This window comes from Amblyomma mixtum, chromosome 7 (genome assembly GCF_055824585.1).
Source record: "Amblyomma mixtum isolate Tamu chromosome 7, ASM5582458v1, whole genome shotgun sequence".
NCBI classification, from domain to species: Eukaryota; Metazoa; Arthropoda; class Arachnida; order Ixodida; family Ixodidae; genus Amblyomma; species Amblyomma mixtum.
In genome coordinates this window covers 1274612-1346700 of record NC_143018.1, presented here as the reverse complement: position 1 = coordinate 1346700, position 72089 = coordinate 1274612, and the positions used below count along the sequence as shown (strand labels likewise).

Genomic DNA, 72089 nt, shown 5'->3' with positions numbered 1-72089 from the left:
AATGAGGGCAATATAGACATACCGTCATGAGCTTTCTCAGGCATATCAATTTCAGAAGCAGAAGAGTCTCGCTGGGACTTGTCTTTCACCAAACTGAGGGATTTGCCCATGAAGCATGTTTGGCATCGCCATCAGTTTTTGTTCTTTCCTTCAATGTGAGGAATTGACCTTCTAGGACACCCGAACATTTGCCATATGACAAACTAATTAAAATTCATTACATCTCCGAAAGCGAGCATCAATATCGGAATGACATAACAAGCACTGTGACCAATTTTCTTTCATGTTCACAGGACTAAGTTATTTGGCAGCAGAAAGGATTGGAACCGCTAAATATTGAATAGAGTCAATGAACAAGACCAACCTGCAGAAGTTCAGATGGGCGATTACATCGAGACCCGGCTACTGCCAAGAGTGCCTGCTAAAGGTCTCCTTCGATACATTAGGCGGCGGTTCCACCAAAGTGCTGCTGGCAGCAACGTCAAGATACAGGATGCGCTGGTCGTTCATACGACGGTGCCGAAGTTGTGAAAGTTTCTTATCGGTGTTGCTGACGTCCATAGACGTCTGCTTGCCCGCGCAGGCGCCGAGGCAATTCAAGTGGCAGAGTTCAGATGTATGGATACAGCGAAATGCCAGCGTGACCCCGCTGCTGCCAAGAGCGCCTACTAAAGGCTACCTTCGGTACTTCTTCTAGACAGCAAACTCGCCAAGGTTCTGCTGGCAGCGACGTCAACGTGCAGGATAAGCTATTAGTTCACGCAACACTGTCGAAGTTGGGAAAGTTTTCTTATCGGCGTTGCTGACTTCCATAGATGTCTGCTTGCCCGCGCAGGCGCCGAGGCAATTCAAGTGGCTGAGTTCAGATGTACGGATACAGCGAAATGCCAGCGTGACCCCGCTGCTGCCAAGAGCGCCTACTAAAGGCTTCCTTCGGTACTTCTTCTAGACAGCAAATTCACCAAGGTTCTGCTGGCAGCGACGTCAACGTGCAGGATAAGCTATTAGTTCAGGCAACACTGTCGAAGTTGGGAAAGTTTTCTGATCGGCGTTGCTGACTTCCATAGATGCCTGCTTGCCCGCGCAGGCGCCGAGGCAGTTCAAGTCGCAGAGTTCAGATGTATGGATACAGCGAAATGCCAGCGTGACCCCGCTGCTGGTAAGAGTTGCCTGCGTAAATAAAACCATGCCGCTGCGAATTACGAATCAGGAAGCCTTAAATTCCAATCAAACAGATTAGCTCAGTGCGGGATATGATGAAGCACATTTAGATTTTAAACGCGAGACATAGAAGTGCTTTCTTGTCTAGTAGTGAAGTAGTAATGCCGCAGGCAGCACAACACTATCGGTCGAACGTTGGGAATTGTTGAAACAGATTAGCACATGCATCGGTCCTACACTGGCATTTCGGCCAAGCGCTACCATTTTGACACATTGGCCCTACTTTCATGCCAGTTTAGGGTCAACGTTCGGCCGATCGAGCGGCCAACGCAGGCCAGGCGTTCGTTCTGCAGCACGGACCAATACAGGTCTCATACTGGCATCGAACTTTCAAACTTTGGTATCCAGGCTTCGAATAATGGTATCCAGCTTTCAAGCATTGGTATATTGCTTCAGAAAATTGGCACATGCAAAATAACCCATTCGCAAATGATCGGCATTGTGGATGTACCATTCTACCCAGCCAATATTCGTAAATGAGAGTGCCCAAGAATTCGTGAAAAAAGACCCGTTTATTGCATCGAGTTACAAGAATCACATAGCGCACGCAGGATGGCTTGCGATACCGCCAGCCACATGGGGAGTAAAGAAAGGGGCGCCCAAGAGCATAGTGGCAAAGGCTGTGGGAAAATCGTTTATTAAGGCGAAAGCCTTTAATGACTCATGGCTATCCACAGAAAGTTGTCAGAGGTGTACCGCTTCTGGAATCGTGCCAACTGTGGCCTCTCCTCCACACAGCGGCGCAGCCTCCTCCCCGCCTTAACCACGGGCGCGCCGGTAGTGAGCGCGGCTTTGCATAGCGACCGTGACGTCCCACAGTAGCGGTAGAACGAGCGCGCGCGCGTCAGCGGTGGCAGCGGCACTGCCGCTCCTTCGCCAGACGTCTCCCTGCAGTCGAGTGAGTGAGACGCATGGCTCGAAGCGGCCCAGTGATTCCGCGCCAAGCGATTCGGGGAAGGGGCAGTGGGTTCACCAGAAGGCTTTCGCCAAGCACACTTTGGAATTTCCAGTTTCTTCAGTAATATTTTTTTTTTCAGGTTTTCTGCGTGCCGATCATTCAGGTTGGACAACGCAGATGGTGGTGGTAAACTTTGAAAAATATTGAGCCATATCTTAGGCTATTCTTGGGTTGGCTCATGGTCTCTAAGTGGCCGGCCGTCGGCGACGTCCGCAGACTTCCAAAGCCCAGCCCACCAGCTGCTTTTGTGCAGCTGGGTCGGAGCTGGACACCGCGACCTCCCATCACTCGAGGGCAGTGAGTTACCACTCTGATGGCGGCTGGAACTCAGAGCGTATGTAGAGTATGTGATGGAAATCAGCTCTCGGTGCTCCACATGCGGTACACTCTGGCAAGAACAGCCATGCGTGCATTAGTGCTAAATGGACGGGGGTGAGAAAGATGCAGCTCGGCAAGCTGCTGTGGCACGGCTAAGGCGTCCATAAATTTCTTAACGGAGCTGTCCTCCAGTGAACTGATCAGCCATATCCGAAGTAATCGTTGCACTCCTCTTGCAAGAGGAATGTTGCACCGCAGTCAAACAATTTCCTCGTCCAGCTCTTGCACCATGGAATCACGAAGCCCCGAGCCCGCAAAGAGATGAATGATGTCATCATAAGCCTAATTATGGCCATCACAGGACAAAAGAAAAATTATTAAATAATACTGAATTTTGTGAGACAGTCTGCGTGAAGACACTAGCAACATATCTTGGAGGATAATTTTTAATTTAATCTAAAGAACTAACACCATACTAGTTGCACAGAGTGAACCTTAATTTACTTAACTTGCCTTGTACCAAATGGTTCATTTTTAGTTTAATGCGCCGTGTTGCATCCCCAGTAAACATATTCAATTCGACAAGAGCAAATTAATATAATGTTGAAAACAGATTAATTTGTTATTTTGTTTTAAGATCATAACTCCTATCTCTAAACTGCGAGCTAATTTTTTATTCAAGTAGAGATGCACAGGTTGTAGCATCTCTTCCACATGGACGTCAAAACAACAGTCTTGATCAGTTTCTTTTAATGAGGTTAAAAATACTGATTGCGGTTTCTTGCGAAATACGCTGAACACAACAAAACTCAGGGCAGATATGTTTTTAAAAAATAATTTATCTTCATCGCTTCGCATGCATGCTATATGGGATTCGAAAATGCGGCTTCAATACCACTCAAAAACACTCGTCTGATAGTCCAGTGAAATGCCCTTTTTTCATTGAGAGACGACTTGGGAAAAAGCTTTAACCAGAAATTGCGGATTTTCTATTTCTCTTGCAAGCCGCCGTGGTGGCTCAGTGGTTATGGTGCTCGACTGCTGACCCAAAAGACGCAGGTTCGATCCCGGCCGCGGCGGCTAGAATTTCTTTGGAGGAGAAATTCTAGAGGACCGTGCACGTTAAAGAACCCCAGGTGGTCGAAATTTCCGGAGCCCTTCACTTCGGCGTCTCTCATAGCCTCAGTCGCTTTGGGACGTTAAACCCCATAAACTAAACTAAACTACGGAAGTATTACACATATTCTAACGGACAGGTCTGCAGTGGAAAATTAATTATGCGGTTCTGATTCCCGTCGTGAATAACCGGTAAATGACAAGCGTATTCCGAATGCATCCAATCTCTAGGTAACTTGAATTCAAACCCGCTGCTAGACGAAGTAGTGAATGTTTGGTGAATTCATCTTTCGAAAGATGAAATATGAAGTTCGTACGATTCGGGCGCACTGCGCACGACGTCAAGCCAGACGTTTCGCAATGAGAGTAGGTACACAGAAGTCGTCCTCGTGTTTTGAATCATCCTCTTTTCGTGCCGGAAAAATAAAGCCGCATGTAGTCAAAGCCAGATTTACTCCGAAACCCGCATTAATTTCCAGATGTATATCAAGAAAAACGAATCTTAGTACTTACAAATAAGGTCTTGCATTCCAGGGTACGAACCACATCGGAGCTCTCCTAACATATGAGACATGTCGTTTTTCGCCGGCACAGACTATGAATGGTGCCAGCTCGAGTATGCTTGCTTTTTCGTCGCGCTGGTTGTCTGGTTGGGCGCCGCCGTGCCAGCCAAGGCAAGACCCGTCGAGTCAAGGATGTGTCACGGTGATGCATCGCGCTGTTCCAAGACGAGTGGCAGGGGAGACGACGGTGGGGGAGGTGTAGCTGGAGGGGGGAGAGTCATTCTCCTTTAAACAGGTTTTGTGGTCACGAGAAAAAGCCTCCAGCTGAAAGGTGGAGGAAGGAATATCGCGGGAGAATGCACGAAAGGCGAAACGCGTAGCTGCGCGCGAGGGAAAACACTTTCCAAAAAGTGACTAAAATCAGACAGAAAATATTGCTCTCGCGCCGTGGGGGGTTAGCACGCTACCTAGAAAAGAGCGCGACCAGGAGAACAGGTGGGGAGATATTGGACTTGAAAGAGAGAGGGGACGGGGCCAAAACATGTGAAAAGGGTTTGCAATTTTTGGAGAATGAGTCACAGGCAGTACCCCGCGAGGTCACGAAGATGCGGTGGCGCTGATGTCAGTAGCGACTTTTGCGCGGTAGGCAGAACAGGTTCCGCCTGCCCGTGCCTACCGCAGCTAAAGCAGCTACCGGCGGCTGCATCATCCCTGCGCTATGTAGAAGCAGCATGTGCTGACACGGCCGCAAGATACAAAGCGCAAAGCGAGCATCAAGCGGCCGTGGTACTGACCAGCAGCGTCACTGTTGGATGCGCGTGGTATCATAAAACGATAAATTAGATTAGCCTTAATAGGTTTCTCACAAATAAATACCGCGTTAGGAAGTCTGGGCCGCGGTAGTAAAAGCGCGGTGTCTGGGTGTCGACCGGCGCTGCCAGTCAACGTACTTCATAGCAGGGAAATTGCCGCTCTCATTCACCTGTACAACAGCATGGTACGCTTAAAATTGCGCAAGGAAAAAAAAAGGACGTATGTAGCTGCGCACGCATTTATCACCCCGAGCTGGTGTACACGGGCGCCGGCAGGGTCACTCACCACAAACGAGTGCGTTATTTTGTCGATAGCACAGCATGTTTTAACGTGTGTAGAAGTTATACGAACGTATATTGGCGCGTTGTGGGGCCTTTAATACGTATATACTTGGAAATATTTCTTAACCTGGCCGATACATATATTTGATTCTAGTAGAAAGAAGTCAGGTAAGTTGTGACAATCTTGCGAGGTCACGTTGGCATGCTTCGAACAGCGTACTTTAAGTGAGCTGAAATCCACATGCTTTTCATTGCATCACGCATGTGTCCTAAGCTGTTTGATGAAGTAGTACATGATCGCGAAGTGTGTTTGGAAAGAAGCAACCGCAGGCGGCTACCAACAGAGGCACGTTGCAGATTGACAGGGGATCAGGCAATGAAAAGTGTTTTCTTTATTGAAGCATGAGATATGTAACCAAATTTGGTTCAAATATGAAATTCCTCTTCTAAGTTCAGTAATCAGCTTTAATTTTCAGCTATACCTGTTACAGTTCATGGCTAATAATTAACACCCTCGTCGAGTCACCCCGGGTCTCGATTAATTAAGTAGAAAGTGCGGAAATTGTTTATGCCAGCATCTTCCCAAAGCCCTGTTCTCTATGTTGGCGTTATTACTTTTTTTTTAGATTCTCAGTACTTATGCATACATAGTCGCAAGGAAATTTTGCTTATAAAAATAACTAACATACTACTGCTCATTTAGGGAAAAAAAATCGAGAGATTTATTGCACTCCTCAACGTCTCTGGAATCGTTCGCGACAAATAGAATCATTATATTTCCATTCCTGACAAATTTACGAAGAGGTGAGTGATGCCAATCGCAGAAAATGTGGTAGATCACAAAAAAAAAACTAAGTTTGTTCCCTCGTTTATGGCCTTTTCGCTTTCGCTTTGGTCAAAGAAATGCGGCACTGAAATCAACGAAACCGCTGATCCCTCTTCTTCGAAGGGATGCTACCATTGTGGTGCTCTGTCGTCGGAAACCCGCAGAGTTCGCGACATCCCAGGACCATCAGAAACTCCATTACCTCACAGTTTTTGACGACCACAGATCTGAAAACCGTAACTTTATGAACTTCTACTGAATATTTTGCTGTAATTTTTCGTCACCAAACAGAAGACCCAGGGCTAGGAAAAAATATAATTGAAGGAGTCCAAACTTTTCACCAATTCGATCAGTTTAAGAATGGGACAAGTCGGCCTGGCTTGTGCCTGATCTGACGGCTAAAAACAGTGGTTACGCGAGAGATGAGATCGGGACACAATCGACGCTGTCCCCACTTTTCGCACTGCGCGACACGTGTGTCAACAGACGGTGAGCGCATGTAGGCTCTGCCGAAAAAACTCCAGTGCTTCCCTCACTACTGTGCCGAGGTAAAATCATTCTGGCTAGTGCAGAGTGCCAAACACTTATTATTTTATTCAATGCCTGGGGTTGAAACCAACTGCAGAAATGCTTTCTAGCCAGAATACAACACACACTGTAGCGAAATACGCCTTACATGGCCCACGCAAGCCCGCGTACTTCGAGGAATACTAAGTTGAAGGCATCAACCATTGTTATGATTCTCAGAAACTCAAAACGCGCCCTTGAAAACCGGCGCTGCACCACCTCAACTCGCCGCCACTCACTGGCCCCTTGCCTACCGCGAGCCCGCTAGCGACTTCAGCGCCCCCTCGCTTGTTTGCAAACATGGGGGAGGTCTATAAGAGAAAAGAGGGTGGGAAACACGGAAGCGTCAAAGTATTGTTACAAAGCCGCAGCAAAAGCATCATGTTCGGCGCCCGAAAACTTTGATGCGAAAAACGTGCAGCTTCAAGATGAATTTCGCCGAAAGGACTTCAGACACTCACGTGTTTTGTGGGGCCATGGGATGTGGCTTCTGCTAGTTCAATTTGGCTTAAACTGTTAACATAAAATAGCAAAAATATAAAGCAATAAAATATTATGCAAGCAGAATGGGCGCTCTTTCATAGTTTGATGTACCGTACAGGTGTCAAACAAGCTAGATTAACATGCGTCTGACACCAGTTGTCAGTCAATTTATTCGGTAGTATTCGATGAATCCTCACATTCTTAGTTGCTGTGGAAGTTTGACGCAAAAAAGCAAGAACAAACAAAAGCATGCTGAGAATTGTGGTTCGCAACTACTTCCGATGGTTTTCATCGATGAAGGTGATGTTCGAAAGCAAAAAAAAAATTGCGAATAAAAATGCAAATTACGCAACAGAAGAAGAAAATGCACAAAAACAACAATTTCCAACATTGCGCTTTGCAGAAAAGGAAGGAAATAGCAAATAAGGCAACACGGGAAAGTCGCGATGACAGGGCCCGACGTAGGGAAGCGTAGGAATCTCTTAGCGCGTGTCCGCGCGCGTTTATGAAGCACCGGCCTAATATTTCACGTTGCGCAACGCATAATTCTAAATTACGAGGCGACTGCTTCGTTTCTGAACGTTGATAAAACTGCGCGCAAAGTCGGTTTAGCGAATACACTAGCGAATACAGGTATCACGTTTGAATCGCGATCTCCGTAAAGCAGCGCCCGCTGCGCACTGCGGCAGTGAATTCCTAGAGCGAATAAAAATTTTGTTCTTTAATTAAAAAAATTAATGAAATGAAACTTATTTGATTTTTGTAGAAGCCTTTTGGCTGGTTTCCAGACACTCGCTCGAGCAGATCATCAAAAAACGCTTTCAAATTCATAATGTTCCATGACAAATAGGCGGGTCATTATGCCCACAAATCCGACAAACTCAACAGCGTGAGCACTGTCCTTGCTTTTCTCGAACAAAAAAACATTTCGTTAATTAGCGGCTTGGCTAGGCCATATATTATTACACGAATCATTACCACTGGGTGAAGCCAGCACGCATTCTTTAATTACTCAATTTACGGGGCCTTTTAAAACAAATTTTAGTGATTTGTGCAGCCGCTCCTGTTACCTAGTATTAATAATTCTTTACATCTGTGGTCGTTGGTCTGATTGGTGTCGTCGTCGATCTTATGCGACACACCGCTTCCTCTGTGGACGGATAAGCACAGTCCACTGACCACCACCCAAGTAGTCGTGACGTCTTTGTTCCACTTCAAAACAGCGATGAAACAAAAACAAACCTCATTGGCAGCAGCTATACACCGAGCGAATGCGTTTTGAATGCTTCCGAATGAATTTAGAAATTGTTGTGAAGCACAACTCCGTTCGGACCGAATGCCATTAGAAGTGTCGAATAAAAATCGACTCAAATGCCACTTAAAAGTGCGGGTAACACAGGTGTTGTGGCAGAATTGCAGTGGTAGTAGTCGAGCAATAGCAATGCGCTACTAATCTTATACTGCTCGTATGCGATAATGTGCTCCAGGAACATGAGCTTTGATCTCAAGGATCAACGTAAAACATGTACTTTGGCAACTTCAACATGCCAATTATAGTTAAACTGAGATGAGACACATTTATACAGGTCTCATACCTCTTATCGAGAGCTAGAATGACTTTTTACAAGTTCGAAAAATTATAGGAACTGTCGCTCTCTGTTCTAGCAATACTGAACGTTGCCATGTCGGTTTATCAGATGGCACCAGGTTGACCGCCGTTTGCCAGCATACATTTAACACTCGATGAGTGACGGCAACGCTAGGCCAATATAGACAGCTTTCTTAAATGCCACAGCCAATTCTGACAAACAGTGGGGGAACTCTAGCTCATATGGCCCGTGATAGCCAAGATTTTAAGATGGAACCACCGACCATGGCAAACAGCGGGAAAATTTTGGCTAACCTGCCCATGCAAGCAAGGATTTTGTGATGGCACAACCGACAATGGCAAAAAATACGAAAATTCTGGCTAACCTGGCCCATGGTAGCCAGGATTTTGTGATGGCACAGCCAGTACTGAGAAAGCGATGCACAACCAGGGCCATCTTTGGATGCGGTAATGCGTGGTTCAGCCAATATCAGAAACCCATTGGGAACTATGGGCCTACTTAGGGCCATGCTTTGCCAGCGGTATTCTAACAATGGCCCGCTGTCATGTGCTACCTGGGGCATGATCGCAGGAATGTCTGTCTGGTCGCACAGCCTGTTGCCCTCTTTTACAGCCCGGTACAGACTCCGTAACACTTAGTTTAGTTGAAATATGAAGGAATGTTTTGCCGCTCCGTATTCATGCACTCACAACGTAAGTTTGAGTACTGATTTTCAGGCTTACTGTAACGACAAGAATATCGTATCACATATCTGAACAAAATAGCTACTTGTCATTGCGCGGTTTCTTCTTTTCATTTCGTTATACTGCACTTGCAGGAGGAGGTCCGGCCTTTTTCTCGTTCGGATCGCCACACAGTATCTTGATATCAACGTCCTCCAGTGCTAAATTAGACTAAAGAGGCCAAACTCAGCTGCGAGGCCTCCTTACTACCGCTCACAAAAAACTGGCACAATGACCTATGCATGGGCCACTAGCGGTACTCAAAGTTCCCGAGACTGGCCGATGCCAGACCCTGAGCACAGCTCGGAACAAACGCCAGATCGACAAACGTGATTTTTTAACCACCACCATATTTTTGTGTTGGCCAGCATCGGTCTTCGCGAGGATTCTCGAGATAGGTCGTTGCGGGAGCTCTTTTGAATTTATTTAGGGGCGTAGTTCACCACATATACGCCTTTCCAAAGGTAGTTTTAGGTTTCATCGCGCAAATTTTAAATCAAAGGCCATTTTTGCCGCTTAAGTTAATGCAATTCTCAAACAGAGCGAGAAAAAGAAATAACGCGAAAGATATAATCGACAGGTCGATTGCACAACTTCCACCTGTAGAAGCCTTCTATACTGCTGTTTGAAAATTCGGTTCAGTAGCAACTACCAATATTGCAATGAATCAAAGTAAATCTATATGGAAAACATGTATATTCTGCACGCTTTCTATATCACGCATACAGGCAATAAACAAATTACATGCGATCGTGACGGACGTCATAATGGACTATATGGAGCTTTTACAGTGGATACGAAGGGCATGGTGCGGAAGGTACGGATTCTTTCCTCAGTAAAGCCGAAAGATGGGCGAATTTGTGAAGATTCATGATGTGAAAAAAAAGCGTGAAGGAAACACGAAAGACGGACGAACGACAGGACGGACAGGGCCTGTGTCTGATAGAACAACCATCCTGTTTTAGAAACAGCGCCCAGCTAGTCTGTGAAATTATGGAAGCTTAGCCCATACGTATCTGTGCAGACCCGAGTATCGGCCAACCATACATGATTGTGAATACATTTTTTTTTGCCTCCACCTTGCAAGGAGATTGTTAAAGTGTTTTTGCACTAATTTCCTTTCACAAAGCGGTGAGCGGCAAGTGCTGCATTTGTTCCGTTTTAACCTTTGACCTGGCTCCCGAGGGGAACCTAGTTGCTGCATGGTTTTACGTGTTTTGCATCACGCCCTGTATAATTTATGTACATTTAACAATAAACCCAAGTTTTAGCGCTTGTCTGCGTCCTCCTGTTTCCCTTTTGCGTCTCCGCGCTATTTTTTTACATCATAGATTTTTTCCGACTTCATACCCGCATGCATGGTTCGTATAAAAAAAAAACATCGCTGAGCACAAAATATTGTGCGGAAGCACAGTTTTTGCAGGTGGACACCATCGCAACAAACCTGAAAGCGCAATTCAGGTGTCCACTTACCCAGGGTACCAGTTATGAACGTAATCATATTATCATCGTCAATGCCAGTGTACCCAGTGGACGCCGGCGGCCGATGCTCAAGTGCCGCGCTTCTGCCAAAACGTGGTGCACGCCAACGCATTCAGCGCAGACCTCTTTGTCACTACCGCCACACCGCTCAAAGCGCGAATACTATTTTGGTAGCACTATTAGTAGATACAGACGAAGATGTGCAATGCACAGCCGGAGAGAGTGTTGCACTTTGACACGAGGCGTGTTCGAATGCGGTGGTAGCCTAATGCACTCGCGCAATGGCCAGCTAAGCTGATCTGTTCACGCCGCCTGGGTGCGAACCCCAGTTTCGGATATTTATTTGATTTAGTCTTCTTTCTCTCTTCCGCTTGGGACAAAACCGCGGACACCTCAAGATCTTGCTAATGGTTTACCCAAAAGAATAGTGCTTTCGCACTAATACGTACCGAAAGCTTACCATATGAAAAGAGACATGCCGAAGAAGTTTATATTCGCTGCTAGTCGTCAGCCTGCAGTCACGGCAAGGTTTTTGATATAAGGGAGGCCGGTGTCATTCCACCATTCGAATTACAAAGCCTGCCCTTCTTTTCTTTCCTCGTCCCCACAAATAATTCAACAACTCCACGGCACCGATATGAGGCGTACTCGATATGTGACGTGTAATATCAAAATTACTGCTGCTCTTAGCTGTGCTCAGTTTTAAGGTTACAACGAACTTTTTTGATAGGGCGCTGAAAGCAGTGACAGCAATCGCGAATGTCGTGGGAAGTTGCGCGTGATTACGATCGTTTTAGAAAAACCAGGCACCATCTTGAGTATGCGGCAGAAAAAAGATAAAGCACCGTATCAGCGCCGGGCAACTAACAACAAAACAAAAATAAAACTAAAACCATACAGCTAATAGCACCGCGACGGCTTCCCTTGAGTTCAGCAAGTGACACAGCAAAGCGTAAACGAGTGCCAATATCCTCACCACCTGATGTTGTTTAACGTCCGCTGGTACCGCATAACTCATGGGCGTATCTGCATCTCTCCTTCCTCAAAACGTGTCCGCCGTGATCAGGATTCGATCCCACGCAGTTACTAGCAGTAGCCGAACGCCAAAGCCATCGAGCCAACGCGACGGGTAACGAGCCATCGATCCAATGTGCTTAGAGTGCAAACTAAACGAAAACAACAAAAATAACACAAACAGCAGTGTTTGTTGATGCGCGTAATATGGCCATGCCACTGAATCCGCCCAGGATAAGACGGTAACAAGGACGAAATGTATCCATTGTCTCTTTATAGAGGTCGGACTCTTACAATACTCTTACACATGCAGACACGTAGGTAGAGTGTTGCGCTGGTATGGGACAGAAAAATTTTTGGTAATGAGAAGCTCGGAACGGCCGGAGTACGCTTTATTGCCACCAGCAAGGATGGCGTACGCCACGAAGGCGACGATGGGAGAGGATGATGAATATAGACAAATGAAGATGAGGTTCGCGCACAATGCTTACACTATATGTGACACAGCCATTGCAGTTCACCTCATATTGCACCTCATATTTATTGAAGGAGCGTAGGGAAATGAAATGTGAGTGTGTGTCTCTTACAGGGATAGGTGCGTTTCAGATTTGAGGTAAAAAGTGTTGCTTTAAGAGTACGTCATCCTTTAAAACCTTTGGGCCAACATGCTCACCATTCGGGATGGTATCGAGGTGGACTTTGGCTTCCCTCATTTTGAGCCAACCAAAACTGCCCCATAACCCACATTGTCCTTATTTAGTTCTGTTCTGGTTCATCTGCCTCATTTTCAAATACTGAAAACTTTTTAAAGTTCATACTATCCAGTTGTACTTCTTCCTTTTCTGTCTCAATCTAGCAGCTAATTTTTTTTTTAACTTCTGCTGCACCCATCCTGCGTTTCTATCCAAAGTTCACAGGTGGGAAGCACCGCGAAAGATGCGATAAAACAGAGCAGACGGCAGGCGACCGCTGTAAGAAGCGCCCGAGTGATCTATTGGCACAGGCTTGGCAGCATAAATAAAGTAAATAGAGCATATGGATACGAAGAAACACGCATCAAATAAGCTAGAAACAAACAAAAACCCTGGCAGGTGTCTAAGAGTGTCTGATGACGTTTCCATGCTTTCAGATTGTCATTTATCAAAAAATACTTCTTCCTTTGGAAGCAGTCACCGACTGATTTTCGATACACACATCCCCGTACTTATGAACATTTGTTTTCCTGGAATGAGGCTAGCAAGCTTTAAAGCACTTCCACAACTGTGAGTACAACGACAAAAGATACTTTTTCAAGGATCATGATGGCTGCTGTCCTTTTCATCGTAATTTATGGATCGCTCTATTCGCGCTATATAGAATAAATGCCCAGTGTCGCAAATTCACCATGTGCCAGTTTCACAAACTACACTAGCGAGAAAAATTAAGAAATCAATTTTAAAATACCAGTGTTGCATGAATAAAATACAAGGCACAGCTTCTTCATTGAATACTTGAAAATTCCGTCTATAAAAATTAACATGTTCCTATTCCTAAAAGAAACTCTTTCGGGCGATATCGCTGTCTCAGTGCCGAAAGCGCATTCCGGAAACATTCGCTTCTTTCCACCTTACTGCTCTGCAGAATGAATTTCATAATTAGCTATCGTTTCAAACATTTGCCGCGATTAAAATGTGCTGAGCCACGCGATAAAGGAACCTAAAGGAATCGCTGCGCTCCACAGGAGTTGTTTTAACGCGGTAGCTTCAACTAAGCAGATCGTATCGCAGTAAACCCTACGTCGTAGATTGCCTCGTTGGTGTCGTTGACCGTAAGCGAAAAATTCTGAGTGAAGCAAGCTAGGAAGCAGGTGAGCCATCTGGGGCACGTAACCTTGTAGTCTCACACAACTTGCCCTCCTGAATGTCAGCAAACTTTGCACCGTGTCAGGTTGCAGTTCAGATAATGGCTGCACGCGAGAAGAGCATCCTGGGTCGCACAAGCGCCACCGGTGGCAATTGCGCATTGCTTAATCCTCCCCCACTGCGCCAGGCGTGGTTGGAGGACTCCCAAAGATTTGTGAAGGTTAAGCAGACAGTAGCCAATTCTGCATGCATGCGCATTTACCCATTAACTCCAACGCATCATGTATTTACGGATGGAGCTTAAGTGTGCCCTCCAGCTTTCCTTGCTTGCGTTTAGTCATTCAAACCCTAAGCCTAACGCCTTCAACGAAACCATCCACTGCAGACTTTGACGCTCACGCCCAGCAGCGGCTGGAAACTGACGGCGACACTTGGTACTTCCCAAGTGTGACGTCACTCTCATCCTTGCACCTTTCCCTGTACAGCGCGCAAAGTCACATGCTATAGCAGTGCCACATCGAGTGCAGCGCGCGAACCAGCTGCTGCCGATGCACTGACCGCGTGTTGTGCCGCAAGCTATCCGAAATCATTACCGAGAGACGTGATTGGTCAAACGGGCTGTGCTCATCATAAAATCTTGCACTCGAAAACACGGTGCTTGAATATGGATGATGGACGGTTGATGGACGAAGCTATCGCAACTAGATTTCCCTGCCTTGTGTCCTCTCGGAAGCTGCCCCATATCGCTACAATTGGAGGAGGATCATTTCGTCATGCTTCGGTTCGCAACATCTAAACTCCGCTCGTCGGTCGCGGCTTTGATCGTCTTCAGTCCTACTGTTGTCTTCCCTGCTGCTCCTCAACTTTCCCAATATGCGGCTGGAGGTAAAATACATGTCTAAACTAGGATATATGGATGACGGTTTCTCTAATTATTTTGTTTTTACTTCACGCAAGTGTGCGTCTCAGTTTAGCCAAAAAAATTATTCTCGAACAGCAAGAAAACTTCCCTGCAATACAGTGTTCCAGTACATGCATTCGACGAGTTTCTCAAAGCTTTCTACTCGAATACAAGCCTTCGATTCCGGCCTTCGAGCCTTCAATTCGATGAATTTCTTGAAATTTCCTACTCGGGCACAAGCGTTTAATTGGGCGAATTTTCTAAACTTCCTACTCGGGTACAAGCCTTCAATTCCAGACACTCTTCTGCTGCAGTTCTGCGACACAGGCATAATACGAAGGATTTTTCTATGCGCCTTAGGTGTGGTGCACGCCACCATAAGAACTCTGATTTCCCTTCACTCTTTCGTTTAGTCCCATTGCAGCTTTCAGCACATGCAAAAATAGCGAAAAGTGCGCCCACGTGTCCATTAATGCGTATTTAAGGTGTCCATTGAGGCTTAATTTCAACCTTGCTACCTTCAGTTGCATCTTACAATATAAACAATCAGGAACTGTAGTCATCAAGGCGTTTTTCATGTGATTACGGGTGTTTTGTTTACAGCTTATCGGTACGTTAGTGCAGTTCCGACATAACCTTGTAACATTATCATCAGCTTACCACGCTCCGATAGAAAACGCGTTTCCGTCTATCGCCCTCACTATATTTCAGCTTCGTTCTAATTATCCCTGAATATCGCATTCCATGCTTTAATTTTTTTGTTTGGTTTAGTATTCCTAGTTCTCACAAGGCGGAAAGTTGTACACTCCCAAAAATACAGTCTCTTACGGGGTTTCCGTGTCGTTGTTTGTACCACTTTTGTCGTAGTTGACACCACTTTCGTCTTAGTTGTCCCCACTTTGGTCATAGTTGACACCACTTCGGTCTTGGGTGTCCCCCCTTCGGTCACAGTTGGCACCACTTCCGTCTTAGGTGTCCCTTTCGTATTAGGTGCCGCCACTTCCGTCGTTGATGCTCCAGCCACTGAGATGGATAAAATGAGATCAAAAGTCTGTCTTATCAATGTATCCTGATAGGACAACCTTGAATTACATCTTAAACTCCCTGGAAAACATTAGAAAAACAAAACGCGCGACATTTCTATACCACAAGCCATAGGCGCGCATTCCTGCATCCCACATCGTCCTCGGCGTGGGCGCTGTTGACGTAACCGGTTATTCAAGTAGCAGAGGGAAACGCCACTCGGAAGGTGGCTAGCAGCGTAGCACGCCACCTGTGCCAGCGGTGGCAGGTGGCGTCTCATGACCTGCGCTCAAATCTCGCATTACCCACAGTAGTAACCATCTGATTCTTTTTGGTCCTGTTGAAATGAATAAAAGACTGCAGCAGTTTTATTAACAGCCAAATTCCTTTGCAACCCCCGGGTGCGAGAGTTTTCCTAAGCACAATAACTTCAGCAAAAATTAAGCTGTAGCTGTGCGCTAAGGAGGTACCAGTATAGTTACTGACTACGGGACCTCCATCAGTATAAATTTGTCCATCTTCCTTATTTCCTCCCCTATGCAGAGTAACGAGTAAGCGAATATTCATGCCAGCTAAAATATGTTTTTCATTAAAGAGTTTTCTTTATCTCTCTTGCCCACCTTATGTTTTTTTTTACTGCAATAAACTGATTATGATCCTGAAACTACAGAACAGCCAGACCACCACGTCTAAGAAGGAGCGCACAACTTCTGTCATTATCCCATAATGATGAAGCATTATTTACCACTAGAAAGACTTCCTCGGACGCGGTAGGCTATGCACAAGACTGAGCTCCTTATCTGGTATTTCCTAAACAACCTGGGCAGACCATGTGTCTCTCAGACCGACTTGATAGAATGAGTCTAGGGAGACTCCAGCACTACCGGCAACAAGATATCATGTCAAAAGAAGAGGCTGTCAGCCTAGTGTGGCAGACTCCTCTCGCCATGCCCTTCACCCTCCTTCCATGATAACCACGTTCCGGATGGTTACAATGGTACGCCTTCTTAGTCTCGCCATAACCTCCTCTGGAGTAACTACCCTCAGGTTGGTTCCGATGGCAACCACGTATCACGTATGCCTTGGCACTCTGTCAACATTCCCTCTTCTTTATTTGGTAATAATCCTCCGGTTGGAGACTTCACTCTTGCCACACTATCCTCATTCCACAGTAACCCCTTCCGGACGGTTATCGTGGTAACCGTACCCTGGTTATGCCTTCTTAGGCTCTCGCCATAAAGCCTCCTTCATGGTTACCTTCCTCGTTCTTCCAGGTTAACTACCCTCCCGGTGGTTCGTCGACACCGCCAACCGATTGAGCCTTCTTACGCTCTCGCTATACCCTCCTGCTTTCAGGGTAACCATCATCCCTTCAAGGATTCCTCCGCTCTCTCGATACCATTGTCCTTCCACGGTAATCACCCTCGAGATGGTTGCTAAGGCAATCTCCCATCGGTCACGCAGTTCTCCGATCACGTGATACCTTCTTGCTTTGCACGGTACAAGCACTCTTCGAGTGGTTTCCATTGAAACGCCCCCACTGGTTACGCCGCCGACAAACACACACAGCGACAGCTACTTCTACGCGAAACTCAGGAACGGGCGCTTAACCACTGTCGCTGTAACAGCAGGGGTCCAAAACTCTGCCTTGGGGAACATTGGAGAGAAGACGGTGGACTGTGGAATCATCGTCACTGACTGTAAGAAAATCCTCACGAAGCGTAAAATACAGAAGAGTTAAAACCATTACGGAATATTTGCGCCTAATCCAGTCAATTGCACATTTGCAAACAAGAGGCATTGAGGAAGCTTATCAACACATCAACAAATAAAAGCATTGAGAAAACTTATCAAACGTCTTCGCGAAAATCGGGAAAATATAGTAGGCGGTCCAGCAACGACGTCGAATTCCATGAAGTTTGTGTATGAATATTACCTACTCTGTTTCGCATGAATAACTCTTCATAAATTGTGTAGAGAGGGAAGGAAAAAATTACCGACGATTACGCTACTTCCTAATGCGAAATTTGAGCGCAGCAAATAAGCTGTTTCACCTTTTCGATAGTGAGTCAACCCCAGCTGCGGAGTTGATTTCAGGGACTACGCCGCCGATGCCGACACAAACAATATGATACCCTCGCTTCCGCAGGGCTAAGAACCAGGTCTAGCCGTGGGAAGGTGGTCACGTATTCGTCGACATGCCGGGGCCTACGTGAAATAACCGGCGCGTCGGCAACTGAAGAGCACCCTATCCGCCACACAAGAACAGGGGGGGGGGGGGGGAGGGGGGGACCCTTTCCTCCTCTTTCTGCATGGCGGCGACGGTGTTCTATGCAGTCACGTTATCTTGACTCTCTAGCGGCGTCAGCGGCATCCAGCGGTATCAGTCGGTCGCTGCTAGCGCTGGGGGGATGAAAGGGGGGCGGAGCTGGTTACGAGGCCGACGACAACGCCGACGACGACGCGAAACCCAGGAACGGACGCCAAAGAGCTGCGCTCTAAAAAGGAGTTACATTCAAGGAACCAGACAGCCTTCGGAAGCAGTACCTGCGGCAAAATTTTACTAAATGTCTGTTAATCGATTTCGGCGGCGCGGAAACACTGGTGTTTATCACTAGTTTCATGCCCAGGAGATAATCGACCTATCAGCTGGTAGTTCACAGCTGTGCAATGCCCACTAAAATATTTCACTTAAGACAAAAGAAGGACATATTTTGATACTTTTATGAATTTTCACATTAATGCAATAAACGACAGTGGTAGAGGATGTCCCAAGGTCGTAAGTAATTTCGCCCATGAATTGAGATTGATTAGGATAGGACACATAAAAAGGTAGTTCTAATGAACCAATTGAGGCAAATCCGCCGTTTCAACACTTGAAAAAAACCTTAAAATACGTTTGTCGCATTACACTCAACTCTGAATTCGTCTTGTTGATCACGTGAATTCGTTAATACTTTCCTAGCCATTTCAGACAGGTAATGCTGTTCTAAAATTTTCTCAACATTTCCGCATCATACCTGCTAGTGATTTTTTCAGATCATTTAATTTGTATCCTTTGACAGCGGAATTGTGAGCGCCGCTGAGCAACAACAGCACCAACGATGTTCAGTGTGTGACACTTCAGGTGATCAGTGTAATCGGTTCTGGCGGTTAGAAAACCGTTTTAGATGCACGTTATGCAATGGCGCTCCTTTGTGAAAAGTGGCTACACAATGGTTATTTGCAGGCAGAGGTATCGGAAGAGATCAAAGGCCGATGGCCTGAGTCAGCAGAACAGCTTACAAAAACTCACGCCAGTGTCGTCGTCGTGCTGAGCACTTCTCCGTCCTCTAATCATACATAGCACTACCCCCTCACCAAAAGCACATTTTGGTGCGTACTAAACAGGCAAAGTACACCTAGAATAATCAGGCTTGAGACTAGAGACATGGACGATCTCAATGCAGGGTGTAGCGTGCGCGGACAGCGAACACAACGATGCGATGTCGTACGCCGTGGCAGTGACAGGATGTAGACTTTGATAAGGGACGGTATAGTGCGCCAGGTTTTCAGAGAGGGCCACAGGGCGGGACGAGACACCACAAGGTAAGGGATCTCGGAGGGTAGGTATCATCGCGATGGCGACAGTTGTGAAGGCACTTTTGAGAATCTTGGGAAGCGGGGAACCTGTATCGAGCTACACGATACGGGCGGCGGCGGCATCGGCGATGCCATCCCGAGCTTAACTACTCGTGGAGGCGACGGCGGGAAGAACACTGTTGAGAGGCAGTAATGTGCCGCAGCTAAATTGAAGGTAATAAGGAGAGCAACGCGCTTTATCATAACAAGTGGAGTTGTAGGCGAATGCCACCAAAAGTGGGGGCTAATATCCCAGTGACAGAGATAGTTGCAGTCTACGTATAAACCATGTTAGTCTCGTTATGACGTTCGGTCAGGCCTTTCGCCTTTTGGTGGCAGACCGCGACTAATTTATGACGGACAGAACTGGTGCTAAGGATTTCGGCGACCATTTCGGAGAAGAAGCGGCGCCCGCTATCTAAGGTTGAGCAAAACGAAGCCAGCGACATTAGTTGTGCAGCTGGTTGGAATCGCTTGCGAGATAGCTTAGCGTGTCGTGCAGTCTGTTGCGGAGACGATCCATTTGTTGCCCATGGTAGACACCGGTAAAGGGCCTAGCAGGCCGGCACTTACACAAGAAAAACGGGTCTATCGGAACGCCAATCAGCTTTGAGTCGACGCGAGGAAGAACACAAGGCATCTTCCAGCGCTGGCAGAGCTCGCACGCGGCAACACAGCGCCGGACACAGCGGCAGAGACCTGGCCAAAACAAGCGGCGACGCACGAAGTCGTACGTCCCGGATAGTTCAAGATGACCTGCCGTGGAAGCATCACGGAGCTAGTTGGGTTTCCTCTTCAGGTGGAGATGTGAGGAAACACTTGATGATGATGAATAGATGGTTCGGACTGGCGAACAATCACGTTACTCGATGGCGGGACAAGAAGGTTAACTATATATTAACACATGAATAAATGTGAAGAAACAAGCAAGGAGGAAAGTATTTACAACATGACCGAACCGTTGATTACACGAAATCAGCCCCACTTAACCCAGAGCGTTCCGTTTTAAGCCTTCTGTCTCCGCCCTTGGCGGGGAGAGCAACAAATAATAAAACAGGCGACACCTCTCACCAATCAATGCCCAAGGAAAGGGACAATAAAGATTCCGTCAGCCAATCAAAAACTGGGGAAAGGACACCAGCCAATCAAGCACTTGGGAAAGGAGAGGTTCCGAGCATCGGACGCTCACAGGACCATCGGCGCCGCAACGCGCACCGATCGTTCACCGTAGACCCGCATCCTGACCGTGATCCGCAGGGACGCGAGAAGGTTAAAGAAAACATGCACTGGCCACAAACACGACTGCAGGCATCCAAGCAGTGCACTGTAGAACGCTGCGCGCTAAAAAGTATCTGTGGTGGGGAGGCAAACCGGAGACAGAACGAGCGTTCCGGCGACGGCGCCCCCAGCAACAACAGACCAGCCACCGACATGCGTCGCCTCGTGCGCCCGCGGTGCGCCCGGCGCGCGTCAGCGGCTCCATGAATTCGGTAACTCTTCGACCGGGGACAGGTGCACAGGTCAAAGTCTCGCTCCGCGCACTGTGCTGGAGGCTGGATGGCGCCGCAGAAAGTTCTGCGAACTTAACATAACTATTCAAGGACTCTTGAACGCAGCCGTTGGGGGACCACCAGCAAGAGATCAGTGCCTTCAGGCTGCATATTGCGGTGGTATATGATGTTTTCGTGGAGCTCGAATGTGGCGAAGGAAGCATCAGTGCGGTTGGCGGTGAGGCGGTCAGTGACCGAGTATAACGAAGTTTATGAACACAGCTCTTGATCAATCTAGCGGGAGCCCCATATGGACAAAACTCAAGCGTTAGCCTTTCCTTTGTTGGAAGGGAGTGGATCGACAATGACTAGCGAAGCCATCTGCATCTTGGTGAAAGCGCCCGAGCTGGCCCGTAGGTTAAGGTTTATGGGGTTTCACGTTTGAATGCGACTCAGGCTATGAGGGACGCCACAGCGAAAGGGTCCGGATAATTTCGGCCAGCTGGGCTAGTTTACCGTGCACCGATATCGCACAGCACACAGACCTCTAGAATTTCGCCTGTAGTCTTGTATCAGTAGCGTCTTCGAAGATGGCCAGCACAACACGCGATGACCCGTTACAACCGGCAAGGAGGGGGGGGGGGAACAAATAAGCACAAAATAACATAGTTGCCAAAACTAGAATGATGCATTTCCGCTAAATGATAAAGTACTTACGATCAGGCATGGAAAGGAGGCGGCTTGCGTACGTAATCACGCGATTCTGGTCGCGTTGGCGAAGGGCAACTATAGCACCTATACAATGGCCACTCACGTCGGTCCGAAAATCCGAGAGGGCTAAAGGATTTAAATTCGCTAAAACATGCGTAGTGTGGGGGGGGGGGGGAGGGGGACATATAAGTGGGCTGAAGGAGTCAGCTATGTCCGGCCCCCAAGAAGGATGTCCTTCTTGAGGAGCGTGGTAAGAGGGCGAGTAATTGCCGCAAAGTTCTGGATGAACCTATGCAAATGCGAGTATAATCAGGAAGCTGCGCAAATCACCACGAGAACGCGGTGTAGGAAAGGAACTCATGGCGCGGACTCTATCGGCTTCTGGCTGGACACCGGCAAAACCGACCATGTGACCGAAGACCTTGAGCTAATGGCGTGGTGGTGCTGGTAGAAAACGGTTATTTGCTCTATTTTACAATAGTTTTTTTGCGGCTTCAGATGGAGTCTTCCATCTTATCATCAGGGTCGGTTTCCCTAGTCCAGGGCTCCGCTGAGGGTAGCTGCCCTGCGTGCACGCCTTACTAGTCCTTGTCGGACTTTCAGGATGTCGCTGGGTAGCACCCTCTCCCACTGTTCCTCACTCGGGTTTTGAATTATGGGTAGCTTGTCTATTTTCTGGCATGCCCATGTGGTATGGTATAATGCTGGTTTGTCTCCACACCACGGGCGCTCGCTCTTGTACTGTGTGGGGTAGATTTTACTTAGGATGTTTAGGCACGGGAATGTTTCCGTTTGTAACTGTCGCTATGCTACCGCGTCTCCTCTATTGAGTTGTTTGTGTGGGGGCGGGTATTTTCGTGTGATCCCTTTGTAGTAGTTAAGAATATCTGTAAAGCTTTGGGCTACCGGCTCGGGTTCCTCAGCGGGGTCGGGAATGTTGGATTCTCGGTGTGTTGCGTACCCTCGAGCTGTCCTATCCGCCTCCTGATTTCCCGTAATGTCGGTATGCCCCGACACCCAAACTATCGTGTGTTTGGCCTGGTTGTTTTCGGTTTTGCCACTTGAGCGGAGAATGCGAAGCGCGCTGTGGCTGATTCTGCCGTTTAGGTAGTTGCGGCATGCAGCTTGTGAGTGGGTGGCCGAAGGTACAATTCTTCGAGTTAAACTGAAGAGGAGCACAATTGTAGAGGGCAAAGATGGTAGAAAGGCGGCGCAGATAGGTTCGGAATGTGGACGAAAAACAATGACATCATCCAAGCAACAGACACACGTCATTCATTAGCCGCGCAGGAGCAAGTCCATGATGTGTTCGAAGTTCTCCAGGCCGTTGCAGAGACCGTAAGGCATGACTAAATTGATACATTCCGCCCTGGAAAAAACGGTGATTTTCTGCCGTCCCGTTAGTCAAGAGGTGGCGTCCTGAAAAGAGATCTATAGAAGGAAAGTAGCTGGCACTGTGCAAGCAGTTGATAGCGTCGCCAGTTCGGCAAATGGGTAGACGACTTTATTTGTGATGGTGTTCAGGAGGCGGTAATGAACGCAGAACATCCAGATCTGATCTTTATTTTGACAAGCAATGCAAGGACTCCTTGAAGGCTCGACAATGTTGCTGGCAAACACCTTCTTTACCTCTGCCTGGATGCCACGGCGCTCAGAGAAAGAGAGGCCGTCTGTGGGTAGGATGGGCATCGTGGGTATAAATTCGTTGAGCGGCAACTGAGGTTTTATCCAAGAGACGGTCATCAAAGCCGAAAATGTTGCTTTATAAGGACCGGAGGTTGAGAAGGGCCGTGGAGTCCACATAGCTCAGAGCGTCCACAAACCTGCTGGAAATAGGAACCGTACGCGAGCGCGGTTATGCGTAGGCGTTGGGGATGTCAGAAGGTAGTTAGAAACTAGGGCATAAACTGGGCTATCGGTCCGTGGGGACAGCCCAGCAAGTGAAATGCCACCGGGGAGAACTGGAGACGGGGTCAAGTTGAGGAGATGGTGTAGGTGTGGTTCTGGGGGATATACAGACCGGTGCTGAAAGACGACATTACGCACATAATCACAGCGGTGATAGGTTAAGTGACGTAGGTGCCTTCAAGGACTGGGGAAGAAGGCGAAAAGGGGATGCGGACGGCAGCTTCCGGTGGTAGATGAGCAAACTCGGTGAGTGGAAGGCAGGATTGGCTTGTGGAGTCTTTATAGCAGAGGTGCTGTTCCAATGACAGGCCAGTGCAAGAGTCAGAAAGGGCAGCAGTTAAGCAGCCCTTTTTGCCCAACGAAGTGAAAGTGAACCCCAACAAACACATCCAGAGGGCACCTGGTTAGGTCGGTGAAAGGAACTGCGATATGACGACCGGTAATGCCCATTTCTGCATTGCACATTCTTGTTACAGCCATAAGCAACGAGAATTGTGCCCGTGGCGGGTGGCGCTAAAACCTTCTTGAGGCGTCCGCGCAACGATGCCATTATTACAGATACTTGGGCGCCAGTAACAGCGACGGTACGGACCGAGACACAATCCACAGGAACATTCACGACGTTAATTTAGGTGGTAATAGTACAAAAAAAATTCAGTACGGGTGAATGATGCAGCGTCACCTTTGGAGGTGAATGACCTAGTTTCCTGATAGGTGGCCGCTGCTGGACGGAGATAAGTTGCCGCTTTTCAAAGGCAAATGGGATCCGCGAACTTGCGGGAACGGAGAGCGGCTGCACACACGAGATGGCAAAGTGCGCTCGCCAAGAGGCGCATGTGTACGAGATGAGTAACGACACCGGGTGTAGTGGCTGTGGCGGCCGCCGAAGGACTGGGAATGGGGTTGCGGGTACGAAAATCTCCGGTAATGAAGGGACATGTGCCCGAAACGTGAGCTTGTAATACAGATAGGCCGACCTTACAGATCGGCCGACCAGTGTGATTGCGGTACCGGCACCGAGGAAAGAAGCTGGTACTGTAAATGGAAGCCGCTATCACGATCCATGGAGGGTCTGGGCTAGAGGAAACATAATCCGCGACGTGGCTAGCAGGCACGGCGATGTTCGCAACCTCCTGGCAGACGACAGCGTGGATAAGGGCCAGGATGTTGCTGGAAGTTGCAAAGTGGAGACAGCGGTGATCATTGCCCTCAGTTCACGACGCGCAATGCGGGTCAAGGTAGCCTGGTGGGAAGGCTGCCGCAGAATCGATAGGTCATCGCACGAGGAGCTGGCAACCGTTTTTGGCAGCCGATCGCAATGTTAGCAAATGCGCCCGTGTTTTCCCTGCTCGAAGCGCACGCGCACATCGAGAACAGACGAGAAAGTACAACAGTCTTTATAGAGCAGGTGCATAAAGGCGTCGTCGGCAATATCTTTAAACGGCCAATTTTATCACGCTTCAACATATTTATCAACCTTCCTGCACATGGCAAGGACGCCTTGGTTAAAGTCAATGTAAGGCTGGGAGATTTTAATCCCGGGACGAGACACCCATCTTGGCGGCGGCTGGACCTCCGGTAGGTTTGCCGAACAGGCCGCGGAGTCTCTGGGTGTTGCCGTTCAAAGATTTCAAATCATCTTCGTGCGTTTCAAACCCCACCCACGCGGTGTCGGTCAGAGAAAAGATCACATTGGCGAGCATCAGAGTCGCATCCTATGGGTTATGTTTTTGTGAAGGGCTGTACACGGGAGGCCTATAGGCATTGCGCAAAACAACTCACTCTGCCAAATAATGTCACATGCATTGTGCCTGTCTTCAAAATTACCGCCCTGCACACGTGTGCGAAGGTCATTGTGTGGAATGCGGGCGAAAAAGAGGACAGACGTGCAAAGCAGCCAGAGGGTTAAATATGACAGGCCGTGCGAGGAGCCCAAACCAACCACAGACTTCCCTGCGGCGTGTTGTGCGGGGCCCCCTCCCCTCCCCTGGAGCGCAGACAAGCCTGTTTGTGCGCTTGTGAGCGCGCGCGTGCGCGCCAGCAGGCGGCCTTACTAGCAGCGGACACGACAGACTGCGTAACGGCTCGAGGTGGCGCGGCAGCCGGCGGCTGGCGGCTGGCAGGCTCCCAGCAGAGGAGGCGGGACACTGGCTTCGGGGAAGCGTTGCCCTCTGAGGGACACCTTATCCCCTTCGACGCATCCCAACAAGGCCATCGGCCGTCATGTCGTAACGGTCGCGGCTTCTTGAAAATTTCATGGGCGCTCTAGGTCGGCTGCATGAGCAGCGACGGCGAAAAACCGTTGGGCGAGGACGACCTCGGCCCAGAGAAAGGAAATCGCCAGAGAGACACAGCGGCGGCAGAAAAGACAACAGAAATAAAACAAGCAGAGACGGCTGAAGTGAGCAGAGGCATGATCGCGCTAGTCTATAGTCGACGAAGCCGGAGCTCAGGGGACCATAGCCAACTCATCGCCAGCCGAGACGCCTAAGAAGCTGAGCTCTCGACCTGTCTTAGCAATGCCAGCCACGACGACTAGAAGAACCGATCGTGTCAAGATCGAAGCCCCAAGTCAGCGGTCGCCGGACTGCTGGACCGTCACAATGCTGAGCACCACCCCGCCTGAGCAGCCAGGAGCAAGGCACCTGTTGGATGAACTAGACCGACTCCTCACACAAGTCAGCGGTGAGCGGCACCCCCAGTTCCGACTTCACGCAGAGCGTCAATAAAAAAGGTTGGCCCGGAGGTGTTGTGTGTTGGCTCAGTTCTCGCTTCAGCAGGACCGGCAGACAGCAACAAATTAGGTTGCTTTGTGACTGACCCCCGACAGATGGGAATGTCACACGTGCTGTTACTTCATAAAGTACGAACCTATCGTACGCATCAGTGTCTTTGGTCCCGCAAAATGTTCCTGGTTCGCCTGGGTGGGTGTGATGTGCACACCACACTGTCGAGGGATTTTTGGAACGCGGCGTGTCGGCAGTGATGCTTCGGACAGCGGAGCGCCGTGCCTGCCAGCCCCGCGTTGCGCGTGTGCGCGTGCCTATGGTGTACGCGAGGCAGGCACGAGGCTGACGTGTCAGCACACCGAGGTGTTGAGGAACACAACGCAGTACAAGTTTGGTCATTCAAGCGTGGAAGTGGCAGCTGTCGGACTTTGCGTTCGAGCTGCCAGTGACTGTCTGTGCTGCCGCGTACTTCCCTTGAATCAACGACGCAGGCCTACTGCGATCGCCACTTTGCTGCCAAGGCTTCCTTCGATAGGCTGCACAAGCCTACGTTGTTTTGGAACGCCGTCGACAGGACCTGGCTACGGTTTTCCTGCTGCAGCCGCCCAGTTCTTGGGGGCGGCTGACAGGAGTTCGTCAGCGTCTCCTGTCTCCATCTCCGTTCGTCACCTCCTGGTGCTCTACCACCGCTTCCCAGGACGCAACGCCAGCGACGCATCGCAAGTCGACAACGCGCGTCTCGCTGCCTGAAGGGCATTCCCGCTCCACCTGGGACGCTTTGTATCCGGTGAACTCCCTCCTTTTTATCCGTAATGTTGTACGCGTTTCTAGTGTGTGTTTTCCTCGTGTTTTCGTTTCTTTTATTGGCTCCTTTCCTTTAATGTATAAATAGGGTTTCGTTTTGTTCTGTTTGATTCGTTTGTTTTCTTCGTCGAACCTGCACGCGAAAGCGTTCCCCTTCAGCAGTCAGGGACACGTCACCTCCATTCGCTACAGTGGAACAGGCCTATGTGGCGTTGGTGATGTGGATAGTGTGAATTTGGGAGACATGATGACGATGCCGAAGCGGCAACCAGAGCGCAGATTCAATATTCTTTGCAACGAAAAGCCGACTGGGACAGCCGTACAGCTCAAAGCACGCGGTACAGCGTCGCCATCGTCCTGAGCATTTCACAGTCTTCTATCCGTAAGCAAAGAGACAAGAGAGGCAACTCATGTGAACTTCCATAGTCGTTATTTGAATGTTCTGCTCCGTAGATCAGCGTTTCTGAGAGCAAGATTGAGCTTTGTCAGCTTCACCTTCGTGAATATGCCTTCCATTGGCGCTGGCCTCGGGTGCTTAAAGCTCCATCTATCATTCTTAAAATTGCCCGGGATTAAAAGGCGTCATCTTGGAGGCATAAGGACATGAGACTATAGCTGTGCCGTAGTAGGGTTTTAGGCGGCCAGACTGGACAATTTCTTGGCCACGGCGACGGGGATCTGACGAGGACATGAGGGGCTTCGACGAGGTGACTCCGTAGGTTTGCTCAAGGACGCGATAGGGAACCTGGTATGTGGTCACACGCCTGAGGTAGAGAAGGGCACCCAATGCCAAACTAAGCAGTCGGGACGATAAGAAGGCTGTAGACGGGCAGAAGTGGCAGGCTTCTTTTCAGACTGTGAGCTGGTCGTGAGCTGCAAATTTACGGGCGATTTGACGGAATTCTTCGGCATACGTTGCGGCTTGGGAAAGGATTGGAAATCCGGATGCACCAGGTCGATCAGAGAGCATGGTGCTCCTTATGTACGAAGGCCCATGGCTCTACAGCAGAAAATACCGTGGAAATCCGGCATATGCTTACGTCAAAGAGTTTTAAGTTGATGTTGCGTATGGTAAAAGTTCCAGTTTGAGTGACGGGTTGAAAATACTTTTCCATTATGTTGCCGAGGGTCTCATTAAAGCGCTCTTTCATGCTGTACGTCTGTAGATAGTACGAAAGCGTTGTGTAGCGAACGATATGACGCTCTGCAGAAAGTCTTCCAAGGCATCGGAGAAGAAGACGCGACCCCAACCGCTGAGCAATTCTTGGGGAGCTCCTATTACGTAGAATTATATTCTGGACTATGAAACTAGCGACGTCAGCGACGACGTCGAGGCTGTTAACGTAGATATCCCGCAAAGCGCGTCAGATTATCGGTGGTGGCAATGGTGCAGCTGTTCTGTCCAGAAGTGCTGGGAAGTGAACCATAAAGAGCGACTCCAACGCTGTTGAATGGCAGGGCTAGACAAAGTAATGGCTGCATAGCAGAAGGAGCGTGCGGTGGTTGGTTCGTTGGGCGCTGAATTTCGAGACAACAGCGGCCGTACGTACTGGCGGACGAAACTGTACATGCCCGCCAGTAGTACCCCGGCCGCACGCTGGTGAACATTTTCAGTAGGCCAGGACGGGCGCTTGTCACGTCGCCTGGATAACCGACCCCCAGTAGTACAAGGTGGTGGGCCCATGCGGGTCCGACATCGGCAATGAGGGCTGGTGGCTGCCCGAAATAAATCCACATGGGTCCCCCGTGGGTGCAGTGATGGCACAAAACGCTGGGGCTGCCCACTTCGTGCCCGAATGGGACCCTCGTCGGCTAGCATGGTCTTAAACGGACTCGGCAGCCCACCTTGGTGCCACCGCAGATACACGCGGGCTAGGATGCGGGCTTTATTTTGGTGAAGCGCGGGCAACCCCAAAACCGGCTGCCCGTACCCCACCGTGAGGGAGTCCCAGTGTTTTTGTGTGGGCAAAGAGCTAGTAATCCCGTCTTCAGCAAACATGGGTCCCACAGAGGGAATACACGGGCTAAACTATGGGCTTCACAGTGGCGAAGCGTTTCTGGCATGCAGTTTGGGCTGTCTTAGCAACACCGGCGAAGGTCCCGCGTGGGCTGCGTGCAGTTCGTGTGCATAAAAGATGGGGCTACATGACGGTGAAGTGCGGGCACACCCAAACGTGCAGCACCCTGACGGTGCCAATTGGGCTGTGTGTGGGCTAACTCCAGTATTCCCGCCTGTAGCCTACATGGGTCCTGCATAGAAAATATATGGGCTAGACATGGCCACAATTGCGATTCCAACATCTTCCCCACCTGTATCGTACATATCTGGTAGAAAAGACCTAAGCGTGAGCTGTGCAGTAGCAAAACATGCGGTCTGTGCGTTCAAACGGCGAGTATATATCCGCCAGCAGCCTTCGTAAATCCTGCGCAGATTACTCTGGGCATCACAGTGCAGAAACATCATGCGCCATTAACGAGTTGCCGGGCAACACCTATCGACAGTCCCACGTACATTAGTTGTACACGGGAAGAGTTGACATTCTCGCATTTAGTCCGCCTGTCTACCATACATCAGAGGTAAAAGGGTTAAGCGCGCCCAAATAGAGAGACCTTGCATGTTTCACTCAGACGAAGAGCTGCTCTTTGAACGTCTTAATAACAAAAGAACCCGCTTCTGAGATTTGTTGGTGCTTGTTTTGCGTTTATCGCATTGCATTTTTTTTCTTGTGTGCTTCGGTCGCCGCGGAGAAAGCTGCGAGCATAAGGTTTCTTGCTTGTTTCAATGCACTTCAATTACGCCAGCACTGCAAGCGCTTTCGTCGTCTCCATGCAACATGTGGCGCATGGAATTCACGACTGGTTGATGAACATAGCGAGCCTCCGGCGACTGCGCCAGAGGCTGCAAAAGGTTTGTTACTGTCGCGTTCATTGCAGCAGCTTTCTGAATGTCCGCTAGCAGCAGCCTGTAGCCACAAATCGATCAAGACACAAAATTCTTGGTTATTGCGCAGGCATTCTTTGTGCTCCTTCTTCGTCAAGCGATCGCACATTGATAACGCAACTTGGCCAAGTGCCATCGCGAGCGGCCCCACCCTTCACCCTATCAGGAAGAGATACTAATCACAAATCGCCCAAAACATTTCTAACGACGAACAAGAAAAAGTTAACTCAACGGAGCCGGCAGCTTGTAGTGTTCTCTAAAGGGCGAAAATTCGGGCTAGAGAAAAGGTACAGTGCTAGAGAGAACAAAATAAAAACAAAAACTCCTGTAGAAACGTCACACGAGTAACCTGTCTTTGCGCACACTTTTTTTTCAAGTTTTTTTCTTTCCTCTCAACACGATCAGGACGATCATTTTGAATGTAATCACTGAAATGACCAATGCGGTCGTTCTCTAAGAATGATCATTTAGGATCCCTGTTACGCAGTCCAGCGATTCCTGCCTGGTTTCATTCCGCTGCAAAATATATTTCCAAAGCTGTCATTTTTCTCGATCGATATCAAGAGCCACAGAGGAGCGTTGTTTCGACAGTGTTTGTGGCAGAGTATCCTCTAACCTTCTCGAAATCATGTCCGTTTCGTATTTCCCGTGTCTGGATTGCGGCGAACACGTGCCTGAAACAGTTGGAGACGCACGGTTGACTATACTGCGCTTCTTCCAAGGCAGCTGAGTGAAAAATACCACAGAACTGTTGCTTCACAAAATCGGCGCAAATGCCTCTCTAACAAGTGGCCAGCGGGGATTAAAGTGGACTCCTGACAGCGAAAAGCATAACTCTACGCGATCCTAGATAGCCAACAGTTCACTGTAGAAAACTTTCCGAGTAAACAATGGCGGCGCCTCAGTTAATGCGCGGGACTATCTGTCTTCGATTCCGCAGCGAAGGCACAGGGATTAGCGTACTCGGCTGTTTAGCCCGAGCACGCAGTATCCCGGCTGCGGCAACCTCGTCTTCCTGGAGGCGAAAGGCTAGGCACCCGTGTACAGTGCATGGTAAGGAACGCTATGGATGGTAGACATTAATCCGCAGCCGTCCACTGCGGTGTTACATCATACCACATGTCAGTTTCAGACGTTAAAGCCCATATACCATACCGTCACGTAGTGGTGACTGCAGTCCGGCGAGAAGGAAAATAGCGAGAATGGGTTCCAAACGAAACTATTGAATTTGAGTGGACTTCCGCCCGCAAACAACTGAATGACTCGGCGGCAGTGTAGGAACAGGCGTGCTTGGCGGTCGTCGAAACGAATTCCCGCCGCTCTCGGTTGCGCTCAGTTCAAAGCTGATAGCGAACTTTATATATAAAGCGTGCAAAGTTACTAGAACACTCTGGGACAACAGTTGAATCGGCTCCACACGGATGCGACCTATAGAGATAAGTCTGATCATATCTTGCGTCACAAACAAATCGATAAAGCGGCGTGCCGGCAGCTTTGAAGAATGAACAAGCACTACAAGAATTCCCGGCAGTACTCCCCTCTCAAAAAAACATCGACCCGATGCTTTAAAACATAAGGCAACTACAAACAAATAAAACGGATTGTTAAAAAATAAACACTGAGTGAGGAAACACAGCGTACTTTAGCGCGTATAACAGGGCTTTAGATGGATGACAGGGAGAACTTCTCGTCCAAAGCGGCGTCGCTAGGATGCAGTCACTTTTTCAGGAAAAACTTCATCGTCCAGTTCACATAGCCGGCGAAAACTTTTGTATGGACCGAAATAGTAGCGCAAAAGCTTTTCACTGAATCCGTTACGGCGACGTTCTTCTTCGTGAGGACAACATTCTGCACACAGAACGAAAGCAATCCTCGCTTGAACGAAGCGGGAGGTGAAGAAACCTTGCCTTCCAAGTACTTGATGAGGCGTTTTAGGTAGGGGTCTGAGCGTTGCTGCTATGCAAAAGAGCTCTAGCTGATGGGTCCCAGGAAGGCGTCCTCATCGTCGTCCGGCGGTGGTGCATGTACAGGGGCTCGTAACAGGCAGTCGGCGTCAGAGTGCTTGCGTCCGGACTTGTAAAGGACGGTGACGTCAAACTCCTGGAGTCGCAGGCTCCATCCAGCGAGGCGGCCGGAGGGGTTCTTCAAACTTTCGAGCAATCACAGTGCGTGGTGATCGGTGACCACCTATAACGGTCATCCGTACAGGTAGGGGCGGAATTTCGACGTAGCCCAGATGATGGCAAGGCACTTTTTCTGAGTTGGTGAATAGTTAGCCTCAGCCTTGGACAGTGAACGGCTAGCGTATGCGATTAATTTCTCCAGTCCGTCGGTTTTTTGAACGAGGACGGCGCCGAGGACCACACTGCTTGCTTCGGTATGAATTTGAGTCTCGGCGTTTCCATCAAAGTGCCCGAGGGTGGGTTCGAACTGCAAATGGCGCAGAAGTTCCTTGAAGGATTCCGCTTGCGGCGCTTCTCAATTATATGGCACGTATGCCCTTGTCAGTTGGGTCAAAGGCTCAGAAATGCCCGGAAAGTTCTTTACAAATCATTGATATTATGCGCAGAGTAGACGATGCGGGGGCGAGGGTAGACGTCCTTCTTCGTTATGCTTTCATGCGGCGGTAATCGACGAAGAATCGGAGCGCGCCGTCTTTCTTGTTCACTAGAACAACCGGCGCTGCCCCGGGGCTGTTTGGTGGCTGTATGACGTCCTCGCGAAGCATTTCATGCACTTGGTCCCGGATGGCGTTGTCGTTCTCGCGGCGACACAGGGAAAGTGCTTTGGCGGAAAGGTCCGGCGTACAGGTCAGTTACAATGCGATGCTTGGCAATCAGAGTTTGTCGGACTTTCGGCGATGACGAGAAACACTCGCTGTAGCTTCGAAGCAGATTGCGGATTTGGTCTTGTGTGTTCCGGGACTGGGCTGGTTTGATGTCGCAGATATGCTTGTGAACCTCATTAGGTGAATTTTCTGGAACTCGTTCGGAGAGGGCAAAAGCGTCGTGAAGATCGGATAGTTCGTCCAAGAAAGCAATCGTCGTTCCCTTGTTAACGTGCCGGTATTGATCAATGAAGTTTGTCAGCAGTACTTCAGCTTGTCCATTCCGAAAATGAGCAATGCCTCTAGCGATGCCGATCCCTCGCTCAGGGACAACTCCATGTTCCCCTCGGTGAGATCTTCTGTTTCTTGCATCAGTGGCACCTAAGGTGACTATAACGCTTGATCGGGGTGCGACGTCCACTTGTTCATCCCTGACACTCAGGGCAACATGCTTCTCCATGGTTGTCTTTGAAGGGACGACCTCATTCGTCAAAAGCGTGATTAACTTGGATCGCAGGATGATGATCGCCTGATGCTCCTTACGAAAATTCACACCCAAGATCAATTCGCGGGAACATTGCTGTGGCACAACGAATTTCACTGGATTAGTATGTCTTTTGACGTTCACTCGCGCTGTGCATCGTCCCAATGGAGTGATGAGGTGGCCTCCTGCGGTGCGGACTTTGGGCCGTCCCAAGCGGTTGTGGCCTTTTTCAGCTGAGCAGCGAATGTTTCGCTCATCGCTGAATAATCGGCTCCTGTGTCAACTAGAGCCGTAACTGTACGGCCATCGATAGCCACACTTTCAAGTCCGATGTCCTAACTGTTGCGTTGCACGTCATCCTTGGCGTCTGCTCACGTCTTCGTCGGGCATGAGAACCATGGGTAGGGCGTGTCATGGATGCTTTACTCGGCGGCGGCGTCACTGTCAAGTCAGATAGCGTCATGGCTGAGCTCCTGTTTGTATGTGGCATAGGCGCAGTGGGTGCGGCGTCTTCATAGGACAAGGTCGTTGGAGGATATTCGTCATTTCCTTCAGCGACCCAGGGTGTTTCAGCTTCCCCTACCGGGGCTAGGAGACCTTCCTTGGACAGCCACAGCGTGGCTGCGGCTTCGTGATGCAAAACGTGTGCTGGACGGCGACGGCAAGCCGGACAGACGGCATGAAGACACATACTCCCTTCTGCACAGGTTGTCGTCGATTTCCCGTGATCGCCGGCCGGGAAGTGGTCGCGAGGAATCGATCTCGAAACCCCGCAGGCCAATGTGTGTGTGCGGGCAGTGGCGAAGTATGCGCCCTGCATGGCAACAATGGAAACGCAGGGGGCGGCTGTCGGGAGTCCTCCATTAATCGCATTTCCCAGGGAGCTTGCGTCGCTCGTAAGGTGGGTTACTTGCCACATAGCGCTAAAAAGACACGGACACAAGAGAGACACACAGGACAGGCGCTGTCCGTCCTGTATCTCTCCCGTCCTGTGTGCCTCCCTTGTGTCCGTGTCTTTTTAGCGCTATGTGGCAAGTCAACCATCACCAACTCGCATAAGCTTGTACCCCGTAAGATGGGCTTGCGGGAGGGATGTGCCGTCGTTCCTGTAGGTGTGGTTCCCGTCGAAGAGGGCTTGTGGGGTCTCGTCGGAGTAGAAGACTGCGTGTGCGACGGCGTAGGTCATGGCTTCGGCTTCCTTTGGTTCCGGCGGTGACGGAGAGCCAAATGCATGCTGTACTTCTCACGGATTGTGTCGGTGAGCGATGCCACCTGGGTCTGCTGCGTCTGCCGTGTAGGGGATGGAAGCAGTTGGCGATGATCATCGCGAGCAGTTTCGAATGTTGAATCTCTCAGGTTATCCCTGACTCAGGGGCATCATCTGGGGATCTTGTCATCAGCACTTGAAGTGTTCGATTGTACTGACGGGTCCGGGCGTCAAGGTTCCTTTCGACGGTCGAAGCTTCGACTACGGTGTCTTCGACAGTTTTTGGAGGATACCGAATCAGGCCAGCCAACAGTTGCTCCTTTAAGCACGCATCAGTAAGGTGAGGTTCTTTTCTTCATTCATGTCACGCTTGACGCGCCTGAAAAGGCGTTTCACTTCTACCACATTCGCAGCCACGGTCTCGTTTGGGTGTTGAATTCGTGACTGCAGCAGGGCCTCCGCTCTTTTTTTCTTTTTGTACGACGCTAGTAAAGCGGTCGTCGAAAAGAATTCCCGCCGCTCTCGGCCGTGCTCAGTTTAAAGCTGATAGCTGAAGTTACTAGAACGTTCTGGAGCAACGTAGAATCGACTCCGCCTGGATGCCATAAGTGGAGATAAATCTCGTCGCGTCTTGCACCACAAGCAGAAACACAGTTTTGAAGAATGAACAAACAAGCACTACAAACATTCGCGGAAATACCATCTCTCTTCGAAGATAGCCGTATTCATTCTAGTACCTCTGCCATAATCAGTAGACAATACCCCCGCGCTTGTGGAGCCCATCGGCGCACAATCATACAGCAGTTGCCGATGTCAGTACGGGGACGCAGTATCCTTCTAATGGAAAGGCTGGTCCCGTCGGGGCACTGGCGTCAGGGAATGGTGAATGTAATCGCACAAAAAATAAATTTTTCGGTCAGTCGTGAATTAACATGAAATGCATCTCTGGAAGGGCATAACGCCTTACAAATTGGCATATAGATGGTTATATCTGCATTGTGGTATCGTCCTGGTGTCAGTATCTCAGTTGTGAGCAGGCGCCCGATTCAACCGACGCTACCTATTAAGTTTCTGTTTCCGTTCCTCGTGCCTAAGCATTTTCTTCATTTCCGCCTGAGACCGCCCTGTCAGCCTGATAAAAGGCGATCTGTAATCTGTGGCAGCTTTATCGACGAAAAATCAATGTGGTTGAACAATAAGGTCATTGTTTCACATCATCGCCTCACTATCGCTGCCTGAAGATTATGGACAGCAGTTAACTGTTGTAATGGCTTTTCCCGAAATGTATTTCATTGGAGCTAGTCATGTCTTATCACTGCTTCACTTCGTATCTTTACTAAATATTGTTGTACCTCACTCGATCTGCGCTAGAACTGGTGCCAGCCTTTACCATAGTTCAGAAGGAAGGGGTCTTTCTGCGAAAAATGTTCACGACCCTGACCTTAGCGCTGAACTGGCATCCGACCCCGACAATCGCTCCTTCGTTCAAGGTCACGGCATCGACAATGATGTCAGGAATGTTCCGAGATAAAAGCGGCTCACGAGAACCCGAAGGTTTCAGTCGTCGTGGGAACAGCATCGTTGTGCGGCTTGCTTATAGCATGCGTTTGTTCATCCCGGTTAGTAGCCTTCAAACCTTCCATGCAAAAAGTTTCATTAACGTTTGCCGATTGCTGTCCCCGAGGAGTGTTATTCTCTTTGTTCGCTCAGTATTTTCGTGCTGTCAATTGCTTTTGCTCCGCGGGGATATCGAAGTTAACCGCAGTCACGCGGTCTCAAAAACTGTATGGTGCTCATCTCTGTTACAACAGGTCAACTTACGAACATAGAAGTTGTATAAGGAACAGCTTCAGCTTATTAGTTCAACTACCCGTCTATCATGTGGTCACATTCATTTGCTATCCTAATCTTTTCTCGACGGAATGCATCAACTTTCTTCAAATGTGTGCCAATTTTAGCCTGTCACAACTTTTCAATGAACAAAGCAAAACTGCGTCATCGTCATCAAGTGTGTTAGGTCTAGTGTTAACCATGTCCCAAGGCCTCGTCATTTGTCTTTCATACCTTCCGGCGTTAAGCGATCGTTCATTGTTTCATTTGGAACTGAATATTTCTGCGCCTATACTCGCGATAGACAATTAAAACCCCTCAGGGGTTATAACAGATTTTATCGCTATTAATGAAGAGCTTTGCCTTCTTTAATAACTACTTGCTAGGGTTGTCTCAACACTGGCTTGACGCGAGCTATAGAATCTCTTTAAAGAACTGGTTTCTTTGCTCACTAACACATTCATTCCGCTAATAACGGTGACGAATAAGGCAATGACCAGTGGTTAGCCAGTTCAAAAGAGACTTCCAGCAAGAAAAAGTCTATCCTTCGTTCGCCTAATCGACGAAATTCTCTCGGGGGCGTATTTCGATGGGAGGCGTATTTTGTGTATCACCAGCGAACGCCATAGCGTTTAAAAATCCTGAGGAATCATTTTTAACCCCACTCTACATTCGATGCTGATAATCAACCTAAAACTATTTCGTGATGTAGCCTACAGAAAAGATGCTTCTAATCTCGGGTATTAGAAACTCTTTATTGGGCTGACTAGCACCCACAAAGATCTGGATGATTTGGCGGCGGCGCAGCTACAAGCCTGCTCGGCGGTTGCCGAACAGAACGGCTGCCGCTGGTGGCCATGCTAAGAAAAAAGCTGACAGTTCCGCCCGGGAGTGATCATTCGAGACAAATCTGGTCGCGTTTTGCATCACAAGTAAAGCGGTGAAGCTGCGTGCGAGCAGCTTCGAAGAAAAAACAAATACCAATTACAAAGCTTTGCGCTAATATTGGATCTCAGTTTTCCCCAGTTGATTCCGGTTTGCGTCAGGGTTTATTCTCTGGACTCCTGCCTTTCCTGGCATGCATAAATGGCTCGGCGGAAAACCTTAGTTCATCCGTTTGTGTCTTTGAGGATGATTGTTATGTGTGTCGTAAAATAAACAACTACTGCGACATCTCTCTTACAATCAGATATTAGTAGCATCTCCGAATGGTGTCAACGGTGGAAGATGAAACCTAACAATAACAAGAGTGGATGTTTGCGTGTCACTCGTAGCAACCTGATGCAACCTGAAGAACTTGCACACTCTTGTTTACGACACCCGTGTCTGCCAATTTGCTGCACACGTCCACAGTAATCACTCCTGCTCGGCGACCTGCCCACGGTCTGTCTCGCAAGGAACGGGATGTGCCGAGATGAGGACATATGGCGCACGTCCGCCGCGCATATTCTTCACCCCCTTATGAGCACTTGTCAACGCTGATTCCGATCTTATAAAAGTATAATTACGGCAAAATGCTCAACGTAGTATTCTGTACCAAGCGATGCTACCTACCCACTTTCTTTACACAGCGCGAAGCGAGATCGAACCCCGGGAGAAAGCTCCTCGACATGTAACTGTTAGGTGCAAAGATGATGCAATGTGACTATTTACTGAATGCCCCTTGCGCTAGGCTAGCATCTTTTATTTTGTAGTCAAAGTAGTATTTCCTGCAGAGTAAAAGTAAGTTAATCAACAGGTAGCTCTTTTTCTTGGCACACCATTGTAGTGCACACATCTGATATGAGAGACAACTCACCTGTCGTCACCTTCGGATCACTTTTGCCTGAAAGGCTTGGCCCACCTGCGAAAGAAGCCTCGTTAAGTTCGGAAAAGTAGTGCTCTGCTATTTTCTCTTGCAATGCTCTAATGCTACAACATAATAAAGCGAATCCACACAACAACACAATAGGTCGCCAAATTAGCAGCGCAGTAGACGGGGCATAGCAGAAGACACAGAAAGCGGCGCTGACTTCTTTCTGTCCTTTTGCTATGTCCGGTGTAGTAAGATGCTGATTTCTGTGGCATGTGTGTCAATTCCCCTCTTCGACCATAAAGCGCCGTTTTATTCATTTCTGCTGGCTACTTTCAGTATAGACCAACACCGAGCCGTGACGTAGGATGCGAAAGCGCTGCTGTCGCCGGCCGAGTCGATTTCGGTTGTAAAGTACACTGTAAACAAGTATAAACCCAATTGGGAGTATAAATGGTTTGCGTCACCCTTTAAACTCCATATGGCGAAATATTTACTGCATTCATATAAAGTAAAAATGTGATAAATGACATATTTTACTCCCTTCACTCAAAAACGGCGTATAAAGGAGGATTCTCCTCCTTATAAATCCCATTTTTAAAGGAGTTTCTTGGTTTCAATTCACCCTAAGTCCCCAGTAGAGTAAAAACATCATTTTGCGCCATGCGCCCGCTACCTAGCGTCGCCTCTGCTTCTTTTCAGTCGCCTGATAATGGCGGTGAGTGACGATCTCTTGCTTACCATCATCGTTTGATATCTGCTCACTTCTGCTCCTTCACGGGCGCCTCCCACGGTACAAGATATCGGGCTGTCGCGCTTCTCCACTACAGTAAGCTACACAGCTGAACCACTCTTATGAAGCCTCCAGTATTCTAACCATACCTGAACTCCCTTAATGACTGTCGCCTACCCTTTAGAGCCCACGCTTAGGCCTAATTCTTACAGCTTTTTCAGTGTGGCTTTCGCGGTGTGTTGCAGCGGATCATAATGTGCTGCATGAACATGAAACTGTTATACAACGTAGTTTCAACGCTGAGCTTTTGGTTGAGCTGATGAGGGTACGTATTTCCTCAGTCATAATGAAAAGCCAAGCCTTAAAAAAGTGAATATGAAAGCAAACATTGCCATTCCAAAATACCTTCAAGTGTGTTGTCATTTTCAACCTATGCAGTCTGCTCTGGTTTAAGTCAAGTGTTGTGTAATGCATGACCGTGAAAATTACTCCACAAGCGACTCTTTTTCAAGTTTTAGCTGTTCATTTTAATGTCAAATCCCTTTATCAAAGAACATAGACAACCAAACGAGCTCGTACAGCAAAAGCAGACGACTCCTGTTGCCTTCGCCTACGCCGCCGCGGGGTTTACACACGCAGAAAACAACGCGTGACGCGGAGTCACAATAGGGCAGTGCAGTTTAGTAAGTTGGGTTGCCCACCGCCCCAGCAGCTACTGCCCATTTTAGCAGCTGGCACGGCTGTAAGAATGAGCCTTAATGATGATAAATTAACATGACGCCATTTTCGGCTCCATTCCTGTGGGTAGTAAAAATTGCTTGTACACCTAAATACCCCCCTTGTTAAAAATAATATACTCCATTTATACGGAGTAAATAAAACCTCTTTTTTGGGTGCGCACTAGAGGGCGATGCATTTGCTCCCATTTGGGTTTTTTTTAGAGTGTGGCGTTTTATAACTGACTTTCCGTGTAATGCTGCCTAGGCTGTCTAATTTGAACGAAGCATATGTGAGGAAACGTAGCACACGCGACAGCGTGGTTAACTACACGAGAAGCATACAAGATTCGGGGAAACACCTGTCGGAGTGCCCCTTAAGAGCACCTCCTGAGGGCACGTAAGGCTTTACAATTCACAGTAATCGTGGAATTTTGAAGCGATATCTTCGAAATGAGGTCGCGTACCTTGTCGCACACTTCTCCAAAACACTATTCAACTGCGATGAATAGGCGCCTCCAAGGGTACTTTGCGAGATGATCAAAATAAGTTGGAAAGTTTTCCTTACATCTTTTTGTAAGGGTCCACTCCCTCCCTTTCACTCCCACGGACACGTATTGCGAAGTTTTCAAAGTACACCATCTCTCAAATGGTGATTCGTAGTTTAACAACCAATGTTCTCCCAATTTCGCGTCTGGTTCTCTACCATCCGAGCTACGTAGACGGCTGTGCAATCTGGCGCTTTTTGAGGTTATTCATCTATAGTTGAACCGAACCTTGAGAGCGTTCACCAGAGCTACCCTCGGCGGACGTAGAACGCCCTTTATTACTGCGAGTGCCACGTTCGGGCGTCATCGAACGGTGAGAGCGGAAGCTGAGCGCGAACCCTTTTATGATTCCCACAGATCAAGACGCGAGAACGGGGGCGCAAGTTATCTATTCGGCAGAAAAATGAAGGAAAAAGAGAGGCTTTTTGTAACGTACATGACAGAAGCCAACAGTCACCAAAACCAAGGAGCAACCGGGCTGTTTTTTTTTCTAATATGTGCTGTTCATTTATGGGAGTGACATGGGGTTTTTTTTAACGGTAACTGATTATGAAGCAGAGGAAAAAATAACCACATGCCGCCGGTGTGATCCGAACCCATGATCTCCGAATTTCGCGTCGTACGTGTAGTATAACCGAACCGAACTAGGGTGGCCCTGCAGAACACTCTCGAGGTTCGGTTAGAGTACAAGTAAATGCCCCCGAGAGGCAGAACATCGGACAGCGTTTGCAGTAGCTCAGTTGGTAAAGCACCGGACACTAAATTCGTAGGTCGTGGGTTCACCGGCGGCATGTGATTATTTTCTGCTGCTTTATAATCACTTGTAAATAAACACCAAAATTAATAAAAAAAACATCCCGCATTCTCCTTGGTTTCGGTATGTTCGCTTCCGTTGTGTGTGTCATATCGAGATAGTTATTTGAATGACCCTGAACAATCTGGTCCAGCAAACTCGTCAACCATGCTTCGACTACACACACGCACAGAATTTGGCCATTTTTTCTGCAGGCTCACAAACCAAATAGTGCCAGAAAATAATACTCTTTTATAAATAGCGGCACAGCCACGGTGGCTCAGCAGTTATGGCACTCGGCTTCTGACCCGAAAGGCGCGGAATCGATCCCGGCCGCAACGGTCAAATTTCGATGAAGACGAAATTCTAGTGACCCATGTACTGTGCGAAATCAGAGCACGTTAAAGAACTCCAGGATATCGAAATTTCCCGAGTCCTTTACAACGGCCTTTATCTTAGCATCAAAAAGACCTAACTACACTGATTCTGGCCTTCCTAAAACTTGTATAAACATACAGCGTCTAAACGTCATGTCTTATTTTAAAGCACCGGCGTCATAAACATCACGTCTACGACGGCGCCGGTTTTAGCAGCATCAGATGGAACTCGCATGCTCGACCGGTAAGTTCATGATCCAAGCTTCATCCAGCGGCACCGACAATCGCAATGTCGGAAACACTCGACTATTGCAAGCTGACAGGGCAAATTAATAAACCCTGCGTGCATTGAGAGCAGCACCTAATGAAAAAGACGAAAATATAAAGTAACAAGCTCATCAAAATAGCTAATATTACCTGTAGTTAACCGAATACAACCATCTGAGATGGTGCATGAAGGATATACACAGTAACTTATATAACTTAAAATATGAAATTCCGCAAAAGTTCTCACCAAGTGCGGGAAACGTAGCAAGATGGCGTTAAAAATAAAGAGCAAGAGGGTTTGGCAGGCCCAGTTAAAGCGAAGAGGTGGTTCAGTTTTATTGTTTCGGAATTATTATAAAAATTCAGGTCTGATTCTTTATTACCATTTCCTTTCAACGGCTCAGGATGTAGTGCGCGATTTCTCACTGCAGTGAAATGTACTCTTCGACGCAACTCGTGACTGTCTTTATAGAACACCGCGTGCTACTAAGCTTTCTTTGCAGGCCTTGTCTAGCATTGCAGCCACACCCACAATAACACTATGAGGACGTACACGTAACCTTTGTATTGAAATCATAAAGAGACGTCACTTGGCGGCTTACCTTTGGCGTAGTTAGGTGGACTAGTTTCATCTGTTTCTTTAGCTTCCTCTGCGAATAGAATACGATTAATTAGTATTACAATACAGTTTTTTTCAACCCCTATTACATAGAGACGACATATTTTCTCCCAACACCAAAGGGTAAAATTTTTTTCACTCTCGAAAGCAAAAAGCATAACGTAGTGATCAATATGGCATAGTTATGACTGTACGTTGGTGTGTATTGCAGACCCTTGCGGTCATCGGAGGACAGCAAAACATTTTTGTGACACAAAAAACGCGAATTCTGTCGCATTTGGACGCAGTTCCGAACTCTCGAAAGTCGCTTCAAGGACTGCGACTCATTATCATCTGTTAAACTCACGCAGTGCGAGCAGTTTAAAATTCATCGAAGTCTCGGAACTCCGTTGAACTGCTCAGGGGAATCACAAATCGCCTTTCCAGGCTGGCGGTGTTCGAAATTGGTTTTGCCCTCCTAACGATGCAGCCATGTTTGTGAAGCCTTTTGCAAACGCGAATTGTGCCCAAGCCTTGTACCTTTAAATTGGACTATGAGCTGTAACTTTTTCCTAGTGCGAATTTATTCTATCGCTCTTTCTACGTATCTAGTTGTTGTCTAGCAGTAAACGACGCATTTATTTAAAAATAGATTTAGATATCTTTCCGCCACGTGGTTCAAATTCGGGACATCTACGCCAGAAATCAGTGCATGAATAACCTTTTGACGTGATAACTGTCTAGACGAGCCTCCAGAATATGCGTAAAATAACTGTGTCGACGAATTACACTTTACATCAAAAAACCAGATGGTGGAGCCAGGACTTCTTTATTTTTCCAACTCCTTCTCACATTGCAAGCTCCATTTAAAGTGAAAACAGAATATTTTTTGTTGTGTTGGAGTAACCTAACGATAGAGGCCATTCGGAGGACATGACTCGCTTCAAGGGATAGCCGTGAAAACTTCGTTAAGCCAGTGCGAACGCAAACCCCACTGCACCGAAAGTTTTGCACTCGGGAAGCGGAGCGATATCACCAATACAGAGAGAGGATTCTGCAGCCCGAGTCGACGAGGCCGATAAGACGAGATAATGGTGCCGGGCTCTGCAATTCTGAGCAGGAGACGTCTCAACAAAGGGGTGAATAAGATGGTTCCACACGCGTGTTGGCCCATTAATTAAATGCCAAGCCAATCGGTTTTGCATATATCAATTACAATAGCCTCTCACTGATGCGGCGAATACTAACGCCCGGTTTGCATTTGAACACATCAATCATTAGTAGCATCAAAGTTGCGCTTAGGATTAGCGACCAGCTGGCACTGTAATTAGCAGTACCTTTGATGCTCCTGGTTAGCTTTTCTTCATTTTCTCCGCGTTACATCTTACACTTTTTTGTCTTCAGAAATTGGCAACATTTTCTACAGCAGAAGCGTTCGAGGAGATACGTAGCAGAATACGCATATAGATCGCAGTTACCCGTCCGCTCTTTGGAATGTGTAAGAAAGTTAGCACTGATAAGCCTCCGGGAGTAGAACACGAATAGAAGAAAAGGAAGCAGTCTTCGAAGCCTGTTGACATTAGGTACAACTATTCTTCCAGTGCTTGAAAAGGCAGCCAATAGGAGCTGAAGAAGTGCTTTGTAATAAGAAAATGCATTTAAACGGAGTAGAAAGTTCACGGCTCTACATGCGTACATTGTTCATCCACAAATGACAGAAATAAAAGCAACTATTGCATAATAAATTTTATTCTAAAGCGCCCCTTAACTTCATTTAAACTGTTGACATCTAAACAGCTAATGCTTGTATGATCGACGGCAAAAATATTTCATGATCACCATTGTGATGTGAATGGTGGTTTCGGGCTGTGAGCCCGAAAAATTACTGTACAAGTCGTAATTAATTCGTGCTATCTCGCGGTGAAGGCTACAGATATATTTTCATATATGGCCCTTCTAGTTTAAAATAGCCGGGTTCCGGAGAAAATAACTTTCTGGTTAGATTGTCTTAATCCATCGTTACAGAACAGATTTCGTTCCCCTCGTGTCCCTTTAATTGGGGCAGTGGTAGGCGCCTTTAGAAGGATGAATGAGATAACTTGGCAGTACGCATTCGAGATCTGGCTGGGTGTATTGAAGCCACCGCCTAGAAAGATAGCGCCTGGCGCAGAAGGATCAGATGCGCATCTTTTACCTGTTGTTTGTACCTTACCTTCTTTAGAAAGGAGGCCAGACGCAGCGACCAAAGCAGCCACCACAAGGAGGCAACAGATCCCGAAGATAAGGCCAGCCTTACGGCGCTCATCATCATCGTCGCTGCGTGGACAAATACACAACAACCGCAACTTCAGTGTCGCAAGACCCAGCCCTCCTTTCGTGGCTTGCCCAAGGTCTATTGAAATAGGTCGCGAAGCCGGAGCCCGAATGCGGTCCAGAACCAAGTGCTAGCGACATCAAATTAGGGGTGGAACTAAAGCGCAAAAATGAAATGAGTGGACAAACACGACTAGAAGAGGAAAATAATTAGGACATAATTTGTGTTTCAAAAGCATTCGAAAACAATTGCAGTGGTTCCTTTTTAAAATGTTTTAGTTGTGTGCATTTTGTTAGAAAGTATAGCGCTTGCTTTGTAAAAATTTTTATGACTGCGTTCGCTCAGAGCAGCGGCAATGGCAGCGGGACGATGCCAAGGTTGACGGTGCTCTGATGTCATACCCTTGTCATTTCTTTTGACCATTCTGCTAGCCCTACTTTTTCCTCGTTGCTCATGGAGGAAAGATCGTTGCTTGTTGCTCGAGTTCTTGGTGTGCATCGTTCGTGTACAGTTTCCGCTTTTCCCTTTTGCCAGCGCTTCTGTTTAGTTTTGTTCCGTTGGGTGCGGTTCTGTCGCTTTTGCCCCCAAAGGGCTTCGTCTGTGGCCATGGCGCCCCCGTACGCAAAAAAGAGGTGTGCGGTTGCACGATGTGCGAGCGATAACCTGTCTGGCGGCGTCACATTTAATCGCTTCAGCGCGACACCTGCGACATTCAGCGCGACACCTGAGGTGAGGACGAAGGAAAAAGGCACAACGAGAACTGACTACCTAAAAATAGCGTTGGTGGTCGGCACTCGTCGTGTCTTCTTTCTTCGTTCTCGTGTCGGGTGTCGCGCTGAAGCGTCGCGGCGTTCAGCAGTTTATTTTTCCCGCCAAGCAGCACCTGACGCTGACGTCACGTATATGACGTCACTAAAACACGTGACTTTGACGTCGCGTTTTTGTTTTAATTATGACGTCACTTTTTAGTTGTCCACGCATTTCGAAGACGGCGCTGGCTGCGCACCATGAGCCGCCATGTTTTGAACGTATGGGCTTCTATGGAGCCTACGCTACCATAGTACATCTACCTTGGCTTGCCACCCAAGATCGCGGGAAAACACGCAAGGTATGAATATTGCCTTTTCAGCCCATGGTATGGTACAACATTTGGGCTTCTCTCTACATGTCCAAGATTCACGAACAAAAATTTTGCAAATTGGAAAATTGTAAGACACACTTCTGGAAATATTGAATTAAATAATGAAGTCCATTCTTTTTTATATGTAGCAAAATCTATCTTTTATACAGCTTCCATTGATTGCATCAAACAGTTGTGGTTTAGGGGGGGTTTAACGTCCCAAAGTGACTCAGGCTACGAGCGACGCCGTAGTGAACGGATCCGGACCTTCTGGGGTTCTTTACCGTGCACTGACATCATATAGTACACATGGCCCCTATAGTTTCGCCTCCATCGAAATTCGACAGCCATGGCCGGGATCCAGCCTGCGTATTCCGAGTTAGAAGCCGAGCGCCATTACCTCTAAGCCAACGCGCGGGTCGCATCGAACAGTTAAGATTTCCATATGAAACCAATTGGGAACGCTTTTGACGATAGCAAAAACGTTAATAAAAAAATATAACACTGGCATCAAGAGATCAGTGGATATATTGATTGTCATAGTAAAATCGTAGGTTATAAGAAATAATTGCGTTCAGAGACGGATTCCCGCTCAAGAATTCTTTTTTCCAGAATTGTTCGGTATCTACCCCCATCGCAAAAAGTAAACGAGCAACAGGTTTTTGCTTCTCAGCCGCACAACAGAGACGTTGCGGCACCCCTATAAGACCGAAAGGTGTCAAAACGTGAAGAAAAGGAATCACCTTACTTTACACCAAATCAGAGCTTAAGGGTTGTCATAGGTGCTTCGCGACTCGGCTAAGAAACGAACCACCTGTCAACGGTTACTTTTGGCAAAGACCATACATCCGTCATATGGGCTCCTAGCCAAATGACAAAACAGAGATGAGAACACGCTCCTTAACCTTTCTTCTTTATTCTGAGCACCAGGTCATCAAATCAAAAAGCTGCACATGCTGCACAAATTGCGAGATGTAATCGCTCGAAGTTTCCACACCGAGTATTGGCGCGGATTGGCAAAGAGAGCGTGCGGACATAGGCCAGCCCAATATGGCACATGCATCCTAATAGTGTGCACATTCATACGCCCTTAGAACGCATGGGGTTAGCTGCTCTGTCTTTGAGAGTTGCCCTCGACTTGTCGTGACATGCTCAGCCGGAGTCAAGCTACCAAGTTACCAAGAGGGCGGTCGCCTGGTGTCCAGCTTTCGCCGGTCGCAACACAGAGAATGGGCCGGAGTCAAAGGCGCAATAACAAAACAAGCTTTACATTGCAAATGCACTATACATAGACATTACATCCTACTCTCGAGGTAGCATGTACTTCTGAGTGGCCACCACCCTCCCGTTTCGCCTTACGCTCTCGCCATACCTTCCTCCTTCCACGAAGATCATAACAAGGTTAAGCTTTGAACATGCTTTCATCATATGCCTGCTTCTTCGATGGTAACCGTTCCGGTTGGGCATTAAACTATTCCCATCACACCCTCCTCCCTCCACGGTAAACATCTTAACCCGCCTCCTCCTGGTTCCATTTTAATTGTCCTCCGCGTGGTTCCCGTGGCCACCATCCACCTATTGTGCCTTTTTACGCCCTCTCCACACCCTCCTCCTTTCATGGCAACCATTCTCCAGTTGGGGATTCTTCCGCTATGGCGACACCCTCCTCCTTCCCAGGTAACCACCCCCTGGATGGTTCTGGGGCAACCACCCACCGGGTATGCATTCCTCCGCTCAAGTCATATACCCTCCTTCCACTGTGACCATCTTCCCAGTGGTTCCCATGGCAACGCACCCAACGATTACGCCGACGCTTACTACGACACGCTACTACTGCTATGACGCGAAATCTAAAAATAGGCGCTCAACAGCTGTCGCAGTAAAGCGCAAGGCACTGTCAGGATTCCAACCATGAACCTTTGAAGCCTAAGCTGAGCAGGTTATTAAATAATAAACTTTTTGCTCATTCAAGAACATTTGGATTTATATACGCATACAAAGACTGTTTGGTTGGTTGGTTGGTGTGTTGGGTTTTATGGCGCATAGGCAACTGAGGCCATCATGCGCCAAACAAAAGGTATTGTAAAAGTGTTTTGTTGAATATTATAGACATGTAAAAAGTCATCCCTGGTGTAGAGGCCTTCAGACGTTAATATTACCTCTTGAACACATGTACAAATTTTAGAAATGGCTATTAGTATAAGCTTTAAAGGGGGCTGGGAAACCTCAGTAGCTATCCTAGGCTGGACAAGGATATTGAGACTCCCAACCAACCAAAATTAAAACTTCAGCCTTCTTGTCAGGCATGAGAAAGTGGCTGACGTGTATTAGAATTAAAACATACTAGTGGGTAAAAAAATTTAGAGACACTTATGAAATGCCGATTCTTTAAGAAAGCTAAAAACACGTGATATATTGCCACGTATCACTATAGTGGCCTTTCGTTCGCGCTCAAGGCCATAGAAAAGGGGTGTTATTTTTGTTTGTGACGCGAGAAGCGACTGGACTTTTCTCGATTCATCACAGGCAAGAAGAGCTGCATCTATGTTTTTCCCGACTACTATAGATGATCTTGACCTGTTATCCGGAGGTTTCCTCGCCGGCTATAACTTGAGCGATACCACAAGCGGCGGGCTTTTCGTAGTTGACGACTGACGAGCTCGTTTGTTGCTTACGCCGCCACCGAGTGATGCAGTTCTTTTGCGGGCGCAAGTCAGCCCAAAGAAACAGCTTCATTTGCAAGTTTTGCTGCTCTCTTCCTGACTGCTGGATTACCGTCACTACAACGTGATATACCAACAATTGCATTATCTCCTAAAAGCAGTGTAGCATGTAAAGGGATGTGTTCGATACAAAATTTAGTAAAGTACCTTTTCCTTGGTTTTTCGAATTTCATACAACAGAATAAAATATGGTTAATTGTAACTTCAACTCCGCATTCTTCGCAAATAGGTTGATCTTTTTTTGTCAGTAGGAAACTGCGTCTCAGGTGCGTGTGTCCTATACGAAGACGACAAATAATGAGTTCCTTGAAGCGTTCTTGGTGGGTGCAGGATTTTCATTCTCCTAAAACGGGTTTTACAAAGAGTAGTTTGTTGTTTGCTTCATTCTCTCGCGGACTGCCATTTTTTCCTTATTTCACAATGTACCGAGTTCATGCAGTCTCTAAAGGGAATATCTACTTTCTTTATTTGCTTGCCACGAGCCTGCGCAGCGCAGAGGTCTGCTCTCTCGTTGCCTTTAATTCCGGCGCGACCCGGCACCCAACAAAGTTTTGTTTTTTCCTTGAGCGATGGCTTTTGTTATGTTGTGTATGATGTCACCGAGCATCGGATTAATTGCATTTCTAGAGTGGAGAGCTTTAAGTAAACAAAGAGAGTCTGTGTTAATAATAGTGTTTCCGAGGTTTTCATTTACTATTTTGTTTTACGGCTAAGCATACAACGTAACATTCGGCAGTGAAAATTGATGCCTCAAGTAGCTATATCGGGAGTTGATTCAGTGCCCGGTTTCATAGGAAACAGAACTAAATAGCTGCAACGCATTGAAGAGGGCAGCAGCTTTTCTTTTCTCATTTCCTCTTCAACTGCAGCCTGTATTGTGCTAAGCCAAGCTAAGTATCGGTAAAATTCGGAAAATATTAGGTCTGCGCACGGTTATTTAAATTTAGGCAGCTTTCCATATACGCTATCCATTTCAGCTGCAGTTAGTGAGGAGTTGGTTGCCTCCCAAATCCACACAGGAACTTAGGATTGCTCCCTCAGAACTTCGGGCGGTGGGGAATCGGGGAAGGTGTCAGCCAGGAACAGCCTGAAGTAAATTAACCGAGCTCGCCGCCACCTCCTTGCGCCCCTGGACAACGCAGCCGCTATCAATGACCTCACACGTATCATTCTGAGCAGCATCCTCCCTCTCAAAGCCGCAATAGAGTTTCGGTATCTGTGCCATGGTGTCTGTGCTCCTGACTGCGTATACTTTTCTGATGCCCGGTTTTGGACGCGCACGATTGGACGCAATCCACTTCCCGACGTCCGAAGGAACCACGCTGCCGGCATCGTCAGCGTATAGGCGTCTGCTTCAACGCCGTCGTAGACAAGGTGATGCTCTGCTGGGCATAGTGATAACGGCAGACTCGCCATGGGTGGCCACCTGGTGCGGTACGTTGTCTAGTGATGCCGGTTCACAAGGAGTGATTCGTACTATCCGCGTGCTTTACGATGTGCTCGACACCCGGGCGACGCCCATTTTCACAAAGCACTTTTTTTACCTCGGCAGAGGGCTTGGTACAATAAAAGCACTTCGCCAGAGAGCTGGGACGGAATTCAATGGACCTTCATATCTCTGTCATACTGATTATAATTGCGAACCAGGCATCTTCAGCTCTTGACACATCGTCCTCAAAACACTAACCAGGACCGTAACTGTGATCCCATGGATGCACTTGGAGAGTGCAGCGGCGACACAATCAATCCCGTAGGAACTTGGCGAAGAGAGACAGCGTAAAAATAAAGAATTTTCAATATCCTTGCCTGTAGGCAACGTCGGCAGCAAAATCCTATGTTTTGAGCCAGCGACAGCACCTTCAGACGAATAGGAACACAGTTAAAGTGCTTGTGCGCCTGCCGCTACACAAAAATTCGTTCCCTCCGTTGCAGTTCCTTCTAAGCGAGGCACACAGACTGCATCCACTAAGCGTCCGCGAGGACAGAAACTGGCCGCATTATTTTTGCTAGACAAGGGTAAATGCGCCTTTACGCATTTTTCGTATTTTCGTCAGTTGTATAAATACACCAATGCCCTGCACTTCTCACATTGTCATAGCCTCTCAAAGCTGGCTGTCTTATCGACTTCTAAGAAGGCATGTAATTCTTGCTACACACAGATTTATTAGGGTCACCAATTAGCGGCAAAATATTTCATTTATTTCCGCATGCACCGGTTGGAGCGGCGACGCCGATAATTCACTTCGAAATAGGCATTTCTAGGCGCAAACCCACACGGAAACGTTAACGAAAGACAGTTAGGTTGGGTAATTTTCATAACTGCAACAGTGACGGACCCAGAAAAAATTGCGCAAAACAGGCCGTGCGTTCTCATTTTTTTCTTCTTCTTCCACGCTGCACGGTTAACCCATTGCTAGTCATTTACTTCCGATGTTTCACTGTATTCGCACTGCTGCTTCCATTACGCCCGGCCATAAAAGGTAGTGCATTCGCCAAAGCTACTTCATGCTCTAGTTCGCCTTCTATGAAGCTTTCTGTGCACGTTTCAATGGCCACCATCATGTTTCAGTTACCATCCACCATATTTTTCAAGTTGCTGGCCAAAACCTGCTTTCTTGCTTTAATTTATGAGTTTGAATTTCTTCAAGTCATTTGCGTGAAGATATGCCGCTACATTCATCAAGTTGCATCAAGCTGTTATCAGCTCACCTCTAAGCTTGGAGCAATAACAATAAATTTCATTGCACTAAGTCCCACTCACACATATCCGGTATGTGCGCTATGCCACACACACATAAACCTGTTCAAAAGGCAACTGCATAGGTTTCAGAAATCCAGACGAATGGATGAAACTTCCAGGTAAAGCATGCGGAGTTTTTTTGGCCTGCATTTGATATAGTGACGTCATCTCCAATTAAAATCGCGATGCCTTTCAATCTTCTCCGCAGGGCACACCGCTAAGTGGGGGATAGATTTTGTCTTCATGGAAGTAGCGATGCAAAACTATCGACTGTAATATCGATACTATCGATATAGTTGAGTCATTATCGAGCTATCGATGGAAAAAAAAGACTATCGATAGTGCACTTTCGATAGTACTACAGATAGTGCACTACTGTCGATAGTACTATCGATAGTTAGTACTTTCGATGGTAGTATCGATAGTACTATCAATATTACTTTCGATAGGTCTATCGAAAGTACTCTGTCGATAGTAATATCTATTAGCCATATTGATACTACTTGTTATACATAGTACTATTGATTCTATAAAATCAACCACGCGTACCCACCGCATCCTAAACTTGGTTTCCCGAGTGTGTGGTATGGAGGTGATGGTATGAGTAACTGACAGGACTCGCCCGTTTTCGCGGCCTACGCGTCACCGAGCTCTGCAGATGTTCCCTACGTAAAGTTGCTGGATAAAATGTTATCGTGCGAACATCCTATTTGCGAAGCATGTGTGCGAAAAGCATTCCTGCAGCGTTTACGTCAGCAAGACGACTTCTGGAGTGCACGATAGTGTCGTGTATGCCAGCACAACTTGTGCTGTTTGTTCTTTCATCCCATGCAGTTCCAGGTATTTTTCTGAAATGTTCCAGTGTTCGTTAAAGAACTACTGCTGGTCGAAATTTACCCGGAGATCTCCACTACGGCGTCCTTCATTGGTTGTGTCTCTTTGGGACGTTAAGCCTCATGATACCGTGAAACCAACCAGGTATCGCAGATGTTTTGCCTGTATCGCTGGCCAACAAATGCATATCAATATTGTTACTGTCAATAGTTTTACCATCGACAGTTTTACTATCGATAGTTACAGCCACAGCGATAGTCATAGATAGTCATAGCGCACAGCCTGAGTCGCTCTGGGGCGTTAAACCCCCATAAACTAAACTATCGATAGTCTTGCTATCGATAGCGATACTATCGCTAGTAATACTATCGATGCATGGCAACACTAGCGATAGTATTACTATCGACAATAGGCTCTCGATAATACTATCGATAGTCTATCGATAGTACCACTATCGATAGTTGAAAAGAAACTATCGATACTATCGATAGTCGATTTTCGGATAGTTTTGCATCACTACATAGAAGGCATCGGTACATTTCCAAGGCATAAACGCCTGCTTTAAAAGAAAAAATCCAACGCCATCGAAGGCAAATCACACGGAGCGTTTTTTGGCAGCGTCTAACGAGGCACGGCAGGGCGTGGCTGACGAGAGCCGTAATTTCAAAGCATGCCTTCCGTGACCTCGCACTGAACTTCCCAGCACCTCGCAGAACTTCCCAGTGCATTGCGAAAAAGCGCAAAATTCAATCATCCATTACGTAACTATTTTAAAGGCTTCTGTCTCACTTGGCATGCTTCACCTATAGCCTATACAGATTTGAATCCTTGAATATCATGAAATTCTCCAAAAGTGCTGCAATTGGCCTTTACGCTCCAAACGGCTCAGGTCTTCCCGGTAGAAGTGACCCCTGACCCCTCTTGAACCTCTATAAGCACCGAACAGTACCTGTATCTCGGTTAGCCTCGCTTCATTATACCCGCTTAAATCTGTCCGAGCTACTACGAATACCGATACCTACGTTACTAGCGCTATATTAGACCCGGTTAAACCCCTTTGAGCTCAGAATATTACTATTCTCGCCGATATTAGCGCTAAACTGGCATCAGAGAAACCCTCTTAAGGCCAGGTATCCACCTGTTTGCTAGGACAGGACCGATGTAAAACCTGTTTCTTCCAGTAAAATTCGTTTTTATAACATGCGGTGGTGTTTTTAGTAAAATTTCGCCTAAAGCATGCAATGCTATACTCAACTGATGCTCGGGATTGCGTCAATGGCTTTTTTTTCTGTCACGTTATGCCTGGTGCATCGGAAGGCAACTTTCTGAGGCGGCATGGAGCCTGCGCTCTCGTTATAGGGAGCTTAATGTCAAGGCCCCAGCCACCCGCACCGACGGACGTTTCGCAGATTCTGCCTTGCATGATATTCTGCTATAGGATGCAAACTACCTAACCTGTAAAAGAGTTCCAGGAGGCTATTTATAATAATCACATACGCGGTGAAAAACGAATACATGTTGTCTACTTGGCCAATGCATTGTTGTGGTCCTCGAAAAAATTTTATTTGTGTACAGGAAATTACTTTACATTGCCTTTCGAGGCCAGATTTCAAGAAAAAAATTGAATAAATTCAGCTACCACTTTTTTAAAAGCTTGCTTCCGCCCGAAAATTTGTTTTCGTACCGCTATGAAGTTGTCCCCTTCACTTTTAAATATTTCGTAACCGGTTTCTTTTCCGAGGAATAAAAAGAGCTCTGATAGTTTTATGAGCATGAGTAAGCTTTAATTTACAGCAACTGTACTGATGGTTCGCAGTGGTGTTCTGCAATGGACACAATATATCGCGTTTTTCCTTATCCAGGAGGCGCTTATGTCCCTACCATTGGAACCAATTTTATAAGCGCTAATTTCTCACTGGTAAGTAATTTACCGACTATAGAGCGAAAGTAGCCACCGATAGCTTCCACAATGGCGGTACTGCTGCTCTGAATGTGTCCAGATCTGTCAACCTGGTGACTTGTTGAAAAGAAACCTTAACCAAAGACGCTTTCTTGTGCGCTCAAGGCAAGACGTAGGTATCCTTTCGCAGCGTTGTAGCGGCCGCAGTCCAATGACTGGAACACGGAACACAAACCCAAATCGTCTTTACACAACCGGTCTTGGGATCTCTGATAAAAAAAAAAGTTATCTTTGGTCAGCCGGAGAATGAGGCGCGATGAGCAATGAAAAATGACCGCTGGCCTAGCTCGAACGCTCCTTCCAGCGCCACTGCCAGCTTTGTTTTCTTCGCCACACTACCCGGGGGCACCGTGCGACCCCCCTCTTCATCACGATAATACCATTTAGAGGTTGTAACATTGTTGTTCCCATGTTCTTGCCGTATGGACCATAAATAGATGCCTAAACACTATGCTCTCGAGCTCACAGCTTCTTCTCCATTAAAGCTCATCCTCATAGTTAAAGAAAAATTATCCTTCCCGCCTAGAAACACTGCAACCGCAAATAAGTCCTCATCGAAGAATTTACTTACCCACGGTTGGCTGGAAACACAAGAAAAAGTATTTTATTTAAAAGCTTTTATAAACTTTTTATAAACTTATAAACATTATAAACATAAATTCTATAGACTTATTTCCCTAAACTTACACCGATTGTAAGTTTCGATCCATTGAGGATCGTCAGATACACACACAAGGCTTATCCAGTATTTTAGTAAAGAAAAGCGAATGCTTTTATAGCGAAGCTCTCAGGCGCCCGTTTCTCGCTTGTGCGTGGTCGTCGGTGTCGTCGGCATAATTGGCAGAGCAATAGCGAAGCACAGAGGAATAGCTTTTGACGAAAGAAAAGGGAACAGGAAAAGCCTCACTTCTTGATGAACACCCGAACCGCGCCGTGAGGAAGAGAGACAGAAGCAACTTCTATTGCCAAGAACTTGTCGACCGCAAGGCGCCTGAGTCTTAGTGTGACCCCCGTGAAAGAAGGGAAGACGGAAGGCGGTGAAAGACGATATCGAAAAAATTGGTGTTGCTTTAGCATTGCTAAGCACGGAATAATGTGCTCGCTTGAGAAACGCCTTTATTTGCACAGTCAAAGAGGAGCCTGGCCGGCGAAGATGGTCCGGGCCGCCGCGAGTGGCAGCCGACGCGCGCGCGTTTCCAACAAGCGGGGTGGTCTGCGGGGCAGGGACGCCCTTCGGCTCGTCTATGCCTTCGTGACTAGCCGGATCCTCTACGCCGTGCCATATCTCCGCACTACTAAGCAAGACGAGGCGCGAATAGACGCCATCATCCGCAAGGCAACTAAGCGAGCCCTGGATCTCCCGGTGGCTACCTCGAATGCCAAACTCAAGGCATTAGGGGTGCTAAACTCCTACCAGGAGCTGCGGGAGGCCCACCTCGTGAACCAATACACGCGGCTCACGCAGACGGCTCCTGGGCGCCGCCTGCTGAACCGCTTACACATCCAACACGACTGCACTCCAGAGGAGGCGGAGCGTATCCCAGTACTATGGCGCCATTTGCTCTGGGTCTCCCCGCTCCCCCGTAACATGGACACTGACATGCATGAAAACAGACGACAAGCGCGGGCTCGGGCACTTGAGAGACAACACGGCTCCCGACCCGGTGTATATTATGTAGACGTAGCAGGGCCATCGCCCACGGGATTTTACTCGGCCGCTGTCGTTCACCAGGAAATGCACGTTGATGGACTCTCCTTTCGAGCCCCGAATCCAATGCGGGCCGAGGAAGTAGCGATAGTGTTTGCTGCCGCCCACGCAAATTCGAAAATAATCATCACGGACTCCCGGAAAGCATGTGAACATTACTTGGCAGGGGAGATCTCCCCCTTAGCTGCTTGTATTCTACGACGGACTGCCACTGATCCAACACCCAAACGAATCATTTGGGCTCCTGGCCACCAGGGCTTACGAGGTAATGAGGCCGCTGACGCGGCTGCCCGAGCGCATACTCACCGGGCTCCTCATCCCAGCTCTTCTGGCTCGGAGACTAACCAGCCGCTGCTGCGATTCAGGGAAATATTAACACATTATAGCGACAACCACCGCCTTTTCCCGGCCCCTGCAAAAGGGCTGAGTAAGACGGAGGAACGAACTTTAAGGCGCCTGCAGACAGGTACTCTACTCTGTCCTGCAATAATAAAACATTACGATCCTAACACGGATGGGCGATGCCCACACTGTGGGGAGACCTGTGATATCTTCCACATGGTGTGGGCATGTACTCAAAATCCCCACCTTCCCCCTTCCCCTACCTCTTCCAGAGAGGCATGGGAGACTGTTCTCCTCAACTGCTCCTCGCTTGAGTCCCAAAGAGCTCTGGTGAAACGGGCGAGAGACGGGGCCTCGTCGTGCGGTGTCCCGGACTAGGGACGCCGACCATGTAGCGGGGCCACTCTGTGGCTCCCAACACCACGCGCGACCGTCGAGGACCCGAGGAGGAAGGCATGATCCCAAGCTTCTTTGAGGAGGGGAAAAGGAAGTAAGGACTGGGATGAGTATTCCCACACCAGATGGGACAGAGAGAGAAACGGCTCTCTTCCCAGTGCGGAAACTCGTGTTTTACGTTCGGGTCGTAGCGAGCAAACTCGGCCGGACACCGGAAGGTGTTGGTCTGGAGCTGCCGCAGAATGCGTTCGTCGGCCGTCGACGCAGGTTGCTAAGAAATCCAGATCCTAGCAGACCCTAGCAGATCTCAGCAAAAGGCCGACAGTTGCATGACGCCAGCCTCTGTTGAATTTAGCGGGTTACATAGCAGAACGCCAGCACTTAGCAATTGTATCGGTCTTAGAGCAAGACTGAGTTGCTCTGCGCGGAAGCTTGTTTCTCTCGATCACTCTAATTGAGCGCTGGTATTCTCTATTCCTCTAAACAGTGCACTAATTTCCGCTGTACATAAGGAAAGTATACTATCATCTGAAATACCTTCCACTACAGCAAGTATATACAGGAGACATCAAAATTCCCACGCCCGAATTTCGTATCACTGCAGGCGCTGGAATAAGTGTCATTCTCCTCTTACTAGTCCCATTGGCGTCTGGGGTGGTAGAATATACTGCGCGAAAGGTAGACTCTGCGGCCTAAAAACTTTTTATGCAGCCTCTACATGTACTAGGAGCAGTAGTTGCTGAATAACATTAATGTTCAGGTCTCCAGGGTTTCAAGGGAAAATAAATACAGAGGAAAAACTGCTCACCCGGATCGTTGGTTCCTGCGAATAAAAAAGAAAACACAGAGATCGATACATGAACTAGGGGATTCTTAATCAGGCAGTAATTTTTCTAAAGTAAAATTAGCCCTTTGGAGCATTTGACAAAACCGGGCTTCTCGCCCTCAGTCCGCTGTGTCTCCGCTCAAAAACTTCTGCTCATTTTTGCAATTTGGGCTCAGGATAACATCAAACAGGCACGTGGGTGAAATTGCGGTTACTCTGTTACTTGTCCTGTAATTGCAAATGCATTCCGGCTGACCATTTATTCTGAAAAAGCGCAGTGCCTTACGGGTTGGTCTGTGCCTTAGATAAACTTCGCAGCAAAATGAGCCGTGCACAATGTTTACACTGCCAGCTGAAACAGGACGGTACAGACGTCATTACCTGCGACTGGCCTAGTGCGTCGAGACAGCCCCAGACTACCTCTCCGTAAAGATTGGAGTTCAACATAGTTACGCTGAACATGTGCAGCCAAAAAGAATTGCCACTCATTCCCCGGCTATTGAATGCGAGCTGAGAGGGAAATCCAGTGGACCGAACGAACGGACGCAAACACGAAAATATACGTGACCAACACATCTGGGTGCTTTTTAATTCGTCGCTGTTCATCTCACAAACCTCATTTGTGCGCGATAAAAGAGTAGCCGCGAAGGAACAATGTACCAACATAAAAAAATCTTTCGACGATAATAATAAGAACTTGCCGCTTTTCTTTCTTCCTACAAGATGCAGTGCGTGGAAAGCCAGAAGCCACTACGCACATCTAGGTCCGCGATGTACAAGCCCTCTTTCCAGCCACCACGGGAACATTTCGCTAAATTTCTGTTGCTGTACAGGAATAAGATAGTGGTTCACATGCGGCTCTGTGTCTTAATTGCTGAGTTATTTCCGTTTTTAGAGTGATATGAGTCTTGCGTTGTGGAAGCATGATGCCAAAAAGTTTCCACATTGATAATTCGTGACCCCGGTAACCACGGAAGTATTTCTAGTCAAGCAATACCCAACATAATAGTTTTTACCTAAACGTGCCAAATGGTCCATATCGCCGGCATTGGAAAAACCAGCTTTCGCGGGGGGGGGGGGGGGGGGGGGGACGAAAGCACTTTTCTCTCAGGTTTTTGTGTCCACGTATATGGGAACGTACACTGTTCTCTAACCGACATCTGCACCGCTTTGAATATGTGTGCGCATTCTGTTCTATAAGGTATAAAAGCTTAACAACTCATCCCACCCTCAGGTGCACCAGGTGGTGTCCCCGAGAATTAATGAAGCGCATTTTTGCAAAACCTCGGCAAAACCAACAAAGTTTTACAGTGTGTCTGGATAAAATGGCCAGAATAAAGGGAGGAACCAAAGAGAAGCCCAAAGAAAAGTGATATCGCCCATTATCAACAGTGATGTTCATTAAGTGGTTATCAGTTACTTGCGGTGCTATGACGATAATTTCTAATGATACTTGTCTTCAAAAAGAAAATAGCCTGCGTATTACCGTCTGAGCATGTCATGCTCTGAAAGCAAAAAAGTCATTTACGTACCGCTTTCGGTCATCGTAGACATCGAGCCTAATGTGGAGAAATAATAACAAAAACAGCGATCAGTCTATCTTATACACAATGACTAAGCAATAAATGGCACTTTAGTGTTTGATATGCAACACTGAAGAAAAGAGAGCGCGTGGTGTAAGGGATGCCAGAGAGTGGATGCTGTTAATGCTTTCATCGAGACGACGTTTGCGCTCTTTTTTCCACAAGTTCACAAGTCCTAAATAGGCACTACTCTAGAACTACGTAGAACGCTTCACAAGCGAGGAATTTCATATTACGGCTACAGCCGCACTTGGCGAGGAAACCATGCTGATGCTTGTTTGTTCCCGTGACAGCCTGCAGTACTTGCATGCAAAGAGCGAAGACACTGCTCCCCTCTCCGCATCCTGCTCGTACATATGCAGCATTCGCGAAAGCCACGATCTGTCAAGGTGTTCGCGCCCATCAGTTTGGGACGTCTTATAACAGACTAAATAAGAAAGTTATATTATCTAGGTCAGAAGGCTATCACACTGAAAGATAATTTTTGGGCCCAAACTCGCCAGAAAATATATCACTGTGGGAGAAGCTAACAAATCACAAAATAAAGTGACAATGAAGGAATAAAAGCTAATGCGCTCACAAGATAGACCACTGACTGTGCTCCATTTTCGAGCTCTACCCGCGATACGGTGACAAACTTAGCCCGAAGCACTCTGACAATTCAACCCTAATCGCCTCTTTAAGAACACTTTAGTTTTAATTCAGGAACTCCTTAAGGGTCTTCGTTTTCACGCCGCCTTGTTATCATACTTTATCCACCCGTCTCTCCACAGCTCGACAGAATTCGAGGAAATAAAACGCCAAAAAGAAGTTGGTTCGAGGTAGATCCGAAAAAACTCTTCTTAGGTGCCAGTAAGGGTAGGGGCAACGCGGCTCGCCGAGGCCGCATGCGCCGACGTGATCTCACGGCGTTCCTACTCATTCAACACAACAAGAAGGTCATAAAATATCACGAAAAAGGCGCTTAGTAATCTAGTAGTTAGCTTTCAATTAATGCGTCATGAACGACAACAGCGCTGCTAAAAATAGGCGCTTGTTTTCTTCATAGCAAAGCGCGAGGAAAGCTGAGATTTATATGAAATGCACCACGCGGAACCAAAGTTGCATGCACAGCATCCCCCGGAATGACGGAAGAATTACACTTTGGAAACGTTTCTTCTGAACCACATTCGTAAAGAAAAAGATGCTGCATCATTTGGAAGTTGTCCTTCACCCAAAACATCCAAATGGCACCCCAAATTTTGGATGTAGATCCACTCCAGAAAATGAATTATTGTAGGTAATGTGGATTAGGGAGTGGATTTAAGCGGATAATTGGGTCTTAAAACTATACTATCATACGATAGGCCTATGGAACGTGCCCAGAGATTCTAGCCCTAAGATTCGCGAATTGCGGGGGCTGATGGTGCCACGCTCACGGTGACGAACTAAAACGTTTACCCCAAATCGCTCGCCTCCGCTGTCTTTATGAAACTAATATCATACCACCCCCTCATCTCTCTTTTCCACAGCGAGAGACCGGAGCCGTGGCCCCGTGGTAGAGCACCCCCCTGAGCTTCCGGAGGTGGTGGTTCGACTCTCGCTGCTGGCCGGGTACCCACCGGTTTTCTCAAAATGAGTAGAAGCTATTGCCCTGCCTGGTGATGGGCTTCCTAGGGTTGCATTGCTTCCGAAAGGAGCCTGCATGCGCCATCAAATTCCGTCACTTTGGGCTTGATGACTGGCCGTGGCATCATTTTTGAGCGCTTGCCTCTGCTTCTCGAGTTCTGCGGTTCGACCTCCACGGCCGCCAGTCTACCCAACTGCCCAAACCGTTGGGAACAGGTGGTTCCCCAGCCTTAGCGCTCGATTCTACAGGAATGCACCACATAGGAACGTATCCTGCGCCCAGAAATTCCAGTTGAATGTGGGCAAGAACTCGGAAGCGGTGGAACCCGCAGTCAAACTCGCTTGCTTCGTCAAGACTGGAACCTACAGAATGCGAAGTTGGCAGGGAAACTATGAAGAGCTGTACAAAGGTGTACACTTTTGTGAAACCCTCCGGAGGCCAATGCGATGGCCTTGTGGTAGAGCATGCGGCTCGCATTCAGAAGGTGCTGGGTTCGATCTCCAGTGCCGCCGGGAGCCTACCAGTTTCCTAATGCGTACAAGATTTCCCCTCGTCTGGTGCTCGTCCTTTCTGGAGTGAAATGATTGGGAAAAGGGTCACGGACCGAAAGTTGCGTTGACGGGCCAGCGATTCGTTCCGCCATCAAAAAACCCTAAAACCGCCTGGTTCGGTAAAAGCTCACTTGTGAAATGACTCGGGCCATTTCGTATCTTTGACGCCCTTCGAAGCCGCGACCGTCACCCCAAGCAAACAAGGCTTCCCTTGCGCAATGCACCACCTTTGTTGTCATGGACGCGCGGTCGATGCGCTCAAACGCCCTGGAATGCTTCTCGACGCTCTGTTCATCTGTGGACGCATCTGCGCAGGAGCGAAATGCCATCGAATAGGCCGCGCTGTCTTTAGAAAGCAACGCTTTCGCCAAACACCGGCGTTTGGAGAAGCGCGAGTGAAAGACGCAGCACGGCCACCTGTATAGGACGTCTAACGCGGTATGCATGCGGTCATTCCTGCAGTCGGGTGGTCAAGGGTTCGCACGGACTGGGAAGTAAATATTGAAAATCGGTAGTAGCTCGAAAATTGTATAAACCGAAGAGAACTTTCGATGTAAGATATGGTCAATTAACATTTGAACTCCTAACTTATGACCTTCTTATAACGCGTGCTATGCTCGACCGAATAAGCTATTGTGGCTAACTCGCCTTTCACCTCATTAATATCACAATGTTAGGAAGGTTAAGCTATAGACAACAATCTACAGAAAGAGCCTAGAAGTTGTAAATCCAAAGTTTCGTCATCACCTCCCTCTGGTCGATCCATGATATTTCGGTGCGCAAGACCACAAATCTCTTTAAGGTGGCGTTGTCGGTGAGATATAATAAAGTTTCAAGCTGCTATCAAATCTGAGGTATCAACCTACTCATAGCGCAGGACACTGCTATTTGGAGATTAGTGTTACAGGCCTTCGTCCTGCAGCAGACGTAGGCTGGTGTCAACAATTATGACGATCATGATCACGTACGTCTAGAAGTGTGCGACGGCCTGGGCAACTCTGCCAAAGTTATCGATCTCACGCCTTCGCCCTGGAAACCACAAAAACTCTCGGCGATAATTTTCTAGTTCATGCGCGGACAGTTATGCGCGCTGTTGTTCAGTCCGGAACGATGCCGGCACTGTCGACCTGTCGCAAAGAGTTCCGAGTACACGTAGTTCCCTAGTGACTACAAAAAACGCACAGCATATGACTATTGATTTTCCGTTCAACGAGAAGGGTGAAGGGCCTAGAGCAGATACGTATGCCGACCTCTGGCGCTGTCACCGAAAAACTCCCTAGTCAGGTTCATTTTATGGCTGAATACTGAACTTATCAAACGATTCGAAATCAAAGCGAAGTCTATTCGTCTTGTTGCCGTTATAACTGTTCTTTTCGCATTTTTGTGTATGGGACGTTACAACACACAATTAATGAAGCGACGTAGCAGAATACAACAAAACGTAACGTAACGCTTTTACACCCATCTTGCACATCAGGAACTATCGTTGCTGAAAGTGCTCCTTCTTTGCATACATCTTCACTGTAGCCTCTGCAAGACGGAGTACTGCATTTTGCTTTGCGGGTAGCGGCGAAATCGTAGTCAGCAAGCAGAAGTACTAACCTGTGCACTTATGGAGTCAGTAATGAAACACTAAATAGACCTTAGCAATGGAGCCATACGAATGGACGATAGTTCCTGATGGTGTACCGTATTAAACGCGCAGACTGCAAGGGCTTGAACATGCTTGTGAGATGAATAATGCGTATTATTCATCTCACAAGCATGTTCAGGCCCTTGCAGTCTGCGCGTTTAATACGGTACACCGGCAAGCTCCATGGGTCCTGACTGTTCCCGAGGCGTTTATACTGTAATCAGTTATGGAAATCGCAGCCCGTGCTTAGGAAAATTATTTCACCATCTCTGCTATGCCTGAAAACTGTTGCAATTTCGGGCATTGGTATCGCACTTCTGAACAATCTCTAGCCAGTCTTCAAAACAAAACATTGTATCTTTGCAAAACTGTTATCCTGCTTGTCATTTAGGACTGCAATGTTTCGCGATGACATGATCGATACAATAATCGACTGCGTGATCTGTACGCACTGGCTTCCATGGTCGTAGTCTTGCCTATCCGCGGCGGGCACAACTCCAAGCAGAATATGCAAGCGGCGAGGCGCGCACTGGTTTCTTCTCAGCTGCAGGCTGTACTACACCGTCACTTGCCCACACAAGCACAAGATAGGGCGACACAGGCTGTAGTACACCGTTCAGTCAGTTGCCCTCGCAAGCACAAGATCGGGTGACACAATCGTTGTTGTTGTTATTGACCTCTAGATCAATCACTGCAACGAGCAAAACCCTGACTAATCAGTGCCTCTTCGTCTTTCAAAGGGCAGAAAAGGTCGCGCGAAGAAGAAGAATAATAAGCAAAGGCGTAGCTGCATTCTCTCATTCCGGTTTCACCTCCCGCTTTTCGAACTGCTTTTTAAGCGGCTACTTGGTTCAAAGGCGTCACAAAATGCAACCTCTCAGGTGAAACAACCCCAGGGGTAGCGGTGGATATTTTGCGGCACGCTGTTGATTCTTGGAGTAAGGAAGGGATGAAATATTTATTTTGTGCAATCGGACAAGAACGGCTTCTTTACTTATTGAAAACAGCTGCCTTGAGCTTCGGTGCCACTGAACCGATGTTGATGAGCGCGTATAACTGGTCTGTTGTACATTCTCATAAAGTTTTTTTCTGCTAATTTGTCGTCGCGTAACGCGCACTACGTACACTGTTAACAAAAAACACCCAAATGATAGTAAATGGCTTGTCTTCTAACGCACACACAAAAGATGGTTTTATTTACTCCACATAAATGGTGTATATTATTTATTCCGTTATATTGTCATGTGTGTTATTTTCCACTTAACGTCATCTTCAACGAGCGGGGAGCCGATCGCCGGTAAAGAGGAAGAGGCTCGGTGGAAAATCGCTCGTGAGCCCGGCCGCGACCGCTTGGACTGTACCTGGCGCCTGCCTGCTCTCCTGTGGTCTCCAGTGTCCCCACGACCCGCGTCGTTTGAACGACCCGTGACATTCTGGTGGAGGCGCTGTCTTATGCGACGCCATCCCCTACCTCCCGCTTCGCAGAGTCCCATTCCCAGCCCGGGCCGCCGCCCCTCCGCTGAGGAGGCCGAGATACGTGCCAGCAGGCGAATTCAAGGACTCGGCCCCGAATTCGGCCTCTTGCCGCACCTTACAACAAGGTCCGTTCCGGCAGTGCACATGGCTCGGTCTACCGTGAGCCAAGGCCAGCAGACGGATTCTTCGCCCGTGCCTGCCGTGGTTTACGTCCCTGTCGCTCCTCGTTCAGCTCTCCCGTTCCGTGGTGAAGCCTCCGAAGACATCGACGATTGGCTTCAGCACTATGAACGCGTGGCCCGCTACAACGGCTGGTCTGCGGACCATTGCCTGCAAAACTTGTACTTTTGCCTTGAGGGCACTGCCCGTCACTGGTTTGAGAACCACGAGCACACCCTTACGTCGTGGGATACTTGCAAGGCACAACTGCGACTCACTTTTGCTAACCAGCATCGCCGCCAACGCGCAGAGGACCTCCTGCAAACCAGGTTCCAGGGACCCGATGAAACCGTCACAAGCTTCGTCGAAGACGTGTTGCGCCTTAGTGCCCGAGCCGATCCCCGCGCCACGGAGGATAAGAAGGTGCGCATTCTTATGCGAGGAGTGAAGTCAGACATTTTCGGCGGTCTCATTCGGGACCCTCCCACAACCGTGGCCGGCTTTATATCCGAGGCGACTAACATCGAGCGCGCCCTGGCAGCCAGAGCAGATCATTATCGTCGGCTTGCTGGAGTTTCTACCGCTTCCAGTCTTTGCGCTGACCACCCGGGTGGCTTACCCGTCGACGCCATGAACCTACGCGAGGTCATCCGCGCAGTTGTTAGGGAGGAACTCCAGAAGTGTCTGCCACCCACCGCTTCCTCCTCTTCGTCCCCCTTCACGGAGGTCGTCCGAGAAGAAGTGCAACGTGCACTTTCTCCTCGCTGCACCGTCACCCCTCCTCCGGCACAGCCCGCCGTGACGTACGCCTCCGTCGTCCGTCGCTCGTCGCCGCCACCGCTCGACCACCCGTCCCCCCCTCTGCAGCCATTGTCACCTCCTGCGCCTATGTCATCCACTCGTCTCCCACAGCGTGGACCAAGCAAGGCCGACGCGTGGAGGACCCCCAATGACCGTCCGCTATGCTTCCACTGCGGGGAAGCCGGTCACGTCTATCGCCGCTGCCCTTATCGGGAGCTCGGTCTTCGCGGATTCCGACGAGATGCGCCCCGCCCCCGGTACGGCGAACAGCCTCGGGAAATTGAGGAATTTCTGCGCCATTCCCCGCCACCTGAGCGGCCTTCTCGTCGTGCGTTTCGCTCGCCGCCGCCGCGCCGCTTCGATTCCCCTCTGCGCGACCGTCGCGGAAGCCTTTCTCCTCGTCGGGAAAACTAAGCCCGGCGACGCCTGGAGGTGGCGTTGCCGACCGAGAATCTGTAAAAGAGCCTCCACGTACGACGTCCCGCTCCCCCTCACCGACCGACGACCTTTCCGCCGATCCTATAGCCGCCTCTGATCGCCCAGTGTACAATAATCTTGACGTCCTTATCGACGGCCACGCCACGACCGCCCTCGTCGACACCGGCGCCGACTACTCCGTTGTGAGTGGGGAGCTGACCCGCCGCCTTCGCAAGGTACTAACGCAGTGGGATGGCCCACAAATCCGAACCGCCGGAGGCCACCTCGTCACCCCGGTAGGCCGCTGCACTTCTCGCGTTGAGATTAACGGTCTCACGTGCCCCGTTACCTTCGTCGTCTTGCAGCGCTGCTCGAGAGATATTATTCTCGGTATGGATTTTCTGACCGAGTTCGGCGCTGTTATCGACCTCGCTGACTGCCGCCTCACCCTTCAACGACCTTGCCTTGACCCGCCGAGCTCCGAGCCGACGTTCTCCGAGGCGCGCATCTTAGCGGACCACGTGACTTTGCCGCCTGACTCGAGCGTGTTTCTGCTGGTCGAGTCCGCACCGGTTGCCTCTGGCGAAGTTCTTCTTGAGGGTAGTGTGCAGCTGCTTCTTGACAGGGGTGTTGGTGTTGCTAGAGGTGTCACGCGTCTTCACTCTGGTTGCACCCAAGTCCTCGTCACGAACTTTCGCAGCGCTCCGCAGCACCTCACCAAGGGCACAGTAATCGGCCTTATCGAGCGCCTCAGCGCCCCTGTCGACGCTGCGACCCTGTCTGCGGCTCCTTCCTGTCCGCCCTCTCCCCAACACTCGGTGCCGCCTTTAGGTGTCAGCATTGCACCGCAGCTCTCTGCTCAGGAGAGAGACGAGCTCGTCGCTGTGCTGGGTGAGTTCCACGACTGCTTTTCTACGTCACCTGGGGTTCGCCAGACGCCAATAGCCAAGCACAGAATAATTACCGACGACGCTGTCCATCCTGTTCGTCAGTCACCTTACCGAGTTTCGTTGAAAGAACGTGAAACCATACAACATCAAGTGCGCGAAATGTTGGCTGATGACATTATCCAACCATCTCACAGCCCGTGGGCTGCTCCGGTGGTGCTAGTGAAGAAAAAAGACGGCACCCTTCGCTTCTGTGTTGACTACCGGCGCCTCAACAGAGTCACGAAGAAGGACGTATATCCACTTCCACGCATCGATGACGCTCTTGATCGCCTGCGCCATGCCCGTTACTTTTCGTCCATCGACCTTAAGAGCGGGTATTGGCAAATAGAAGTGGATGAGCGCGACAGAGAGAAAACTGCTTTCGTCACTCCAGATGGACTTTATGAGTTCAAGGTGATGCCCTTCGGACTCTGTACAGCTCCAGCGACCTTCCAGCGCGTTATGGACACCGTGCTCACCGGCCTCAAATGGCAAACATGCCTTGTCTACCTTGATGACGTCGTAATTTTTTCAAGCACGTTTCATGAACATCTGGTTCGCCTAAAAGCCGTCCTTCAAGCTATCAGAAACGCCGGCCTCACCCTGAAGCCTACGAAGTGCCAGTTTGGCTATGACGAACTGAAGTTTCTCGGTCACGTCGTCAGTCACGAGGGCGTCCGTCCTGATCCAGATAAAACAGTGGCCGTCGCTTCCTTCCCGACGCCGTCAGACAAGAACGCCGTGCGGAGATTCCTGGGCCTCTGCGCTTACTACAGACGCTTTGTTCCCAACTTTTCAGATATCGCCGCGCCGCTTACTCGCCTCACGAAAGAGTCCGTCCACTTCCAGTGGTCTGATGAAGAGCAGATTGCATTTGACCATCTGAAACGGCGCCTGCAGGCTTCCCCTGTACTAGGCCATTTTGATCAGGACGCCGCGACTGAGGTCCACACTGACGCTAGTAACACGGGTCTCGGGGCCGTCTTGATCCAGCATCAGAATGGCGCCGAGCGTGTCATCGCATACGCCAGTCGTGTTTTATCGAAGGCAGAAATCAATTACTCGACAACCGAAAAAGAATGCCTCGCAGTAATTTGGGCGATCACAAAGTTCCGACCCTATCTGTACGGACGCCCATTCCAGGTGGTCACAGACCATCACTCCCTGTGTTGGTTGACCAATCTAAGGGACCCTGCAGGCCGACTTGCGCGGTGGGCTCTCAGACTGCAAGAATTCGACGTTACGATCGTCTACAAATCTGGTCGCCGACACACTGATGCTGACTGCCTGTCCCGCGCTCCCGTCGAATCTGCGCCTACTGATACGGACGACTTTGACATCTTCCTAGGTACTCTAGGTCCTGTAGATATGGCTGCGCGGCAGCGACTCGACCCCGACCTTCGCGCCGTGATCTCACATTTGGAGGGTCAAGGAGGCGTAGTTCCACGTCCTTTTGTGCGCGTACTGCCTCATTTATGCCTCCGAGACAACATTCTTTATAAGAAGAACTTTGCCGAGAGCCCGAGGTCATGGCTTTTGGTTGTGCCCACTAATCTACGCGACGAAATTATGGAAGCGTGTCATGATGACCCCTCCTCAGGACATTTGGGGTTCAGTCGAACGCTCGCGCGAATACGGTCGAAGTATTATTGGCCACAACTTGACAAGACAGTTCGCCATTACACAAGAACCTGCCGCGAGTGTCAACGGCGCAAGACCCCACCCATGAAGCCTGCGGGACTCCTTCACCCCATCACGCCACCGCTCAGTCCGTTCCAGCAAATTGGTATGGACCTACTCGGACCTTTTCCTCAGTCGCGATCGGGGAACCGCTGGATCGCAGTTGCGACGGACTACCTTACGAGGTATGCCGAATCACGTGCTCTGCCGTGGCTTCGGATGTGGCAAAGTTTTTCGTCGAGTCCGTTGTTCTTCGGCACGGTGCCCCAGAGGTCCTTATCACTGATCGTGGTGCCGCGTTTGTGTCCGAACTTCTTTCCCAGATACTGAGCTTAAGCCATACCGCTCACCGCAAAACTACCGCATACCACCCGCAAACAAACGGGCTGACCGAGCGCCTTAACAAGACCTTGGCTGACATGCTCTCAATGTATGTAGACATCGAGCACCGAACCTGGGACGAAGTGTTACCTTACGTCACTTTTGCGTATAACACCGCAGTTCAAGAAACTACCGGATTTTCACCATTTCGCCTGGTGCACGGCAGGGAAGTCACTACCATGCTCGACGCTATGCTGCCCCACCAGCCTGACGTCTACACTCACGCCTATGCTCAACTCGTCGCCCAACATGCGGAAGAAGCCCGACAGCTGGCCCGCCTCCGCATCCAAGCCCGCCAGCAAGTCGATGCTCGGCAATACAACCAAGGCCATCGGGATCTTCAATTCAATCCTGGTGATCGCGTGTGGGTGTGGACTCCAATTCGACGCCGTGGCCTTAGCGAAAAGCTGCTCAAAAGATACTTTGGCCCGTACGAAGTGATTCGCCGTATAGGCGAGTTAAATTACGAAGTGTTGCCGATAGTAACGCGTGCGTCCCGCCGCCCGCCTGCCTCCGAGGTTGTTCACGTCGCACGCCTCAAACCGTACTGTGACCGCTCGGAGCACGTGGCCTAACTCTTCGCGCCTTACGCGTTTTTCAGCGCTAATTTTGCTTCTCTGCGCATCGGGACGATGCGCCTTTCGGGAGGAGAGCAATGTCATGTGTGTTATTTTCCACTTAACGTCATCTTCAACGAGCGGGGAGCCGATCGCCGGTAAAGAGGAAGAGGCTCGGTGGAAAATCGCTCGTGAGCCCGGCCGCGACCGCTTGGACTGTACCTGGCGCCTGCCTGCTCTCCTGTGGTCTCCAGTGTCCCCACGACCCGCGTCGTTTGAACGACCCGTGACAATATAAGGGAGGTATTTAGGAGCACAAGTGAGCAAATTTTTTACTACCCACAGAAAGGTACCCCATATGTGGCATCTAGTTTATTTATCCCCATTCAGGGTCATCCTTACAGCAGTGACAGCGGGTGGTGGTGGTGAAAAATTTTATTTGATGAAATAGAATTTGGGAGCCACAGAGTGGCCCCTATGCATGGTCGGCGTCCCTAGTCCGGGACACCGCATAAAAAGGCCCCGTCTCTCGCCCGTTTCACCAGAGCCCTTTGGGACTCAAGCGAGGAGCAGTTGATGAGGGCAGTCTCCCATGCCTCTCTGGAAGGGGTAGGGGAAGCGGGGAGGTGGGGATTTTGACAGCGGCGGAAACGGGAAGGAGCTGCTGCGGCCGCCGGCAACCCAACTTGGGAAACTGCGCTGCCCTATTGTGACCCCGCGTCACGCGTTCTTTTCCCCGTCTGCAAACCCAGCGGCTGCGTAGACGGCAGGAGTCGCCTGCTTGTCGTCTGCTTTTGTTTTACGAGCCCGTTCGGTTGGCCATGTTCGTAGATAAAGGGATGCAACATTATAATAAGTAGTTCAAAACTGAAAAGGTGTCGCTGGATAGTTTTCACAGTCATGCACCACGCTATATCTGACTATAAACCACAGAATAAAAGTTGAAAACACACCTGATGGTAGTTTAGAATGGCACTGTTCCAGTTTAGCTAAACTTCCAGGTAAATCTTCCAGTTTAGCTTAACTTAAAATTAGTTGGAAGCCGACGGCGGCGGTAACTTGCTAGTCCGACGGCGTGGGTTCGGTGGCCTGGAAGGAAAATGGCGCCTGCCTGCTGTTGTTGCCAGCAGAACTAGCGCCTTTGCGGTACTCTAAAATTTTCCAGTGACTCTATTTTTGCTACCAGTTCATCCATCTCGTCAGCGCTGCATTCGCAGTTTTCTCGTTCGAATGAATCTGCAACATCGCTAACCTCGCGGCCGTCCCAATGCGGATGGAATTTTTTATTTTCGATTAAAATTCATGCTTAGTCTTCATTGTGGGAGTCCACTGGAAATTGCAGCCTTCCTAGCCCTCTCTGTAAGCTCATGCGGAACTTTTGGGTCCGAGCTGGACAGCATTTTCTCCCAACGCTCAGACGTCGGTTCATTCATCATTTCTATTTCTGTGTTGTCTTGGCAGGCCCATACCAAGTGTCATATGCTCCCCATTATGCACAGCGTGAGCGATAAGGCGAAATCTTTTAATGGCTCGTGCTCGCGGTGTCCGTCCGTGCTCGCGGTGTCCGTCCGTGCGCTGGAATCGTGCCAACTGTGGCCTCTCCTCCGGGCAGCGGCGCAACCTCCTCCGTAATTTCCTTTCCTCAAAATCATTTTCTTCACTAGGGGCTCTCTTTCTGTTCCTTCTTTCACTCCCACTTCCGCCCTTCCTCTGCAAACAGATGATTGTTGTCCACCGAGAGATGCGAGACAGTTACTGCGTAATTTCCTTTCCTCAAATGGAATTTTCATTTTCCTAACCCCGGCCCCTGTTTGTCTTTCTTCTTTCACTCCCACTTCCTCCCTTCCTGTACGGTGCGGTTCGGGTGTCCACCGCGACGGTTGGTAGGCAACGGCTCTTGCAGAAGCTACAACACAAAATCACGATTCAGGCGTCCACTGACCAAAGGGAGCCAGTTATGAGCGCTTCCTTTCCTCAAAGTGTCCGAAGTGTAAAACGTCAACACCAACGCTAATGAACACAATGAACGCCGAACGGACAGCGCTGACGGCGACACCGCGAAACGGGCTCTAATTAGCTCGCTCTAAAACACTGCAATCAAAATAGAGAATAAAAACCGCACATGCGGGAAGCTCGCCACGCGCCAAGCGGTTAGGGAAAGCTGCGGTGAATTGAGCACAAGGCTTTCGCCAAGCACAGTGTAGAAATTCCAAAGTGTTTCCGGTAATTTTTCTGGCTCACAGTCCTCTGAGGACCCGCCGCGGTGGCTCAGTGGTTATGGCGCTCGGCTGCTGAATCGAAAGACACGAGTTCGATCCTGGCCGCAACGCTCGAATTTCTATGGAGGCGAAATTCTAGAGGCTCCTGTACTGTGCGATTTCAGCGCACATTAAAGAACCCCAGGTGGTCGAAATTTCCGGAGCCCTTCACTACGGCCTCTCTCATTGCCTGATGGTTGGTTGGTTTATGGGGTTTAACGTCCCAAAGTGACTAAGGCTATGAGAGCCGCCGTAGTGGAGGGCTCCGGAAATTTCTACCACCTGGGGTTCTTTAACGTGCGCTGAAATCGCACAGTACACAGGCTTCTAGAATTTCTCCTCCAAAGAAAGCCTGAGTTGCATTGGGACGTTAAACCCATAAACAATAAACATAGTACGGACTGAAGATTAACACAACTTTCTGTGCTGAAACAAACTCAAAACACAATACGCGACAACTTATTGCTGAAAAAAATAAAACAGCATCTGCCTGCATGTGGAACGTAAAATATGCTCGGTGGTCATATGTTCGGTGTCTGCATGCATTTGATTAACGCGCTGCTTCTGAGGCTGCCATCCCAGTGTGCGGCTCGTCATGGTGCCTCCAACCGGCCCGTTCGCCTTCCCAAATGAGTGCGGCCAAATGCGGAAATTTTCGGCAATGACGGCACACTATTTGCACCAACAAACATCATTTTTAGATCACTTTATATGGCTTACATGTGACGTGATTAGCCAGTCACGTTTCAGGAAGCGGTCCTTCTGATCAGACAGTTATTCTCTAAAAATCGTGAAATCGAACGCAAGTGCTTTCATCTTGGTCAGCTGTAACTTTGCGTCCCCACCATATCTCATATTTACCAGCCGCGCGCCAAGAACGGCTCTCTTAAAAACAACTTCACTGTCATGTAATTTGTAGGTCACAGTTTCAGACCTGGGGAGCTTACTTGTGACTAGTGGTCGCTCTCAGAGGCAACGTGGAGCCGAACGGCGGCCGGGCTTGTCGAGAATAGTGCCCTCAGGCTTTTGAAATGCTT

At 48.6% G+C, this 72089-nt stretch overlaps 2 protein-coding genes across 2 annotated transcripts; one reads left to right on the top strand and one right to left on the bottom strand.

The window, feature by feature from the left end:
- Positions 1 to 15013: 15013 nt before the first annotated feature.
- On the bottom strand, positions 15014 to 47274 carry LOC149334787 (uncharacterized). Its single transcript, XM_089553663.1, has 5 exons — positions 47237 to 47274; positions 44268 to 44371; positions 42060 to 42107; positions 38030 to 38074; positions 15014 to 15679 (listed from the first exon to the last, which is right to left on the bottom strand). The coding sequence occupies exons 1-5, from the start codon at positions 47272 to 47274 to the stop codon at positions 15375 to 15377; spliced, it is 540 nt and encodes a 179-aa protein (XP_089409789.1). The 3' UTR covers positions 15014 to 15374.
- Positions 47275 to 63638: 16364 nt separating this feature from the next.
- Positions 63639 to 66116, top strand: LOC149334786 (uncharacterized). The gene is made up of 2 exons (XM_089551402.1): positions 63639 to 65543; positions 65613 to 66116. The coding sequence occupies exon 1, from the start codon at positions 63847 to 63849 to the stop codon at positions 65242 to 65244; it is 1398 nt and encodes a 465-aa protein (XP_089407528.1). The 5' UTR covers positions 63639 to 63846; the 3' UTR covers positions 65245 to 65543; positions 65613 to 66116.
- The last annotated feature ends 5973 nt before the right edge of the window (positions 66117 to 72089 follow it).

Bases quoted from the DNA above. Each gene is read 5' to 3' on its own strand.
- LOC149334787 (XM_089553663.1), bottom strand. From the start codon at position 47,274: ATGGGAACCACTGGGAAGATGGTCACAGTGGAAGGAGG. The intron at 42,108-44,267 runs GTAAGGTACAAA...TTCTATTCGCAG, and splicing joins TGGCCTCCTTTCTAAAGAAG to AGGAAGCTAAAGAAACAGAT. The intron at 38,075-42,059 runs GTAAGCCGCCAA...CTTCTTTCGCAG, and splicing joins TCCACCTAACTACGCCAAAG to GTGGGCCAAGCCTTTCAGGC.
- LOC149334786 (XM_089551402.1), top strand. From the start codon at position 63,847: ATGCGACGCCATCCCCTACCTCCCGCTTCGCAGAGTCCCATTCCCAGC.